The sequence below is a fragment of the Papio anubis genome, chromosome X, assembly GCF_008728515.1.
Source record: "Papio anubis isolate 15944 chromosome X, Panubis1.0, whole genome shotgun sequence".
Classification (NCBI taxonomy): Eukaryota; Metazoa; Chordata; class Mammalia; order Primates; family Cercopithecidae; genus Papio; species Papio anubis.
The window spans coordinates 12,417,204-12,489,292 of NC_044996.1; the positions used below are offsets into that span (position 1 = coordinate 12,417,204).

At 37.6% G+C, this 72,089-nt stretch overlaps 1 non-coding gene and 1 pseudogene across 1 annotated transcript; both read right to left on the reverse strand.

The window, feature by feature from the left end:
* Window positions 1-30,428: 30,428 nt before the first annotated feature.
* On the reverse strand, window positions 30,429-30,535 carry LOC116272323. Its single transcript, XR_004181023.1, has one exon. It is a non-coding gene; the product is annotated as a U6 spliceosomal RNA (small nuclear RNA).
* A 4,848-nt stretch (window positions 30,536-35,383) lies between these two features.
* LOC116272193 lies at window positions 35,384-35,502 on the reverse strand (annotated as a pseudogene).
* Window positions 35,503-72,089: the final 36,587 nt, after the last annotated feature.

The window sequence follows — 72,089 nt, forward strand, 5'->3', positions numbered from 1 at the left end:
CCTTTGAGATTTTGTGGATTTGTAGTATTGCACCTCCAAGGCTCCTTTGAGATGAATAGTCCAAAGCAAGCAAACATTTTCACTGTTTGCTCTGCAAATTATTTCGATAAGTTCTAAATAATATGGTATTCCTGAATTTTCCACTCTGTAGAATTGGTACCTCTGGAATTAACAGACTGTGACTCCCTTCATACGCTCTCTTAGGGTTAGGAACCCTGAATGAACATTTGTTTTACAGATTTACTTTCCTTCTTAGAGACAGCTAGAATTGATTTTTTTTTTTGTTACTTTTCCTTCCAGCAATTATTTACTACCTTTCTTCAAATATAATCAGTCTTCTCTACACGTTAGTGAAAACAAAGTGAGAGTTTGCATTCTATTATTTCCAGTGTTGCAACTCCCTTCCTTAACAGTTTATCTCCTGTCTTAAATCAGCCATTTTAAATGTTAATAAGGTATTACAAGGAAGGGCTGCCCTGGGTGAGAAAAGGTAAGCGTATTTACAGGCGAGAAGAGCCATCGTGTGACAGAATCATGACTAAGTGTATCTGACCAGTGGAAGTGAAGAGAACATTTTTTACATTTTTGTTCATAAGCATATTGGATATTATTAAAACCTAAACTTTAACCTTTCCTGTTATCAGAAAAGATAACTAAAGTAGGAAATACATAATATTTATAACAAATGGCAATAGAAGAAAGATTTTTAATACGTATAGTAGTGTCTCTATCTCCAAGATAAACAAAAGTTCTTACAAGTCTCTTAAGTCTGAGCAGGTCGATTTTTTTAATACTAAAATATCAGGTTCAGGATGAATATATATATATATATATATATATATGAAATAGTTTTGTATAATAAAGGACTGTTTAATTATATTGTATGTCCTTTTATTATTAAAAAGCATTTAACATAGTTAATTAATGTAACTATTGATTACTATGTGTTGAGCGTGATTCCAGATGCCGTAAATACAGCAATAATCATAAAAATCCCACTCTTGATTTTTAGGAAAAAGACATGGTAAACATAAATAAGTTATATGGTATGTTAAAATATGATAACTCTGGTACAATAATGAGTGAAACAGGATAAAGAGTATCAGAAATGTAAGTGTGGAAACAGAGAGGCAGGTTGCAATTTTAACTATGGTGTTCAGGGTAATTCTAACTATGAATGAGAACCAAAACATGAAGAAGATGAGGGAAGAGTCAAGCTACTGTCTGGAGAAGAACAATTCCAGGCAGAGGGTACTGCTACAAAAGGCCCTAAGGCGGGAACATACCTGGCCTATACAGGGAAGCAGAGCAGAATGATGTGGGGAGAATACAAGCATACCATTTTTACTGTCTTTTGCTTTAGTGTGCTTCACAGACACTGCATTTTATACAGTTTATAGGTTTATGAAAACCCTGCAACTGCCAAGTCTATGGGCTCCATATTTTTCAAAAGCATTTGCTCACTTTGTGTCTCTATGTCACATTTTGATAATTCTCACAATATTTCAAAATTTTTTCATTTTTATATCTGTTATGATGATCTGTGATGAGTGATCATTGATGTTACTATGGTAATTGCTTTGGGGTGCCATAAACCACACCCATATGAGACTTACTAATTGTTGTGTGTGTGTTCTGACCACTCCACCAACTGGCCCTTCCCCATCTCTCTCCCTTTCCTTGTACTTCCCTATTCCTCGAGGCACAACAATAGCAAAATTGGGCCAATTAATAACCATACAATAACCTCTAAGTCTTCAGTGAAAGGAAGAGTCTCACAGCCCTCATTTTAAATCAAAAACTAGAAATTGATAAGCTTAGTAAGGAAGGCATTTTGGAAGCCAAGACAGGCCGAAAGCTAGGCCTCTTGTGACAATTACCCCAGTTGTGAATGCAAAATAAAAGTTAACAAAGGAAATTAAAATTGCTACTCCAGTGAACACATAAATGATAAGAAAGCAAAACAGGCTTATTGCTGACATCGAGAAAGTTTTAATGGTCTGAATAAAAGATCAAATCAGCCACAACATACCATTAAGCCGAAGCCTAATATAGATCAAAGCGCTAACACTCTTCGATTCTATAAAGGCTCAGAGAAGTGAGGATGCTGCAGAAGAAGAGTTTGAAGCTAGCAGAAGTTGGTTCATTAGGTTTAAAGCAAGAAACCATCTCTATAGCATAAAAGTGCAAGATGAAACAGCAAGTACTGATGTAAAAGTTGCAGCCAGTTATCCAGAAGATCTAGCTAAGATCATTGATAAAGGTGACTACACAAAACAACAGATTTTAATGTACATGGAACAGCTTTTAATTGGAAGACAATGCCATCTAGGACTTTCACAGCTAGAGAGGAAGTGAATACCTGGCTTCGAAGCTTTAAAGAACAGACTGACTCCCTTGTTAGAGGCTACTGCATCTGTTGGCTTTAAGCTGAAGTCAGTGTTTACTTAGCATTCTGAAAATCCTAGGATCCTTAAAATTTATGCTAAATCTACTGTACTTATGCATTATAAATGGAACAACAAAGCCGGGATGAAAAATTATCTGTTTATAGCATCATTTACTGAATATTTTATGCCCATGGTCGAGATCCCTTACCTAGAAAATATTATTTTTGAAATATTACTGCTCATTGACAATGCCTGGTTACCCAAGAACTCTAAAGAATGTGTACAAGGAAATTAATGTTGTCTTTATGCCATCTAACACAACATCCATTCTGCAGCCCATGGATCAAAGAGTAATTTTTACTTTCAAGTCTTATTATTTAATAAGTACATTTCCTAAGGCTAAAGCTGCCATAAATTTTTATTCCTCTGATGGACCTGGGCAAAGTAAATTGAAAATCTTCTGGAAATGATTCATTATTATAGATCTTATTCAGAACATTTTTAATTGATTGGAAAAAGTCAAAACATCAACATTAACAAGAGTTTGATTGAAGTTTATTTCAACCCTTATGGATGACTTTGAGGGGATCAAGACTTCAGTGGAGAAGCTAACTGCAAATGTGGTGGAAATGAGAATATAACTAGAATTAGAAGTGGAGATTGATGATGTGACTGAATTCCTGCAATCTCTTAATAAAACTTGAAAGGATGAGGAGTTGCTTTTTTTTTTTTTTTTTGAGATGGAGTCTCGCTCTCTTGCCCAGGCTGCAGTGCAGTGGCATGATCTCGGCTCACTGCAAGCTCTGCCTCCCGGGTCACACCATTCTCCTGCCTCAGCCTCCCAAGTAGCTGGTACTACAGGCGCCCACCACCACACCCGGCTAATTTTTTTTTTTTTAATATTTTTAGTAGAGACAGGGTTTCACCATGTTAGCCAGGATGGTCTCGATCTCCTGACCTTGTGATCCGCTCGCCTCAGCCTCCCAAAGTGCTGGGATCACAAGCGTGAGCCACCACACCCAGCCGAGGAGTCGTTTCTTATGAATAATCAAAGAAAGTGGTTCCTTGAGATGGAAACTACTCCTGGTGAAGACGATGTGAACATTGTTGAAATAAAAACAAAGGATTTAGAATAGTCCATAAACTTTGTTGATAAAGTAGTGGCAGGATTTGAGACAATGAACTCCAATTTTGAAAGAAGTTGTACTGTAGGTAGAATGTTATCAAATAGTATCACATGCTACAGAGAAACCTTTTGCAAAAGGAGAGCCAATCAATGCAGCAAGTTTCATTGCTGTCTTGTTTTAAGAAATTAACACAGCCACTCCAACTTTCAGCATCCAAAATCTTGGTCAGTCAATAGCCATCAGCATGGAGGTAAAATCCTCCACTTGACAATAAATTATGACTCACTAAAGGTTCAGATAATTGTTAGTATATTTATCAATATGCTATTTTTAAATCAAAGTGTGTACATTGTGTTTTTAGACACAATGTAGTTGCATACTTAATAGACCCAAGTATAGTGTAACCCTAACTTTTACATGCACTGGGCAACCGAAAATTTGTGTGACTCATTTTATCATGACATTGGCTTTATTATGGTAGTCTGGAACCTAACCTGCAGTATCTCTAAAGTATGCCTGTATTAGAAAATGAGGTCAGAGTGGTAACAGGAAGCTGTGGGAAGGTTGAAGGCAGAACTAGTCATGGCACAGGCTTCTGGAAAACCAGAAAATTCAAATACAGAGAGCTTGTTGGAATGTTTGTCCTTTGCTCGCCCTGGCTTGATCCAGTAAAAAGTCCTTCAGCTGGCCACAAGGTCATAAAATTGCTATGACTTAAACATTTTAATTTTTCAGAATGCGTATACATCAGCATAAAGATTTCCAGTATTGTGTGCTGCACAGAAAGTGGTCAGACCAGATAAAAATATCACAGAACCCTCTACTGTTGGTTAAGTAACATACAATTTCTGCTCCCTATGCTTTTCCTGGGAAAAAGGAAAACAACCAAGCAACAAACAAAATGACAATTACAACAAAAAATTGCTTCCTTCAGGAGGCTCACGTATTAAGCCCTGCCCGTCATTTTATATACATGTAAGTTACTGACTCTGTCAGCACATTTCCTAATAGTCTGTTCTAGGCTGAGTCACTGAGGGCTAGTTTTGATAGACTTGATGTAAGTGCAGGAAGCAAATGGCCTTGTGAGGTATTTCTCAAAGAATATAAAAACAGTCCTGAGAAGTCAAATGCATTAAAGATCAACATTTCAGTTTTGGAATCCTGGCTGCAGTCTGAACATGTGACTCCCAAATGGTCTAAGTTAATAACTTCGTCTTCACAGCATGAACATTTGTTAAGCCTTACTGATCACTTAAACATCTTTCCTCGTGGTTGCTCAAACTTTCCTTAATATTAGGCCTCTGAAATAAAACACATATGAAAGCTACTCATCAATCTTGAGTTGGATTAAAAAACCTCTTCTAACTATTATGGTGGTGGAAAGGTGAGATGGAAGATAAGCAAATATCTTGCTTTTGATAAAACAGGAAATCCCAATTCAGTGACCAACTGGGAAGATGACCTCTAAGTAATTTGATACAAGCGAGAAGTGCAAAGCTGTGCTAGGATCAAATGGTTTGATATAGAAAAGGCATTCACTATGTACAGAAGACATTCAAACTGGCAGATTATCTAACATACCGCCCAATATGTCATCTTTTCATTTACATTTGCCAATGTAGAACTTTTCCTGAGACGTCTGATTTTTAGAAAACAGTGAGATTAAGAACTTCTTCCCCACGTTTTTCTTCCAGAAAATGGCTTCCTGAAAAGAACCACACACCCTTCCCCATATGACTGAGTTGAGACACAGATGACTTAGTTTCACTTCAGACCAGACCAGACACAGAACTGTCAAATTTCCGTTTGTTTTCTCAAAAATGATTAACTGAACTGTTTGTAGCCACTGAACAATTTTATAAAAATATCTAGTAACTTGGCTTGATCAAACTTTAAATTTCTATCCTCCCCCCGCCCCAACCACCACTGAATTTTTATTTTTTATCCTCCCTCAGCCTGAGTCGGCATTGGAAGGCAAAACAAACCCAATGTAATGGTTCCTTCTAAGAATAGGCTGACCTTGACCTCAAAGAAAAACATTTCCTTTCCAGCTCAAGTGTCTGATAGAGCTACCCAATCATCCCCTGTACCATCTTTGGTTCTCTCTAGCCTTGCTTATGTCTCCCTATTAAATACAATTCTTTTCTTCATGAATCTTGAGATACTTGTAGATCTTATGGTTGAAGTGTTCTCCCTGTTGCAATAGTCTCTCTCTCTCCTTTTATTGCGACGCTCTACAACAGCTTGTGGCAATAATCTTTTCAAACAAAGCATCTTCTTATCTATGTACACACATGATGTTTATCTGTCACATGTACATAAAACATAACAGGATTCTGGGAACATAAAGTCAGAGAAGAAAATATTATTTGCTTGATTAATACCTAGTGTCTTTCCAATCCTGTATTAGTAAATTCTCAAATTGCTATAAAGAAATAACCTGAGACTGAGTAATTCATAAAGAAAAGATGTTTAATTGGCTAATGGCTCTGCAGGTTATACAGGAAGCATGGCAGCATCTGCTTCTGGAGAGGCCTCAGAGAGCTTTTATTTATGGTGAAAGGCACAGTGGAGCAGCCATCTTACATGGCAAGAGCAAGAGCAAGAGAGAGTTAGGGGAGATGTGCTACGTATTTTTAAACAAGATCTCACGAGAACTCACTCACTATTGTGAGAACAGTACCAAGGAGATGGTACTAAACCATGCATGAAGGATCCACCCCCATGATCTAATCTCATCCTACCAGGCCCAACCTCCAACACTGGGGATTACAATTAAACATGAAATTTGGGTCGGGACACGAATCAAAACCATATAAAATTATTTGCTAATAAATAAACTGATTTTTGTCAGCTGGGTTTTCTGGGTTTTTGAGGGCAAAAGGAGGGTGTGTGTGTGTGTGTGTGTGTGTGTGTGTGTTTTAGTGCATTCATGCCTGTGTCTTAGGGTAGGACTTTCTAGAAAAAGCTGGGTAAAAACAACGAAAAAAACAGACATACTCTTGGCTACAGGTGTGAATGATCCTTGTCCTATCACCTCAGACCAAGGGAAACACAGGTCCCGAGGGAAAAAAGCTTAGGCTTTTTTCATGTTTATAGTAATTTAATGTGGTTATTTTGGGTTATTTTGGCTAGGTTTTAATATATGTAAATTTCATTTGTATAGCAATTAAGCATTTAAATATTACATAGCAATTTTAGTGATATTTTGAGCCATTTTCTTTTTTTTTTTTTTTTAAAAAGAACAATGTCTCAAATATACCCAATTAAGGATCACATGCAAAATATTTTATGGGGTGGCTCACATAATTTGTTACAAATTACTTTTCACAAGAAAGCATGACAATACTATGATTTCAGAAGGAATTCTAGCATGTGTATTTCATGAAATATATTTTTTTCCATGGGCTTGTCTACCAAGTTCAATTCCTTTCAAGGGTTTAAAAAAATTCCTTTTCAGAGCCCTACAATTCAAGCACCATGTTGCCATTTTTCTCATTTTTTTTTTACAGTACCAAACTCTCTAAACCCTCAAATCCTATTTCATTTCTTGTGACATTTGTTATATTTCTTAGTTAATCTTCTACTTAGCTTTTGTAATATTCTTTTGCAGACTTTTGACATTAATACAGCTGAGTTTAAGGGTCCACTTCAGCTGCTGTCAGATATTTCAAATTTACTTTTACACACGGGAATGAAGGTCCTCCGAATTTGCTTTAATTTGAGGAATTATCATTTAATTTTGTGAAAGTTTTCCCAGAAGTTAAGACAAAAAGGAATTTAAATCAATACTCAGAAATGTCACAACCTAGAATTATATGCCAGTTAGGAAGAAATGTGATTTCAAAAGGCCATTGAAACAAACTAATTATTGGCCACCAAATGGGAATATATTAAAATAAGTGAAAATACATAAAATCTATATTATCCTTACTCTCAAAAGGGTTGACAAGGGCAAAATCAAAGCAAAAAGTAATTAAACACCCAAAACATTATATGAAGACCAAGAAGAAGCAACCAAAATAATCAATTTGCTTTGATGAGACTGGAACCTTTTTTTCTTCTGTGTATCTATAACACAGAAAACAAACAAACTTTCTGGCAAAAGAAAAGGTTTGACATCAAAACTGTCTTTTTCTTTGTTATTATTGTTAGTTGATAACTCTGTCTCTATAGTACTGGCAGTAGGGAAGAGTAGTCTAGAACACAGGCTCTGAAGACAGACTATCTACATATAAATCTTGGTGCCCCACCTTACTTGCAGTGTGACCATGGTTAAGTTATTCAATATCATTGCACTATATTTTTATAAAATGTACATCAGACCAGCCACTTGCTAGCATTGCTGTGTAGATTGATTGAGTGAAGAAATGTAACTCACTCAAAACAATGCCTAATATGTACTGAGCCCTCAGTAAAAGTTGGCTAACCTCACTGGTGTATCCCCATTCCTTTCATCTTAGACTGAATGAGACACATAATAGAAGGAAATTAATAAATATTTGGAATTGTAAACATGTTGAGATTTTAGCAATTTCAACATTTATGTTGTTTTCCAAAGCGTGGAGACAAATACTTAGAAGTAATAGAAGTAATGTCAGCAAAAATAGATAGCAGATGAGGGAACTCTAAAACTCCAACTCTTCACAAGAGCAACAGAGTAGCTTAGAAAAAGTGTCAGAATAAATGCTTTTGGACCTCTGAAATCTAATCTAAACTGACATCAAGATAATGCCTAATGAGTAACAACCGCTTTATTTTGGAAAGAGAGCTCTGCGGCATTTTGTTTTACCCTGTTACCATCCTCTACACTCCAGTGGGACAGTAGCCTTGCATGGCAGGGCACATTCCTAGTGGTTGCTGGTACCACAGAAAGCAATATGGAATTATTCTCAAAGAATTGTTGTTGGTTTTGACCTGTCTCATGGCTCACTGAAGAATTGGCTCAAGAGTTTGCTTTTGTTTTTACCTGTCTCAGAACTTCTCCAGGGCTGAGGCAGCTCTCAGAGCAGTTTGTCAAAAATATTTAAAGGCAAATCTATTAGATGCTGCTGCCTGGGACAGAGAATAATAGGAGTGAGAAATAGATTAAAAATCTTAGAAAAGAAAAGAAGATAATTGGAACAGAAAGAAATGAAGAATATAGGCTTTGAAAGTCTCTCACAAATTCTGGGAACTCTTTAAGGCTATATGCTTGCTCAAAGCTAGAGACATGCTAAGAAATGACCAGAAAAAACCCTATGCTCTCACCTCTGGTTGACCTTCAGGCTCTATGCAACCAAGAAGTGAAGGCTAACGCAGACTATCCTACTGAGCGATGAAAGAGTCCCAACACAGATCTAATTTGCAAAGATGATATAATTTTTATTCTGTTTGATTTGGTTGGATTTCAGGTGTTTAAGAAAATTTCTGTCAAATATTTAGCTAATAATTCAGCTAATGAAAGAGAGACTTCAGTTGTCACACAAAGGAAAAAAATACAGACTTTACAAAATTACCATGGAAAAGTCCATATGCAAACAACAGTAACCACATAAAAGCAACAACCAACCCTAAGGAAGAAGGAAAGTCTGACTTCCAGAATTGCCACAGTGTAATATTTAAAATGTACACTTTTCAACAAAAAAGTATGAAGATGTAAGGAAACAAGAAAATATGTCCCCTTATTTTAAGTATTCTCAAAAACTGAAGAAATCCATGGACAAAAAAACAAGAAAACCAGAAAAGTAACATCTCACCACATGGAGGACATTATTAAAGAAATTATTCAAAGAAACCACATAGAAATTATGGAATCAAAAAATGCAATGATGAATAAAACACTCACTGAAGGAGTTCAACAGCAGATTTGAGCAGGCGAAAAGGGAAGTCAACAAACTTGAAAATAAGTCAACTGAGATGATCAAGTCTTGGGAACAGAAATGCAGAAAGAAGTAAGAAAAAAGAAAAATAAACAGAGACTAAGAGACTGGAAAGGTATTATCAAGCATACCAACATATGCCTAGTTTTTAATAGAATATCAGAAGGAGAAGACAAGGAAAAAGAGACAGAAATAATATTTGAAGAAAAAATGGCCAAAAATGTCTCAACTTTGATAAAAGATATGAATCTATATATCTAAGAAGGTGAATGAGTTCTAGGTAGATAGACTCAAAGATATTCTCATCAAGGTACATTACAGTCAAATCCAAAATCAATAATAAGAAAATCTGGAAAATTTACAAATATGTGGAAATTGCATAGCACACACTTAATCAATGGGGCAAAAAAGAAATAACAAAAGACATAAAAATACCTTGAGAAAAATTAAAACGAATGCACAACATGCCAAAACTTATAGGATTCATCCCTTTCTCTACCTCTGCTTTGAAGCCAGTAACTCTTACATTTGCCTGTTTGAGGCTACTTTCTAGATCTTATAGGTTTGTTTTACTGTTTTTTGTTCGTTTGTTTGTTTTTCCGGACTCTTTTCATAAAACAAAAGCCTTTTATTTCATTGTTAATTGATACTCAATTTGTACAATTAGTTATTATCATCATTTTTTCTTTTTTTTAAGTTCAGGGGTACAAATGCAGATTTTTTACATAAGTAAACTTTTGTCATGGGGGTTTGCTGTAAAGATTATTTCATCACCCACATATTCAGCCTAGTACCCATTACTTGTTTTTCCTAATCCCCTCCCTCCTCCCACCCCTATCCTCTGAAAAGTCCCAGTGTGTGTTGTTCCCTTCTTTGTATCAATGTATTATCATCATTTAGCTCCCACTTATAAATGAGAACATGCAGTATTTGGTTTTCTATTCCTGTGTTAGTTTGCTAAGGATAATGGTCCCCAGATCCATCCATTCTCCTGCAAAGGAAATGATCTCATTCTTTTTTATAGCTGTAGAGAATTCCATTGTGTATATATTCATTTTCCTTATCTAGTCTATCATTGTTGGGCATTTAGGCTGATTCCATGTCAACCTAAATGCTATTCTGAATAGTACTGCAATGAGCATACATGTGCGGGTATATACCCAGTAATGGGATTACTGGGTTGAATAGTACTTGCCTTTAGATCTTTGAGGAATTGTCACACTGTCTTCTACAATGGCAGGACTAATTTACATTCCCATCACGTAGCACTGTTCCTTTTTTCTCCACAACCTCACCAGCATCTGTTCTTTTTTGACTTTTTAATAGTTACTGTTCTGATGAGTGTTAGATGATATCTCATTGTGAGTTTGATTTGCATGTCTCTAATAATCAGTGATGTTGAGCTTTTTTCATATGATTGTTGGCTGCATGTATGTCTTCTTTTGAAAAATGTCTGTTCATGCCCTTTGCTCACTTTTATGGGGTTGTTTGTTTTTTTCTTGTAAATTTGTTTAAGTTCCTTATAGATGCTGGATATTAGGCTTTGTCAGATGCATAGTTTGCAAAAATTTTCTCCCATTCTGTGGATTGTCTGTCTACTCTGTTGATTGTTTCTTTGCTGTGCACAAACTTTTTAGTTTAATTAGATTCCATTTGTCAATTTTTGTTTTTATTGCAATTGCTTTTGGTGTCTCTGTCATGAAATCTTTGCCTATGCCTATGTTCTGAATGCTATTGCCTAGGTTGTCTTCCAGATTTTTTACACTTTGGGGTTTTACATTGAAGTCTTTGATTCATCTTGAGTTGGTTTTTGTATGTGGTATAAGGAAGGAGTCCAGTTTCAATCTTATGCATATGGCTAGCCAGTTTTTTCCAGCACCATTTATTGAATGAGAATTATTTCCCTATTGCTTGTTTTTGTCAGGTTTGTTGAAGATCAGAGAGTTGCAAGTGTGCAGTCCTATTTCTGCATTCTCTATTCTGTTCCATTGGTCTATGTGTCTGCTCTTGTACCAGTACTATGCTGTTTTGGTTACTTTAGCCCTGTAGTATAGTTTGAAGTCTAGCAGATTGATGCCTCCAGCTTCATTTCTTTGTTTAGGATTGTTTTGGCTATCTGGGTTTTTTTTTTTGTCATATAAAAATTTTAAAATAGTTTAGTTTTTTCTTTTGTCTCCTCTCACTGTGTATTTTAAAATAGCTTATCTTCTTGCTCACTAATTCCTTCTTCAGCTTGATCAGTTCTGCCATTGATACTGATGCATTCTTCAATATGTCAATTGCATTTTTCAGTCTCAGAATTTCTGCTTAATTCTTTTTAATTATTTCAATTGTACTGTGAAATTTATCAGATGGGGCTGGCCACAGTGGCTGAAGCCTGTAATTCCACCATTTTGGGAAGCTGTGGCGGGCAGATTGCTTAAGCCTAGAATTTCAAGACTACCCTGAACAACATGGTGAAATCCATCTCTACAACAACAACAAAAATACAAAAATTAGTTGGGCATGGTAGCATGTGCCTGCAGCCCCAACTACTCTGGTGGATAAGGTGGGAGGATCACTTAAGCCCAGGAGATTGAGGTGGCAGTGAGCCGAGATCATGCCACTGCACTCCAGCATGGCTAAAAAAGCAAGATCGTTTTTCAAATATATATATTTGATGGGATTCTGCATTATTTCTTTGAGTTATCTTGAATTTCTTTGAGTTTTCTCAAAACAACTATTTTGAATTACCATCTCTCTGTCTCTCCAGGATTGGTCCCTGGTGCCTTACTTAGTTTGTTTCGTGAGGTCACGTTTTCTTGGATGGTCTTGATACTTATAGATGTTTTCCTATGTCTGAGCATTGAAGAGTTAGGTATATATTGTAGTCTATGTAGTCTGGGCTTGTGCGTACCAGTCCTTGTGGGGAAGGTTTTCCAGGTACATGAAAGTACTTAGGCGTTTTGATCTAAGTCTTTGGCCACTGCAACCATATCTGCGTTAGAAAGTACCCCAAGCCCAGGCCGGGCACGGTGGCTCATGCCTGTAATCCCAGCACTTTGGGAGGCCAAGGCGGGCAGATCACTAGGTCAGGAGATTGAGACCATCCTGGCTAACATGGAGAAACCCTGTCTCTACTAAAAATACCAAAAAATTAGCCAGGCGTGGGGGTGGGCACCTATAGTCCCAGCTACTCAGGAGGCTGAGGCAGGAGAATGGTGTGAACCCGGGAGGCAGAGCTTGCAGTGAGCCGAGATCATGCCACTGCACTCCAGCCTGGGCAACAGAGCGAGACTCCGTCTCAAAAAAAAAAAAAGAAAAAAAAAAAGAAAGTACCCCAAGCCCAATAATGCTGTGGTTCTTGGAGACTCATATAGGTACCACTTAGGTGGTCTGGGATAAGATCCAAGAAAATTTTCTGAATGACCAGGCATAGACTCTTGTTCTCTCACCTTACTTTCTCTTGAACAAATGTAGTCTCTCTCTCTCTGTGCTGCAGTACCTGGAATTGGAGAATGTGTGATTTAAGCACCTCTGTGGCGAACACCACTGGGATTGCACTGGGTCATTCCCTCCTTTACTCTTCCTTCCGCTTTTCTCAAGCAGAAGGCATGTCTCCTGTAGCCACTACAGATATGAATGTGTTGGGCGTCATGTGAAACTAACACATCCCAGAGTCTCACCTAAGGCCCACTACCTGGTTATGACTGCTGTATTTTTAGGGCCCAAGAGGTCTTTAGACAGCAGCTAATGAATCATTCCAGGGCTCTGTCCTCCCCTTCAAGGCAGTGGGTTCCCCTTTGAGCCAGGATGTATCTACAAATGTCATCAGGGAGCTACAGTTTGGAATGGGGCCTCACAACTCAGTCTAGTGCTCTATCCTACCATGGCTGAGCTTTTATCCAAGTTGCAAAACAAAGTCTTCTTTACTCTTGCCTATCTTCTCCTCATGCAAAATGAAGGAGCTGTGAGCTGTGCACAAGCACTTCCTTAGCTACCCCACTGGTGTCTCACTAGGCCACATGCCCCACCAAGCCCACTGGCTGCGAGCCAAGCACATCACTAGAACTTGCCTAGGACTTGCAGTTCTTTTGGCGTAGACTGCCTTTCAAGCTTATTTACAACCCCAGAACTCTTTAGCCCATGGTGGGGAGGCTTGCTGAAACTCACATTCTGACGACTGGGATGGGCAATTTCCCTCTGTCTAGGGCTGGTCTAAATGCTCCCTCCATGGATATTGGCTGAGTTCTGCCCAGTGTTTAGAGCACTGAGTTCCAATGCAAAGTCCAACAATCTGTGCACTCTCTCAAAAACACACAGATTATTTCACCTTGCCATCCAGCTGCTGCCAGGAGAATGGGGAAAGAGTGGTGTTGAACACTGAAAACTGTTTTTCCTACCTTCTTCAGTGCCTCTTTCAGCAATATGAAGTTAATATCAGATATTATGACTACTTCATCTGATATTTTGTTCTTTTGAAGGTGCTTTTTCGGTAGGTAGTTGTTATTTTGGTGATCCTACAGGGAGGACAATTGGTGGAGGCTGCTATTTAACCAGGTTCCTCCAGTTCCTGGTTCCAGATAAAATTTCCTGATCAAAATTCAATAACTACAGATTATAAACCTAACATATCTGAAAAATCTCATGTGTTTGGAAAGTATTAAATAATTTTCAAAGTATTTGCATGAAAAATAAACAATAATAGAACTTCATTGAGTAGAGCTGAATAATAATGAATATTCAATATTTTTAATATATAACTTAATATAGAATATAATACAAAGATATATCAATATCATTATATTATGAAAAGATTCAAGCCATAACTGAATGAGTTACATGTATTTCTGAAGGTATTATAAAAGTGACAAAACAATAAATATAAAAAAGTAAACAATAAAAATCATAGAAATTAATAAAATAGAAAACAAAGTAAAACAGGAAGAATTAATAAAGCCAATAATTTTAATGTATAAAAAAGAATAATAACAAACCTCTGCTAGGATTGAGCAAGAAGAAAAATGAGAGGTACAGTATTAATCTAGAGTTGGACACAAACACAAATACAGAAGAGTAAAAGTTATTAAAAGTGAAAAGTAATACACTTAAAACTTATATGCAATAGACTAACATCTAGAAAAATATAACAAGCTATTAAAGAAATTAAATGAATTTTAAATATTCCTGAATATAAAAGACCAGGACTAGATTGTTTTACAAATCAGTCCCACAAAATTTTCAGGAAACAGGTCATCCCAATATTACACATTTTCTTTTACAAAGAAGAGATAAAGAGTGAATACAGGCAATTATTTTAAAGTTTAGCAATACTTAATAGCAAAATTTTATTAGTAAGAGGAGCTATTATATGCTGTGAATGTTGAGATAACAGCTTTGGAAAGAAAGTTTAATATGCGTGTAACAGAGGCCGGGCGCGGTGGCTCAAGCCTGTAATCCCAGCACTTTGGGAGGCCGAGACGGGCGGATCACGAGGTCAGGAGATCAAGACCATCCTGGCTAACCCAGTGAAACCCCGTCTCTACTAAAAAATACAAAAAACTAGCCGGGCGCAGTGGCGGGCGCCTGTAGTCCCAGCTACTCGGGAGGCTGAGGCAGGAGAATGGCGTGAACCCGGGAGGCAGAGCTTGCAGTGAGCTGAGATCCGGCCACTGCACTCCAGTCTGGGCGGCAGAGCGAGACTCCGTCTCAAAAAAAAAAAAAAAAATATGCGTGTAACAGAAAACCCAGAAATTACACTCATAGATATAGTAAGACCTAGAGTAGAGCTTCTCTATCTGTGCATTACTTACATTGGGGGCACTTAAGTCTTGGTTGTGGAGGCTTTCTTATGTATTGTAGAATGTTTAACAGACTCTTTGATCTCTGCTCCATTGGTGCCAGAAGCATAGTAGCAACCTATCCCCAACCATAATTACCAAAATTGTCTCCAGACATTATGAAATGTCCCTTTTGGGGGCAAAATTGCATTAGTGATACTCTTGCACATGCAGAATAGTGTTCACAGTAGCATCATTTGTAATAGTAATACATATGATTTTAATAAATCGTCAGTCAATTGATAAATATTGATAGACATTAATATATATTATATATTGATAAATACATATATCATAAATGTGAATAGATAAAAGTATGTCACAAAAATGTATGCAATATAATACTATTGATACACAGTTTAAAAGTACATCAGATATGCATATCTGCAGAGTAAAACTATACCAACATACACATTCATAATAAACACAAAATACTAAATAACAGTTGATCTTGACAGAGGGATGAGGAGAGAAGGATGTGTTTGTGGAGAGGTACAAAGTGAGAGTTCAACAATTATAATTGAAAACTAAATAAGAAACACAATTTTTAAATTATCTTAAGGGTACTGGTGCTTATGACAGTATTTGTTTTACAATTTGTTAAACCCTAACTTACATTTTGTATTTTCTTTTCTGCATGAAATATTATATAATTTTAAAAATACCTGAAGTCAAAAATGAAGAGTTGATAGAGCAGAGAATTTAGCTTGTGTCTGATATACATCAGTCTAAGACAACTGTGTGCCAATAACCCCTTAGAATTTTTATTTTGATATACTATAGAATATAATAGTTGTATATAAAACATGAAAATATTTTCAAAATAAAAAGAAAAAATGATGTCCTAAACCTTTTTTTAATTTATAATTTTTATTTTTTTTCCATAGGTTTTGGGGGTACAGGTGATGTTTGGTTACATTAATAAGTTCTTCAGTGGTGATTTCTGAGATTTTGGTGCATTCATCATCTGAGCAGTATACATTGAACCCAGTGTGTAGTCTTTTATCCCTCACCTCTTTTCCATCCTTTCCCCCAAGTCCTCAAAGTCCATTGTATCATTCTTAGGCCTTTGTATCCTCATAGCTTAGTTCCTACTTGTGAGTGAGAACATACAATGTTCGGTTTTCCTTTCCTGAGTTACTTCACTTAGAATAATGGTCTGCAATTCCATCCAGGTTGCTGCAAAGGCCATTATTTTTTTCCTTTTTTTGACTGAGTAGTACTCCATGGCTATATCATGATGTTTAATAAATCATGTAGGTATATAAGAATCTCATCATAAGTTAGTAAATTAAAATATGCTCTGCTTTTATTCATTTATTTGGTAAATATTAATTTTTTGAACACTTACAAAGTGCCAGGCATAATGACTTCCAGTTCATTATGCATAAAGACATCCTTGGACAATCTTAGGCCATTTTGATACACATAATTTATCAAAAGAGGACTTTTTCATTTAAAAGTCACTGAATTTTATATTTTATTTTCTAGGATGTCATCTTTAGAAATCTGGACATAAAAGTCATCAGCAGTTTGAGGGAGAGGGTTTTGCAACAGCAGTTTCCACTGACATATTTTTGGATCAATACAAATTAACTCAAAAAACAGATAACATGTTCTGTCACTGTGTGCTTGTCAATTAATAGTACTCTTGAGAGTTAAATTATTTCAGTATTCATGGGGAGAATCAATGACAGAAAGGCCGTGTTACCCATTTGAAAGTAAAAGTTAGTTTTCCAGTCTCACTCTAATAAATCTGTGTTGGTATTTTCCATGGACATTCTCGTGAGCTCCAAATAGGATATTAAAGTGATGGAAAATGTTTTGAAACCATCAGTAGTAATTACATATATAAAGTTATAATATCATCATTGGTTATTTGAGAGAGAGTACATTTTACATGTGAAAATATAGAGACCCATCACAAAAGGAATAGTACCCTCTGAGATCAATGTTCTCTAGTATCCAAAGCAACTTTTAAAGGTAGCTTTTGTTTGGAAAAGATGATATTTCCTGTGTAATAATAAATAAGCCTCAAAACTCAAGTCTGTCATTTGTTACTTATAAGGGAAGATATTAGATCTAGTTTTCAATCTTTGAACATTCAAAGAGTCATACAACTGACCCTAATTTACATTTCCAATTTCATTTTTAACTGTTCTTCTGTTTGAAAGTTTATCCCCAGCAAACTAATCAAATTACTGTCTTCTGACATGATTTGTACCTTTATACCTCTATGCCTTTTTGTCAGAACACTCCTGTCTGGCATGACCTTATCACTTCCTCCCCAGTTCATGCTCCCACTGTCACTCTGACTCTACCATTTCCACCTGATAAAAGCCTAAAGCTTCTCAAAGCTGCTACTGCCATATCATTCCTGGACACAAGGTGTGGATTTTTCATTTGGCACAAGTACAAACCATCTACTGTTAGTGTCTTTCCAATCTAAACTGGAAGAGAATTCTATGCTCCTCACTAAGCATCATAGGTCTGGGGTCATTTGTTCTTGGATAAGGCAAAACTGTAGGCTTCTAACTTGTACTTCCTTAACCAGTAATATTAAACCATTATCTGATAACTCCCCCTACTTTTGTCTGTAATTCTTTTCACAATTTTTCTAGTTAATATGTAGGCTATCTCTAATTATGTAACCATTCAGTACATGGAGAAGAGATGCAAGTGCCAAGATGTCTAGAACAGCCCAGAAAACTAGAGTGCTGATTACTAGGAGAGATTTAGAGGTGAGGTGCTCATGGGCAGACAGCAAACATTTCTTAACTAAGGGCTTTAAAGTTGTAGTGGTACACAAATTTATCTCATCTTTCCTAATAATGGAAGGGATCATGGTAGTGTGTTACGTGGGAGTCTGAAAGTGAGAAAAGACTGTGAAATGTAGAAAAAAAATAATTTCTTGGAACTTCATAAATCTTGGTCAATAAGCTACATTATTGAATAATCCCAAATTGTTGCCTGCCTTATCTTTCTTGTGGCAGCTTCATGAATGACAACTTTGTTCCATAAACAGCATCATGAGAATAACAAAGTCTCCCAGGTTAAAGCAAACCTCAAGGATATTTGACTGCTTTGAAGTTTTTTAAGGGCTCCAAAACACTGCAGCTGCTCAAAAAGATATCCTGACACTGGCAACCTATTGCTTTGTAGTTACTTGGTTACACATCTTGTTTCTCACCTTACATTGTCAACTTTGGGTGAGCTTTGATGTAGAATGAAATTTCTGATTTCACCAACCTGATTCCTGAGACTTATTTCCATAACCATGGACTTAGTGTGTACAGAGACTAGATAGAAAGCATAAATTATGGGTTTTGTTGATTCAATTTTAGTAATAGACTTCTCTTATAGAAAAGGAATATGTAAAAATCCTCTATCCATTCTAGTGATGGTTTTTTACGCTATCAGCAAGGACTCTTGGAAGCATAGCAGTAGTCTGTACTTGGCTCTGTTCTTCAAGGTAATATCTAGTTTCTGTTACCCTGTTCTTGCCTTAATTAAATACCACTTTATAATTTGAAGACCTATTAATTTGAAGTTTGAACATTTTAAATTAAATAATATTAGTAAAACAACCACACTGAGAAAACTGCCTAATATTTTATACCTAATATTCTATCTTCCAGACATTTTGAATTTAACAAAGAGGGAATCCCTGTTTTCGGTGGGATCTGGATTATGGCACTCCTCTCAAGGCTTCTCCTGACTTCATAGCAGAAGTTCAGCAGATGATTGCTAACCTAGTTACAATTGCCCTGTCTCAGAACTCCACATAGTTAGAAGAACTGAAAGGATGCCCTAGAAGTCTTTGCATATCTCGTGATAGCCCCTCCCTTCATTGTCAACATTCATTTGATCATTTAGCTGAAATTACTTTACGCCCATTTCCTTGGTTTACAATAACTATCACAAGAGGACCAGGACTGCTCAGGATTCTAACTTACCTATGCCTCTGGCGCTGAGAGAAAGCCTCCAACCTGCATTTCTCTTCATTCCTTACTTTACTTTTCCCCACACGTCACCAAGTGATACACTAGTGTTTTGTTGTTTTTTTTTCCCCAGACATTGTCTTGCTGTGTCGCCAGGCTGGAGTGCAGTGGCATGATCTCGGTTCACTGTAACCTCCACCTCCTGGGTTCAAGTGATTCTCCTGCCTTAGTCTCCCAAGTACCTGGGACTACAGGTGCACACCACCAAGCCCAGCTAATTTTTGTATTTTTAGTAGAGACAGGGTTTCACCATGTTAGCCAGGATAGTCTCAATCTCTTGACCTCACGATCCTCCCGCCTCGGCCTCCCAAAGCACTGGGATTACAGACGTGAGCCACCACGCCCAGCCACACACTACATATTTTACCAAGCTATTTGCCTATCTTTTCCCACTAGAAGGAAGGCAAGGTTTTTGTCTACTTTGTTTACTACTGAATTATCAGAGCCTAAAATAATAGGTGTTCAATAAATTATTGTGAAATTAATGAATGACTGTCTCTTCATAATAAGGTAAGCATAAGGGCATGAGTTCTCTGGAGGAAGGGACTCTCAGTCTTCTCACAGCCTCATGTCTATAGCATCTAGCATTGATTGGACTTGTACAAGTGGTAGCTTGGCAATTGGAGTTTAATTACTGTTGTTGACATTTTTGTCCTGTATTTCTCACATTACTTACTAATGCCTTGCTTATTTATAGTATACCTTTAATGCTTTTTTTGTTGAGTAATAGATAAACACTTGTTTCCTAAATTCATTTTACCATGGCCTAGTTGGGGTTTATTCTAGTCCATAGGTAATTCCAAGAGTTTTAGGCACACACCTGATCTATAGTACTTACTCTACATGAAGTTGTTTCAACTGATGTATTTATAGTGCTTATCTCTACTCCTGGCACACAGACTATGAATGACATAAAATAGATGTGTTGTCAATATTTGATACTGAACTGAAGATCAAGATAAATAATGGCTCCTTTGCTCTTCAGACCCTTTCTGTGAAATCCAGATCAAGTCCTCTCTCTTTTCTCCATCCAGTAAACCCACTGTCAGGTTTAGAACATTGTTCGCTATTCTTTGTGAGCATTGTCAGCTTTTATTTAGATGCTGGGTATCATCCCGCACTCGACGTTCTCCATGAAGTACTCCAGTTTAGGAGGTGGTCAATTGCACATTCACAAATAGCACCAACAAAAGAGAGAAGTGTACAATAAGAACTTTAAAATATCACCTTTGAAACTTGTTCATTTGTTTTGGTGTTAGAATGCAGGCGTCACAGAGACAGGAACCTTATCTTTTGGAGACTTACAGCACAATTCACCAGTGGCTCTATTCACCAATATTTGAGAAGAAAAAAAAATGCTGGTTTTCCTTTTTCTTCACAAAGAGTTAGTTTCTTATTTAGAACCCCAATCTTATTATACCAAAGCATTTAAAGGAGTGAATTGGATTTCCCTGTTACATGTATGCGGTATTTAATAGAGAGAACATCATTTTGGAATATCCTGCAATAATTACATCAGAAAAAATTGTGTTGTGTGAAGAAAAATAAGCCTTGAGCTGAGTTCCAGTTGCCAGATGATCATTTCTTGTTACCTCCTTAGTAATATGCAGCAATTATTTTCAATATTTTCCCAAACCATTATTCTTTAAATGTATCTGTTCTTTTTTCTCAACATGAAAAAATGTACAAAAAGAAAAATAGGGCTAATACAGTCTATTTTCTCTGGCTGCCATACTATCTTTTAAATTTTTCTCAAAAGACTATATTTTGCCTTAACACACTGTAATACGACCTTTACCTCTTTTTCATCAGAGTTTTGCTTATGCAGAACAAATTCAAATATTTTTCATTCTTTCTCTGTATGGGCATCACTTTATGCCAAATCATTGGATTCTATCAATATTTGCCCAGGGCATTTATTAATTCATCCAATAAAAACCTACTGAGTACCAACTATGTTGTAGGTACAATGCTAGGAGAATTTTAAAAAAGTACTGGGTAGGGGGACATTCCCATTAAGAAGCTTTTAGTTTAACAGAGAATATCAATGTTTTAGAAATAAATATGTTAAATTAGTGTAGACAGGCCTGGAGCTGTGGCTCACGCCTGTAATCCCAATACTTTGGAAGACCGAGGCAGGCGGATCATGAGGTCAGGAGATCAAGACCATCCTGGCTAACATGGTGAAACCCCATCTCCACTAAAAATACAAAAAAATTAGCCGGGCGTGGTGGAGGGCACCTGAAGTCCCAGCTACTTGGGAGGTTGAGGCAGGAGAATGGCGTGAACCTGGGAGGCGGAGCTTGAAGTGAGCCGAGATCATGCCACTGCACTCCAGCCTGGGTGACAGAACGAGACACCATCTCAAAAAAAAAAAGAAAAAACAACAACAACAACAACAACAACAACAAAAATATTAGTGTAGACAGAGAGTAGAGTTACAAAGGTCAAAAGATTACCTTTATTTGGAGAGAGCATAAATTAATGATAAAGCTAACTGATAAAAGCTAGGTAAGTTGTCCCAGAAATAGAGAGGTAGGTGGGGCCTGTGGTGCAAGAAAAGGAATGGTGAGAGTTATGGCTGGCGACGTTAGCATAAAGGACTTTGTGTACCATAACAAACACTTTGAACTTTATTGCCCAGGAAAATGGACTGATGTGTCTGAAAATTTTACCAATCTGAAAAATACATTTGAAAATAAGAAAGCATAAAATACCTAGGAATACAGCTAACCAGATAGGTGAAAGGTCTCTACAATGAGAACTACAACACACTGTTCAAAGAAATCAGAGATGACACAAACAAATGGAAAAACATCCATGCTCATTGATAGGAAGAATCAATATTATTAAAATGACCATACTGCCCACAGTAATTTATAGATTCAATTCTATTCCTATCAAACCACCAATGACATTCTTCACAGAACTAGAAAAAATATTTTAAAATTCATATGGAACAACAAAAAAAAAGCCTGAATAGCCAAAGCAATCCTAAGCAAAAACAGAAACAAAGCTGGAGGCATCATGCTACCCACCTTCAAACTATACTACAGGGCTACAGTAACCAAAACAAGATGGTACTTGTACAAAGCCAGAAACATATTTGAACTAAGGAAACAAACTAGACAGCTTGAAAATAAGGCCACACATCTACAACCATCTGATCTTTGGAAAAGCTGACAAAAATGAGCAATAGGGAAGGAAATCCCTATTCAATAAATGGTGCTGGGAGAATTGGCTAGCCATGGGAAGAAGATTGAAACTGAACCCCTTCCTTACACCATATACAAAAATCAACTCAAGAAAGATCAAAGACTTCAGTGCTAAACCCCAAACTTTAAAGAATCCTGGAAGACAATCTAGGCAATACCATTCTGGACATATGAGTGGGCAAAGAGTTCATGACAAAGACGCCAAAAGCAATTGCAACAAAGGAAAAAAATTGACAAACGGAATCTAATTAAACTAAAGGGCTTCTGCACGGCTAAATAAACTATCGATAGAAAAAACAGACAACCTACAGAATGGGAGAAAATGTTTGCAAACTACATCTGACAAAGGTCTGCATGTGGTCAATAAGCATATGGAAAAACATCTATATCATTGATCATTAGAGAAATGCAAATAAAAACCATAGTGAGATACCATCTCACACCAATCAAAATGGCTATCATCAAAAAGTAAAATAAATAAATAAATAAACAACAGATGCTGCGAGGTTGTGGAGAAAAGAGAGAGCTTATACGTTGTTGGTGAGAATATAAATTAGTTCAACCAGTACGGAAACCAGTGTGGGAGTTCCTCAAGGAGCTAAACACAGAATCACTGTTCTACCCAGCAATCCCATTACTAGGCACATACCCAGAGGAATACAAATCATTCTATCCTAAAGACACATGCACCCCTATGTTCATTTCAGCACTATTCACAATAGAACAGACTTGGAATCAACCTAAATGCCCATCAATGATAGACTGGATAAAGAAAAAGCTCATATACACTATGGAATTCTATGCAGCCATAAAAAAAGGAATGAGATGATGTCCTTTGCAGAACATGGATGGAACTAGAGGCCGTTATCTACAGCAAAGTAACGCAGGAACAGAAAAATAAATACTGCATATTCTGTCTTATAGGTGGAAGCTAAATGATGAGAACACATGGGCACATAGAAGGGAATAACATACACTGGGGCCTGTCAGATGGTGGAGGGTGGGAGGAGGGAGAAGATCAGGAAAAATAACTATTGGGTACCAGGCTTCATACCTGCCTGAGGAAATAATCTGCCCAACAAACCCCCATGACATGCATTCACCCATATAACAAACCTGCATGTGTACCCTTGAACCTAAAAGAAAAGTTGAAAGAAAGAAAATAAGAAAGCTCATTCCGATTGCAAGGAGATAAAGGTTCCTCTTGTAATAGTTCATACAACAAATGATACCGACATAAATAATTTTTATTTTGTTTTCTCTTTCTAACTCATCATCACAACTATTTCACTGTTTAGAAGCAATAGCTGAGATCTGCAGGAAGGAGCAGAGATGGTCAGTAAGGGTGGGGGAGTCTTGATTTGCATAGAGCATCTCCAAATGGAGCAATTTAGCCCTCAATGCCATTGTTTCTCATGCCTCATATAGCCAATGTTGTGACTGTTTTCTTAAAGGGTTTCTTGAAGAAGTCCTATGCATCTTACAGTTCTAGCTTAAAAGTCTAGGTGTTAGATCACCAGGTCAAGCCCACTTATATGACTGATTTCCGGCTTTACTAACATGGATTTTTTTGCTTTTAACTTTCTAACTCCAAGAGAGAAATGCTTCGGTGATTTAAATATTGAAGGGAACATGTTGGACTACATGACTGTGATACTGTGGTATCTCCATTGGCAGCTTTGGATTATGAAGAGGAGAACCTGGCACAGATTTAAGTAATAATGCAAGGATATGGTGTTGAAATACAGCAGGCAATAATAGTACATGTTTTGCCTGATTGTAGTTTTTGCAGCAAACAGAGAAGTGGCTTGTTGAAATTTGCCAGTTTTACATAAAATATGACCACTCTTGGTAGAGAGTTGGACCCAAGTATATTATATTAAGCCAACAAAATGAAAGGAGAGTGAGTCCAGTAAATAGTAACTGCTTTCAGAAATATCTTCAAGAGGACAGTTTTCTCACTTCAGAAAATTATGCTTGGCATAGGTGAAAGAAATGTTTTTCAGCTCTTCTCCCATCAAGTCAATTAGTACAAGCTCCATGACCTTTTGCAAAACCTGTTTTTTTGTTAATCATTTTGTGATTACCCTACTAGACGGTGAGCACTTGGGATAAAAAACGATGTTTACTTGTTGTTGTGTTCTCCGGTATCTAGGATACTTTTTGGCACGCAATGACCATATCAGAATAGAAAAATGAATGTCATTCATTTGATCTCTATTCAATTTTCTATAATATATATTTTACTAAGTGGTAGGTTTGCCTTTTTATCACCAGACGGTGTGCCTGATAGGGGCAGATCATGTCTCTGTTCCTCTGTATCTGTCACAGAGCAGATGCTACATAAACAGGAATTGACAAATGTATGAATTAAATGTTACAGTGATCTCTTTGGCAACTAAATTATCGAAAGAGAGACAGTGATTTCACTATTATCATGATTATGAAATTATTGTATTCAGATTCTGGTAAACATTGGACAAATTGGAAACAGAGTCCAGTGTTGACTATGTAAAATCATACTCCAATGAACTATATTCACTTCTGGCACATCTTTTACAAGTCATAGAGTAGAACTGTTCTGTTCAATTTTAATTATTGAAATAATCTTACTGGAAATTATTAGCTACTGAATAGAAAAGTAAGCTTATGGCTGGGCACGGTGACTCACGCCTGTAATCCCAGCACTTTTGGAGGCCAAAGTGGGTGGATCACGTGGTCAGGAGATGGAGACCATCCTGGCTAACACGGTGAAATCCAGTTTCTACTAAAAATACAAAAAATTAGTCGGGCATGGTGGCACGCGGTAGTTCCAGCTACTCTTGGAGGCTGAGGCAGGAGAACCACTTGAACTGGGGAGGCGGAGGTTGCAGTGAGCCGAGATTGCACCACTGCACTCCAGCCTGGGTGGTAGAGTGAGACTCCATCTCAAAAAAAAAAGGAAGCTTACTAGTTTCCATTATAATACTTGCAGTTTGCACACACGTGCATGCACATGTACACACACTTCTTTCTAGCCCTAGAACATTCTTTGATTTTTATTGAGTTCCTAAATAGGATTTTAAGGACATAGTAATTAAGTTTAGCAAGTAAATTTATTTCAAATATAACTTTAAAAATTATATGAGCAAACATATTTTTGAATAAAATATATGTGCAAAAGTATGATGTTAAAATTCCTTATAACCCCACTACCCAATTATTTATATCGATAACTACAATAAAATTAATATCATAACTATGTACTATTTGGCAACCTGCTCTTTCACTTTTTTCTAAGCTACCATATATCTGTAATACAGTATAATGTTAAGAGCCTGGGTTCTTAACTAGACCTAGTTTTGAATTTGGGGGCAAGTCAGCATTCTTTTTTTTTTTTTATTTGTTATTTTTATTTATTTTATTTTTAAATTTATTTATTATTATACTTTAAGTTGTAGGGTACATTATTAATATAACGTGTGCAGGTTTGTTACATATATATGCTTGTGCCATGTTGGTGTGCTGCCCATCAGCTCGTCATTTTACATCAGGTATAACTCCCCAATGCAATCCCTCCCCCTCCCCTCCCATGAAGTAAGGCCCGATTGTGTGTGATATTCCCTTCCTGAGTCCAAGTGATCTCATTGTTCAGTTCCCACCTATGATTGAAATTTATGCGGTGTTTGGTTTTCTGTTCTTGTGATAGTTTGCTAAGAATGATGGTTTCCAGCTGCATCCATGTCCCTACAAAGGACACAAACTCATCCTTTTTTATGGCTGCATAGTATTCCATGGTGTATATGTGCCACATTTTCTTAATCCAATCTGTCACTGATGGACATCTGGGTTGATTCCAAGTCCCTGCTATTGTGAATAGTGCTGCAATAAACATACATGTGCATGTGTCTTTATAGCAGCATAATTTATAATCCTTTGGGTATATCCCCAGTAATGGGATGGCTGGGTCATATGGTACATCTAGTTCTAGATCCTTGAGGAATCGCCATACTGTCTTCCATAATGGTTGAACTAGTTTACAATCCCACCAACAGTGTAAAAGTGTTCCTATTTCTCCACATCCTCTCCAGCACCTGTTGTTTCCTGACTTTTTAATGATCGCCATTCTAACTGGTGTGAGATGGTATCTCATTGTGGTTTTGATTTGCATTTCTCTGATGGCCAGTGATGATGAGCATTTTTTCATGTGTCTGTTGGCTGTATGAATGTCTTCTTTTGAGAAATGTCTGTTCATATCCTTTGCCCACTTTTTGATGGGGTTGTTTGTTTTTTTCTTGTAAATTTGTTTGAGTTCTTTGTAGGTTCTGGATATTAGCCCTTTGTCAGATGAGTAGATTGCAAAAATTTTCTCCCATTCTGTAGGTTGCCTGTTCACTCTGATGGTAGTTTCTTTTGCTGTGCAGAAGCTCTTTAGTTTAATGAGATCCCATTTGTCAATTTTGGCTTTTGCTGCCGTTGCTTTTGGTGTTTTAGACATGAAGTCTTTGCCCATGCCTATGTCCTGAATGGTACTACCTAGGTTTTCCTCTAGGATTTTTATGGTATTAGGTCTAACATTTAAGTCTCTAATCCATCTTGAATTAATTTTCGTATAAGGAGTAAGGAAAGGATCCAGTTTCAGCTTTCTACTTATGGCTAGCCAATTTTCCCAGCACCATTTATTAAATAGGGAATCCTTTCCCCATTTCTTGTTTCTCTCAGGTTTGTCAAAGATTGGATGGCTGTAGATGTGTGGTATTATTTCTGAGGACTCTGTTCTGTTCCATTGGTCTATATCTCTGTTTTGGTACCAGTACCATGCTGTTTTGGTTACTGTAGCCTTGTAGTATAGTTTGAAGTCAGGTAGCGTGATGCCTCCAGCTTTGTTCTTTTGACTTAGGATTGTCTTGGAGATGCGGGCTCTTTTTTGGTTCCATATGAACTTTAAAGCAGTTTTTTCCAATTCTGTGAAGAAACTCATTGGTAGCTTGATGGGGATGGCATTGAATCTATAAATTACCTTGGGCAGTATGGCCATTTTCACGATATTGATTCTTCCTATCCATGAGCATGGTATGTTCTTCCATTTGTTTGTGTCCTCTTTTATTTCACTGAGCAGTGGTTTGTAGTTCTCCTTGAAGAGGTCCTTTACATCCCTTGTAAGTTGGATTCCTAGGTATTTTATTCTCTTTGAAGCAATTGTGAATGGAAGTTCATTCATGATTTGGCTCTGTGTTTGTCTGTTATTGGTGTATAAGAATGCTTGTGATTTTTGCACATTAATTTTGTATCCTGAGACTTTGCTGAAGTTGCTTATCAGCTTAAGGAGATTTTGGGCTGAGACAATGGGGTTTTCTAAATATACAATCATGTCATCTGCAAACAGGGACAATTTGACTTCTTATTTTCCTAACTGAATACCCATGATTTCTTTCTCTTGCCTAATTGCCCTAGCCAGAACTTCCAACACTATGTTGAATAGGAGTGGTGAGAGAGGGCATCCCTGTCTTGTGCCAGTTTTCAAAGGGAATTTTTCCAGTTTTTGCCCATTCAGTATGATATTGGCTGTGGGTTTGTCATAAATAGCTCTTATTATTTTGAGGTACGTTCCATCAATACCGAATTTATTGAGCGTTTTTAGCATGAAGGGCTGTTGAATTTTGTCAAAAGCCTTTTCTGCATCTATTGAGATAATCATGTGGTTCTTGTCTTTGGTTCTGTTTATATGCTGGATTATGTTTATTGATTTGCAAATGTTGAACCAGCCTTGCATCCCAGGGATGAAGCCCACTTGATGATGGTGGATAAGCTTTTTGATGTGTTGTTGAATCCGGTTTGCCAGTATTTTATTGAGGATTTTTGCATCGATGTTCATCAGGGATATTGGTCTAAAATTCTCTTTTTTTGTTGTGTCTCTGCCAGGCTTTGGTATCAGGATGATGTTGGCCTCATAAAATGAGTTAGGGAGGATTCCCTCTTTTTCTATTGATTGGAATAGTTTCAGAAGGAATGGTACCAACTCCTCCTTATACCTCTGGTAGAATTCAGCTGTGAATCCATCTGGTCCTGGACTTTTTTTGGTTGGTAGGCTATTAATTAGTGCCTCAATTTCAGAGCCTACTATTGGTCTATTCAGGGATTCAACTTCTTCCTGGTTTAGTCTTGGAAGAGTGTAAGTGTCCAGGAAATTATCCATTTCTTCTAGGTTTTCCAGTTTATTTGCGTAGAGGTGTTTATAGTATTCTCTGATGGTAGTTTGTATTTCTGTGGGGTCGGTGGTGATATCCCCTTTATCATTTTTAATTGCGTCGATTTGATTCTTCTCTCTTTTCTTCTTTATTAGTCTTGCTAGTGGTCTGTCAATTTTGTTGATCTTTTCAAAAAACCAACTCCTGGATTCATTGATTTTTTGGAGGGTTTTTTGTGTCTCTATCTCCTTCAGTTCTGCTCTGATCTTAGTTATTTCTTGCCTTCTGCTAGCTTTGGAATGTGTTTGCTCTTGCTTCTCTAGTTCTTTTAATTGCGATGTTAGAGTGTCAATTTTTGATCTTTCCTGCTTTCTCTTGTGGGCATTTAGTGCTATAAATTTCCCTCTACACACTGCTTTAAATGTGTCCCAGAGATTCTGGTATGTTGTATCTTTGTTCTCATTGGTTTCAAAGAACATCTTTATTTCTGCCTTCATTTCGTTATGTACCCAGTAGTCATTCAGGAGCAGGTTGTTCAGTTTCCATGTAGTTGAGCGGTTTTGATTGAGTTTCTTAGTCCTGAGTTCTAGTTTGATTGCACTGTGGTCTGAGAGACAGTTTGTTATAATTTCTGTTCTTGTACATTTGCTGAGGAGTGCTTTACTTCCAATTATATGGTCAATTTTGGAGTAAGTACGATGTGGTGCTGAGAAGAATGTATATTCTGTTGATTTGGGGTGGAGAGTTCTATAGATGTCTATTAGGTCTGCTTGCTGCAGAGAGGAGTTCAATTCCTGGATATCCTTGTTAACTTTCTGTCTCGTTGATCTGTCTAATGTTGACAGTGGAGTGTTGAAGTCTCCCATTATTATTGTATGGGAGTCTAAGTCTCTTTGTAAGTCTCTAAGGACTTGCTTTATGAATCTGGGTGCTCCTGTATTGGGTGCATATATATTTAGGATAGTTAGCTCTTCCTGTTGAATTGATCCCTTGACCATTATGTAATGGCCTTCTTTGTCTCTTTTGATCTTTGATGGTTTAAAGTCTGTTTTATCAGAGACTAGGATTGCAACCCCTGCTTTTTTTTGTTCTCCATTTGCTTGGTAAATCTTCCTCCATCCCTTTATTTTGAGCCTATGTATGTCTCTGCGTGTGAGATGGGTCTCCTGAATACAGCAGACTGATGGGTCTTGACTCTTTATCCAGTTTGCCAGTCTGTGTCTCTTAATTGGAGCATTTAGTCCATTTACATTTAAGGTTAAGATTGTTATGTGTGAACTTGATCCTGCCATTATGATATTAACTGGTTATTTTGCTCGTTAGTTGATGCAGTTTCTTCCTAGCCTCGATGGTCTTTACATTTTGGCATGTTTTTGCAATGGCTGGTACCGGTTGTTCCTTTCCATGTTGAGTGCTTCCTTCAGGGTCTCTTGTAAGGCAGGCCTAGTGGTGACAAAATCTCTAAGCATTTGCTTATCTGTAAAGGATTTTATTTCTCCTTCACTTATGAAACTTAGTTTGGCTGGATATGAAATTCTGGGTTTAAAATTCTTTTCTTTAAGAATATTGAATATTGGCCCCCACTCTCTTCTGGCTTGTAGAGTTTCTGCCGAGAGATCTGCTGTTAGTCTGATGGGCTTCCCTTTGTGGGTAACCCGACCTTTCTCTCTGGCTGCCCTTAAGATTTTTTCCTTCATTTCAACTTTGGTGAATCTGGCAATTATGTGTCTTGGAGTTGCTCTTCTCGAGGTGTATCTTTGTGGCGTTCTCTGTATTTCCTGGATTTGAATGTTGGCCTGCCCTACTAGGTTGGGGAAGTTCTCCTGGATGATATCCTGAAGAGTGTTTAAAAATATGGAACGCTTCACGAATTTGCGTGTCATCCTTGCGCAGGGGCCATGCTAATCTTCTCTGTATCGTTCCAATTTTAGTATATGTGCTGCCGAAGCGAGCACGGGTAAACAGATCTTATGGTGGTCATTTACCCAGTCCACTAGGCTGGTCATCCTCTTCGGAATAACTACCTGTACATTTGGATCACATATATACATTAGTGATTGCTTAATAGTGATCTGTGGGCCTTGCGTCAACCCAAACATGCTCTTTCATTCTGTAGCATTTAAAATTAAGCACAATGCCCCTAAAATAATTATTTTTACATTCCATTATAGCAAAGGTTTTTTAGGAAGCTTATGACACCAATCTACAAAATAGAACAATTCCTTTATATCATATCCTCTAGTTTTAATAGTTACTGGCGTTTGCCCTTTCCCCACATTGACTATCTTTTTGGCAACCACAGGTCTCAGAGGTAATTTTTCGTTGTCCTGGTTTAATTCCTTTTTTTGTGGATAGCATTGAGGCTAGTGGCCGGAGGTGAGACAAAACCACATCTGAGCATAGTCCAGGCTTAAGGCCCAACCCAGCACACTTTCGCTTTCTTTTTTTTATTTTTAATTTTTGTGGGTACATAGTAGGTGTATATAATTATGGGGTACATGAGATGTTTTGAAACAGGCATGCAGTGTAAAATAAGCGCATCATGGAAAATGCACTATCCATCCCCTCAGTCATTTAACCACTGAGTTGCAAACAATCCAATCATACCCTACAAGTTATTTAAAAATGTACAGTTATGTTATTATTGACAATAGTTACCTGTTGGGCTATCAAACAGTATGTCTTATTCATTCTAGTTATTTTTTGTACCCATTAACCATTCCTGCCTTCCCCCCAGTACCCCACTACTTTTCTAAGCCTCTGGTAACCATCCTTCTACTCTCTATGTCCATAAGTTCAATTGTTTTGATTTTTAGATCCCATAAATAAATGAGAACATTCGATGTTTGTCTTTCTGTGCCTGGATTATTTCACTTAACATAATGATCTCCAGTTACATCCATGTTGTTGCAAAAGACTGGAGCTCATACCTTTTTCACGACTGAATAGTACTCCATTGTGTATATATACCACATTATCTCCATCCATTCATTTGTTGATAAACACCTAGGGTGCTTCTAAATCTTAGATATTGTAAACAGTGCTGCCACAACCATAGGAGTACAGATATCTCTTCAATACACTGATTTCATTCCTTTTGAGTATATACCCAGCAGTGGGATTGCTGGATCACATGGGGGCTCTATTTTTTTAGTTTTTGAGGAACCTCCAAACTGTTCTCCATAATGGTTGTACTAATTTACATTCCCACCAACAGTGTGCGAGGCCTCTTTTTTTGTCCACATCCTCGCCAGCATTTGTTATTGACTGTGTTTTGGATATTAGCCATTTTAACTGGAGTGAGATGATATATCTGTAGTTTTGATTTGCATTTTTCTGATGATCAGTGATGTTGAGCCCCTTTTCACATGCTTGTTTGCAATTTGTATTTCTTCTGTTGAGAAATGTCTATTCGAATTTTTTGGGCTGGGTGCAGTGGCTCATGCCTGTAATCCCAGCACTTTGGGAAGCCAAGGTGGGTGGATCACCTGAGGTCAGGAGTTTGAGACCAGCCTGGCCAACATGGTGCAACCTCGTCTCTACTAAAAATACAAAAAATTAGCTGGGCATTGTGGTGGGCGCCTGTAATCCCAGCTGCCCAGGAGGCTGAGGAAGGAGAATCGCTTGAACCCAGGTGGTGGAGGTTGCAGTGAGCCAAGACTGTGCCATTGCACTCCAGCCTGGGTGACAACATCAAAACTCTGTCTCGAAAAAATAAAAAAATAAACAAATAAGAAAATTTTTTGCCTATTTTTTGATCAGATTATTAGATTTTTTCCTAGAGTTGTTTGCTAAGCCCCTTATATATTCTGGTTTTTAATCCCTTGTCAGGTAAATAAATTGCAAATATTTTCTCCCATTCTGTGGGTTGTCTCTTCACTTTGTTGATTGTATTCTTTGCTGTGCAGAAGCCTTTTAACTTGATGTGATCCCATTTGTCCATTTTTGCTTTGGTTGCCTGTGCTTGTGGGGTACTACTCAAGAAAGTTTTGCACTAACCAATGTCTTAGAGATTTTCTCTGAAGTTTTCTTATAGTAGTTTCAAGATTTGAAGTTGTACATTTAAGTATTTAATCCTTTTTCATTTGATTTTTGTCTATGGCCAGAGATAGGGATCTAGTTTTAATCTTCTGCATATGGATATCCAGTTTTCACAACAACATTTATTGAAGAGACTGTCTTTTCACCAGTGTATGTTCTTGGAACCTGTGTTAAAAATGAGTTCACTGTAGGTGTGTGGATTTGTTTCTGGGTTCTCCATTGTGCTTCATTGGTGTGTGTGTCTGTTTTTATGCCAGTACTATGCTGTTTTAATTCCTCTAGCTCTGTAGTACTATTTGAAGTCAAGTAATGTGACTACTCTAGCTTTGTTCTTTTTGCTTAGGATGGGTTTGGCTATTCTGGATCTTTTGTAGTTCCATATAAATGTTGGGATTTTTTTTTCTATTTCTGTGAAGAATGTCATTGGCATGTTGATATGGATCGAATTGAATCTGTAGATTGCTTTGTGTAACATGGACATTTTAACAATATTGATTCTTACAATTCATGAACATTGGATTTTTTTTCATCTTTTGGTGTTCTCTTCCAGTTTGTTCATCAGTGTTTTATAGTTTTCATTATAGAAATCTTTTACTTCTTTACTTAATTCCTAGGTATTTAACTTTAAGTATGATTGTTGTCAATGACATTACTTTTTAAACTTATTTTTCACATTGTTCATGACATATAGAAATGCTACTGACATTTTATGTTGGTTTTGCATAATACAACTTTACTGAATTTATCAGCTATAATAGTTTTCTTGTGAAGTCTTTAGGTTTTTCGAAATATAAGATCTTATCATCTGCAAACAAGGATAATTTGACATTCCTTTCCAATTTGGATACCCTTTATATCTTTCTCTTGTATGATTCCTCTACCTGGGACTTACAATACTGTGTTGAATAACAGTGGTGAGACTGGGCATCCTTGTCATGTTCTGGATCTTAGAGAAAGACTTTTCAGTTTTTTACATTTAGTATGATACTGACTATGGGTCTGTCATATATGGCTTCTAGTATGTTGAGCTATAGTTTTTCTAATCCCAGCTTTTTTTAGGGCTTTTATCATGAAGGGATGTTGAATTTTATCAAATGTTTTTTCAGCATCAACTGAAAAGAACATATGGTTTTTATCCTTTATTCTGTTAATATGATGTATCACATTGATTGATTTTTGTATGTTGAAGCATCTTTGCATCCCAGTGATAAATCCCACTTGGTCATGATGAATAAACTTTTTAATGTACTGTTGAATTCAGTTTGCTAGTCTTTTGTTGAGGATTATTGCATCAATATTCACCAGAGATACTGGCCAATAGTTTCCTTTTATTGATGTCTCTTGATCTGGTTTTGGTTTCAGGGTATTACTGGATTCACAAGAATGAGTTTGAAAGTATTTCCTCCTCCTGATTTTTTGGAATAGTTTGAGTAGGGTCGGTATGAGCTCTTTAATGTTTGATGGAATTCAGCACTGAAGCCATCAGGTCCCAGGCTTTTTCTTACTGGGAGACCTCTTATTACAGCTTTGATCTCATTACTTGTTATTGGTGTGTTCAGGTATTGAATTTCTTCCTGGTTCAATCTTGGTAGGTTTTATCTATCTAGAAATTTGTCTATTTCTTTTATATTTTCTGATTCATTGGCATATAGTTGCTCATAGTAGTCACTAATGTTCTTTTGAATTTCTGCAGCATCAGTTGTAATGATTCCATTTCATTTCTGATTGTATTTATTTTGATTTTCTCTCTTTTTTTCTTAGCCTGGCTAAAGGTTTGTCGACTTTTTGTAACTTCAAAAATAATCTTTTTGTTTCATTTATCTTTTGTATATTTTCACTTCAATTTCATTTATTTCTGCTCTGAAGTTTATTATTTCTTTTCTTCTCCTTATTTGGGGTTTGTTTTTCTCTTGCTTTTCTAGTTATTTAAGATACATTGTTAGATTTAAAAAAAAAATTTTTTTATATATAGGTACTTATAATTATAAACTTTCCTCTTAGTACTGCTTTTACTGTATCCCATAGGTTTCGGTATGTTGTGTTTCCATTAACGTTGATTGCAAGACATTGTTAAAATTTCTTCTTAATTTCTTCATTGACCCACTGATCATTAAGGAGCATATTGCTTATTTCCATGTCGTTTTATAATTTCCAAAATTCCTGTAGTTATTAATTTCTAATTGTATTCTATTGTGGTCAAAGAAATTGCTTGATATCATTTGAACTTTTTGAATATTTTAAGACTTGTTTTGTGATCTATTATATGGTCTATTCTTGAGAATGATTTATGTGCTTAGGAAAATGATATGTATTCTGCAGCTCTTGGATAACATGTTCGGTAAATATCTATTAGATCCATTTGGTCTATAGTGCAGATTATGTCTGAAGTTTCTTTGTTGATTTTCTGGCTAGAAGATCTGCCCAATGCTGAAAGTGGGGTGTTGAAGTCTCCAGCTATTATTGTATTGGGGCCTCTCTCTCTCTCTCTCTAGCTGTAATAATGTCTCCTTTATATATCTGGGTGCTCCAGTGTTGGGTGCATACATATTTAAAATTGCTTTGTCCTCTTGCGGAATTGACCCCATTAACATTATATAGTGATCTTACTTGTCTCTTCTCATAGTTTTGGCCTTAAAATCTATTTTTTGTGTTATAAGTATAGTGATTCCTGCTCTTTTTTGGCTCCCACTGGCATGGAATATCTTTTCTCATCTCTTTATTTTCAGTCTATGTGTGTCTTTTTATTATTTAAATAAGAACAAAGTCTACAGTACCCAGTATTACCAGACAGTCTCCAATCCAAGTATTAACCAGGCCCAATCCTGCTTAGTTTCTGAGATCACACAAAATCAGGCATATTCAGGGTGGTATGGCCACAGACTCTATGTGTGCCTTTATAGGTGTTTCTTGTAGGTGACAGATCAATGGGCCTTGTTTTTTGATTAATTTAGCCAGTCTATGGCTTTTATTGTAGACTGTATTTCATTTATATTCAGGGTTATTATTGATAAGCAAGAACTTACTCCTGCCATTTTGTTATTTGTTTTCTGGTTGTTTTGTTGTCTTCTCTTTGTTTTTTCTTTCACTCTTGTCTTCTTCTAGTGAAGATGATTTTCTCTGGTGATATGGTTCAGTTTCTTACTTTACATTTTGTGTATATCTATTGTATGCTTTTTGGCTTGAGGTTACCATGAGGTTTGCAAATTCTATCTTATGACTCATTATTTTAACCTGACGACAACACTATTTGCATTAACAAATAAGCAAGAATAAAACTAATAAAAACTCAGTTTAACTTGGTTCTCCTCATTTCTTAACTTTTTATTGTTTCTATTTATATCTTATTGTACTGACTACATCTTGAAAAACTGTTTTAGTTATTGACTGCTTTATCATTTAGTCTTTCTACTTAGAATAAGAGTAATTTATATGCCACAGTTACAGTGTTATAATATTCTGTGTTTTTCTATGTATGTAATATTGCCAGTAAGTTTTGTATCTTCAGGTGATTATTTATTGCTCATTAAGGTCCTTTTATCTCATTGAAGTATTCCCTTCAGTATTTCTTGCAGTCAGAGTCTGGTATAGATGAAATCTCTCAGCTTCGGTTTGTCTAGAAAAGTGTTTATTTCTCCTTCGTATTTGAAGGAAATTTTTGCAAGATCTAGTATTCTAGGATAAATGTTGTTTTCTTTTTTTTCCTTCAGCACTTTAAATATGTCATGCCATTCTCTACTGGCCTGTAAGGTTTCCACTGAAAAGTCTGCTGCCAGATCTATAGGAGCTCTAAAGTGTGGTATTTGTTTCTTTTCTCTGGCTACTTTTAGGATCTTTTATTTATAATTGACCTTTGGGAGTTGATTATGAAACTCCTTAAGGTAGTCTTCTTTGGGTTAAATCTGCTTGGTGATGTATATCTTTTTTGAACGTGGATATTGATATCTTTCTCTAGGTTTGGGAAATTCTCTGTTATTATTCATTTGAATACATTTTCTACACCTAGCTCTTTCTCTCCCTCTTCTTTAAGGCCAATAACTCTTAAATTTGCCCTTTTGAGACTATTTTAGATCCTGTATGCATGCTTCATTGTTTTTTATTCCTTTTTATTTTGTCTCCTCTGACTGTGTATTTTCAAATAGCCTGTCTTCAAGCTCAAAAATTCTTTCTTCTGCTTGTTTCAGTCTGCTATTAAAGAACTCTGATGTATTCTTACATGCACCAATTGCATTTTTCAACTACAGAATTTCTACTTTATTTTTAAAATTATTTCAATCTATTTCTTAATTTTACCCAATAGAATTCTGAATTCCACCTCTATGCTATCTCAAATTTCCTTGGGTTTCCTCAAAACAGCCATTGTGTATTATCTTTTTGAAAGCTGACATATCTCTGTTACTCCAGGATTGATCCATGGTGCCTTATTTAGCTCATTTGGTGAGGTCATATTTTTCTGGATAGTGCTCATGCTAATAGATGTTCCTCTGCATTTGGGCATTGGAGAGTTAGGTATTTATTGTAGTCTTCACTGTCTTGGCTTATTTGTAGCCATCCTTCTTGGGGAACCTTTGCATATATTGGAAAGGACTTAAGTGATGTTATATAAGCTGTATCTGCTTTAAGGGGTGCCCCAAGCCCAGGTCTTGCAGACTCGTAGAGGTACCACATTGATGGTCTAGGACAAGATCCAAGAGAATTCTCTAGATTACCGGGCAGAGAGTCTTGTCCTCTTCCCTTACTTTTCCCCAAACATATCGAGTCTCTCCTCTCTCTCTCTCTCTCTCTCTCTTTCTCTCTCTCTCTCTCTCTCTCTCTATTCTAAGCCACATACAGCTGGGGATGGAGTGACACAAGCAGCCCCTGTGGCCTCCACCACCGTGACTGTGCTGGATCAGACCTGAAGCCAGCACAGTGCTGGGCCTTGCCCAAGGTCTGTTGTCACCACTCCCTGACTTCTGACTATGTTCACCCAAGGCCATTGGGCTCTACAATCAGCTGGTGGCAAAGCCAGCCAGGCGTGTATTCTTCCCTTTAGGAGAGTGAGGTCCTCTAGGCACACAGTGGGTCCAGCAGTGCCATCTGTGAGTCCAAGACTATTGTCAAAATCTTTAGCAGTCTATCTGGTATTCTATCATATTGCAGCTTAGTTGGCACTCAAGAAGGCAAGAAGGCAGGAGAGCTGGGCCTTGCTGAGTGTGATTTGACCAAACAAGAGGCAGCAGGAGGATATTCTCTGGATAGGGAACTCCCTCATCCAAAATGTAGAGGCAGGTAACACAGGTATAATAAATTAGAATTCACTAACATAGAATCAGCATTTTTCCTGTTTTTCTGATTTTGAAGTAACATTTATTTTACTTGTTTTATTTTGTATAATCAAAATAATAAAGAGTTTTATTATAATAAAGAGTTTTATTATAATATAAAACTCTTTATGAAATGCCTAGGCCTCATTTTCCAAACGACAACCAACATTACAACATTGGAAAGCAACTCTAAATAGACATTCAGCACTATTGCTTTAAATGAACTGTGGATTGCTTAAAGTAAGACATAAAAAATCCAAAACTTTTCTCTTCACAATGGATCTCAGGTCAGATCTATTAATTTCCAGTTTTTCTATTTGAAAGTTAAAATGAGAAAAAGAAAAATGTAAAACCTAGACTGATCAGAATCTTTCTCTTTTCAGGGGATGTGCCAAGCCCTAGTCTTTATTAAATTTCTTGTCATTTGATGAATTAAATATAATTACAATAAACTCACTTGGGATTTGATTATAATCTGTGTGGTTTTTCCTACCAATTATATAGCTTCATATTAACTCTTAAATGTAAATGTGTAACCTTTCTCTAAAAACTAGTGTCACATAACTCTGAGTACTTTACAGAATTGTTATTTGAAAGAATCTTAAAGACCTTCATTATGTCTTTCAATAGCACTGTGAGGCAGGTAAGTAGCACATATTATACTTTTTTTTTTTTTTTCATAAGTTGACAGCTCCAGACCCTAACTCATTCTAAGGACTCAAGGGACTGATAAAAGGTCTCTGAGCTTTTGCCTTATCCTCATGCTCCTATTGGTCAAATGAAAGCCCATATTCACTTCTCATTCACTAGATACTTAATTTTGGCCATTAAGTGAGAGAAGTGGCAAATGAAGACTATGGGAAAAGCCTGGCTCTGTCATCTTAACAAATGAATTGTTAACCTCAGGCCTCAGGTAATATGAGAAAAGAAAACTTGAATGTTTTTGTATGACTGAGTTGATACTTGAACAAAGAGTTGATATCGAGCCTTCAATGTTACAGAATACATAGGGAAGACTTCTTTTATTTGTTCATTTATTCATTCATTCATTTTGCTTTTGGAATATCAGTTTGAATGTTGATATGGCTTATCTGTCAACCTGTGAAAACATTTATAAATTTTATCTTCAGAAATTTTATAAAATTTATTTAATTCTTTTTTACTATTATTATTATAATTAAAGTTATGGGATACATGTGCACAATGTGCAGGTTTGTTACATAGGCATACATGTGCAACAGTGCTTTGCTGAACCCATCAACCTATCATCTAGGTTTCAAGCCTCGCATGCATTAGGTTTTTCTCTTAATGCTCTCCCTCCGCTTGCCCCACACCCCTTGACAGGCCCCGGTGTGTGATGTCCCCCTCCCTGTGTCCATGTGTTCTCATTGTTCAGCTCCCACTTATGAGCGAGAACATGCAGCGTTTGGTTTTTTGTTCCTGTGTTGGTTTGCTGAGAATGATGGTTTCCAGCTTCATCCATGTCCCTGCAAAGGACAGGAACTCAGTCCTTTTTATGGCTGCGTAGTATTTTATGGTGTATATGTGCCACATTTTTTTTATCTAGTCTATCATTGATGGGCATTTGGGTTGGTTCCAAGTCTTTGCTATTGTCAATAGTGTTGCAATAAACATATGTGTGCATGTGTCTTTATAGTAGAATGATTTATAATCCTTTGGGTATATACTCAGTAATGGGATTGCTGGGTCAAATGCTATTTCTGGCTCTAGATCCTTGAGGAATTGCCACACTGCCTTCCACAATGATTGAACTAATTTACACTCCCACCAACAGTGTAAAAGTGTTCTTATTTCTTCACATCCTCTCCAGCATCTGTTGTTTCCTGACTTTTTAATGATCACCATTCTAACTGGCATGAGATGGTATCTCATTGTGGTTTTGATTTGCATTTCTCTAATGACCAGTGATGATGAGCTTTTTTTCACTTGATTGTTGGGCACATAAATGTCTTCTTTTGAGAAGTGTCTGTTCAAATCCTTCACCCACTTTTTGATGGGGTTGCTTGGTTTTCTCTTGTAAATTTGTCTAAGTTCCTTGTAGATTCTTGATATTAGACCTTTGTCAGATGGATAGATTACAAAAATTTTCTCTCATTCTGTAGGTTGCCTGTTCACTCTGAGGAGAGTTTCTTTTGCTGTGCAGAAGCTCTTTAGTTTAATTAGATCCCTTTTGTCAATTTTGGCTTTTGTTGCCATTGCTTTTGGTGTTTTAGTCATGAAGGTTTTGCCCATGCCTATGTCCAGAATGTATTGCCTAGGTTTTCTTCTAGGGTTTTTATGGCTTTAGGTTTTATGTTTAAGTCTTTAATCCATCTTGAGTTAATTTTTGTATAAGGTGCAAGGAAAGGGTCCAGTTTCAGTTTTCTGCATATGGATAGCCAGTTTTCCTAGCACCGTTTATTAAATAGGGAATCTTTTCCCCATTGCTTGTTTTTGTCTGGTTTATCGAAGATCAGATGGTGGTAGATGTGTGGTGCTATTTCTCAGGCGTTTGTTCTGTTCCATTGGTCTATATATCTGTTTTGGTACCATTACCATGCTGTTTTGGTTACTGTAGCCTTGTAGCATTGTTTGAAGTCAGGTAGTGTGATGCCTCCAGCTTCGTTGCTTTTGCTTAGGATTATCTTGGCTATATAGGCTCTTTTTTGGTTCCATATGAAATTTAAAGTAGTTTTTTCTAATTCTGTGAAGAAAATCAATGGCAGCTTGATGGGAATATCATTGAATCTATAAGTTACTTGGACAGTGTGACCATCTTCACAATGTTGATTCTTCCTATCCATGAGCATGGAATTTTTTTCCATTTGTTTGTGTCCTCTCTTATTTCTTTGAACAGTGGTTTATAGTTGTCCTTGAAAAGGTCCTTCATGTCCCTTGTAAGTTGTATTCCTAGGTATTTTATTCTCTTTGTAGCAATTGTGAATGGGAGTTCACTCATGATTTGGCTCTCTGTTTGTCTGTTATTGATGTATAGGAATACTTGTGATTTTTGCACATTGATTTTGCATCCTGAGACTTTGATGAAGTTGCTTATAAGCTTAAGGAGTTTTGGGGTTGAGACAATGGAGTTTTCCAAATATATAATCATGTCATCTGCACACAGAGATGATTTGACTTCCTCTCTTCCTATTTGAATATGTTTTATTTCTTTCTGTTGCCTGATTGCCCTGGCCAGAACTTCCAATACCATGTTGAATAGGAGTGGTGAGAGAGGGTATCCTTGTCTTGTGCTGATTTTTAAAAGAAATGCTTCCAGCTTTTGCCCATTCAGTATGATATTGGCTGGGGGTTTGTCATAAATAGCTCTTATTATTTTGAGATACGTTCCATCAATACCTAGTTTATTGAGTGTTTTCAGCATGAAGGGTGTTGAATTTTATCAAAGGACTTTTATGTATCTATTGAGATAATTATACAGTTTTTGTCATTAGTTCTGCTTAAGTGATGGATTACATTTATTGATGTGCATATGTTGAACCAGCCTTGCATCCCAGGGATGAAGCTGACTTGATCGTGCTGTATAAGCTTTTTCATGTGGTGCTGGATTCGGTTTGCCAGCATTTTATTGTGGATTTTCACGTCTATGTTCATCAAGGATATTGGCCTGAAATTTTCTTTTTTTGTGTGTCTCTGCCAGGTTTTGGTAACAGGATGATGCTGGCATCATAAAATGAGTTAGGGATGAGTCCCTCTTTTACTATTGTTTGGAATAGTTTCAGAAGGAATGGTACCAGCTCCTCTTTGTACTTCTGATACAATTCAGCTGTGTCTCCTTCTGGTCCTGGGCTTTTTTTTTGGTTGGTAGACTATTAATTACTGCCCCAATTTCAGAACTTGTTATTGGTCTATTCAGGGATTTGACTTTTTCCTGGTTTATTCTTGGGAGGGTGTATGTGTCCAGAAATTTATCCACTTCTTCTAGATTTTCTAGTTTTTTTGGGGGTAGAGATGTTTATAGTCTCTGATGGTAGTTTGTATTTCTGTGGGATCAGTGGTGATATCCCCTTTATCGTGTTTTATTGTGTCTATTTGATTCTTCTCTCTTTTCTTATTAGTCTGGCTAGCAGTCTGTCTATTTTATTAATCTTTACAAAAGACCAGCTGCTGGATTCATTGATTTTTTGAAGGTTTTTTTGTGTGTCTCTATCTCCTTCAGTTCTGCTCCGATCTTAGTTATTTTTTGTCTTCTGCTAGCTTTTGGATTTGTTTGCTCTTGCTTCTCTAGCACTTTTAATTGTTATTTTCGTGTGTCAATTTGAGATCTTTCTAGCTGTGTCATGTAGGCATTTAGTGCTATGAATTTCCCTCTTAATTTCTTTTATTTGTTCATTTATTCATTAATTCATTTTGCTTTTGGAATATCAGTTTGAATGTTGATATGGTATATCTGTCAACCTGTGAAAACAATTTTAAATTTTGTCTTCAGAAGTTCTATAAAATTTATTTAATTCTTTTTTTAAAAAAGTCTTTTTATGTATCTAGACTGATCAAAGTTCAAACTTTCTTTGCTGCTTTAATTTGAAGTTAAGGATTTATTTATTTCACAACTATTTTCCATGCCTCATGCTATGCAGTGTGAAGAATAAAACAATGTAATGTCTCAATGCCTGCTCCAAAAATCTTAATATACAGTGAAAATCAGGCAATTTTTTTTTTTTTTTTGAGACAGAGTCTCACACTGTCACCCAGGCTGGAGTGCAGTGGCGAGATCTCAGCTCACTGCAAGCTCTGCCTCCTGGGTTCACGCCATTCTCCTGCCTCAGCCTCCCAAGTAGCTGGGACTACAGGTGCCCGCCACCATTCCTGGCTAATTTTTTTTTTTTTTGTATTTGTAGAAGAGACGGGAGTTTCACCGTGTTAGCCAGGATGGTCTCGATCTCCTGACCTCGTGATCCACCCACCTCGGCCTTGCAAACTGCTGGGATTACAGGTGTGAGCCATCGCGCCCGGCCGCAAATTTTTAAACAAGTAGTAATACAGCAGAATTTTAAAATAACCAAGCTGAACTATATACAAATTGCTATGGGAACCCAAATGATGGAGTATTCCTGCATCAGTTGAGAAGGTAAGCAAGGCCACTGCCCTTTATCAGTCCTGAAGGCAGCATTCATGGTATAGTGTATGTGTTGTGGAGTTTTTATAAAGTGTCAATATATAAGGGAAATGCCTAGAAAGGCTTTCTTGAGGAAGTAGTGTGTAAGTTGATCTTTGAACAAACAGTAGAAATTTGTCATCCAGAGAATAAGAAGAAGAATATTTCAGGTGTGAATACAGCATATTCAAAGACTTGGATGTGTGAAAGTGCATGCCATATCTAATGAATGACAACTCAGGTGTTTGGGGACTCTGGAATTAAGTTCCAAGAAACGTCAACTGTCTCCAGAAATGGGAATGATGTTCACAATTTTTTTAAAGGCCCAGACTTAAACTTTGATATGACAGGATATGATGCTAGTGTTTGCTTAACTCATTGAAGATATAGCTTCTCTTCAACTTTGTGTGAATTATCAATGAGCAGTGCAGATAAGAAAGGAAATTTATATTTATGAATGGTTCTCTCAGTGAAGAAACTTTTATGTGTATATATATAGAGAGAGAGTAAAGTTTTATCATAAACCACTTTATAAAATATGTTAAAGATAACCCTATGGAAATGAATCAAATATATGTTTAGCTTTATTCTGTTGTCCATTTTTCTGTTTCCATTCCCTTGGCATGTTCTCCTTCTCTCTCAGTTAATAGGTTATGTTTTGTAAAGCTAAATTATTCACAGTGTCTTTCAAAGGGAGTGTCAAATGTCTACACCACTCTAGCCCAAAGGATCTTCTGCCTACTTCATTAAAAAATCACAACACGCATGTCTGTAAAATATAATAGCTGACCTTGACGCTCCGTCTGTTCTTCAGAGCAGGGCCTGTATTCCTTTGCTCCTATATTCTTTCTGAGCAATGGATTAAAATCTGTGGTAATATCAATGTTTTTATACTTACATAAGTGGCTGCTGTACATCATAACTCCTGTCAAGAAAAATTTGCTTGGTCACCCAAGATGATACTGCCATGATGATTGTGTCTTGATTAAACCATGGCCCCACAGATTATCAAAGTGACTCTCAGGCCAAATAAGAAACAGAAAACAAATTTTCAAAGAGGAGAATGTGCTATACTTAGAAAAGACTGATGAAAAATCTAATTATGCAGTGTTCAACACAGGTGCATCTTTGTGCTTTATCGGCAGACATTTTATTCTTTTGAGTCTAATCTAACTCCATGCCTTTTCATCCCTTCTATGTCCTCATCCATTTTACATTTCTCTGTGATTTACTACTCACGATGCTTAGCACAGTTTATATTAGGTACAAAGTAAATGTCTGTTGAATAGAAGAAAGTCTATGCCTCTTTATGTGAATCCTTTATATATATTCTAAAATTGTATACCTAATATTACAAACACTACTCCCTGGGTCAGTCACATGGACCAAGTAATTCTTGACTTCTCCTCTAATGAAGACAACAAGAGACATACCATAGGAAGGCCCATGACTTCCATCATTTGCTTAAATATATGGAAACTTTTCATATTTTTATATTCTGTCCCCTCCCGGGTCAAATTTCTCAAAGCTGTGCTTCATGCTGTGTAAAAGTGAACTTCAATAGGGTTTTACTTTATTGATGTGAACACGACTACCTTTAATGTTTTGACTACGGTCAGTTCTAAAGCTTAGTCAACACACATCATTTCTTGTGTCTATTAAACAACTAAGTCATTAATGTGGCTATGGAAAATATCTATTTAAATATGCAAAATATGACACGTGTGAGTAACCACCATGCTCCCTGTACAAAGGGTCTCTTGGATTTCACAAGTTCTGAATAACAGTTTGAATTGTATCAGAACAGAGGCCATAAAGAAATAACTTTCAATTCTCATTGCTCTACTATGGACTAATAAAAATAGCTGCTGTTAATATTTTCTCTAATTTCAAAGAGAAACACAGGGAAACAAAGATAGGAGACCTGTGTCTATAAGATGGAGAACTCTTGCTAATTGGCAATAGGCATCTGTTTGGTATTATTAAATACAACTTCTGTATACTGGATATCCATAATTTCTAGGTGTAGAAGCTTGGCATAAGGATGACACAAACAAAATAGATGTTTTTCATGGAAAAGCAAAACTGTAAAAGATTAGAATAGTAAAGAATATTATTCCAGTTGACCCAAACATATTTGAACATCATTGTCACTTGCAAAGACAGTTGACTGACTCTAAAGGCTAGAAGACCATCAGCCCTAGCAGCCAGGCTGATTAGCATTCTGTAGCTTTGATGTTTAAAAGTTAGCCTCAATGTGAGAAAATGAAATACGATCAAGCTTTGAACAATTTGCCCATAGTTTATAAAGAGTTATTATATCATAAGTATAAAATGACTTTTTATATATAAAAGTGACAAAGGTAATGCTTAGCAGTGGAAAATCTGTGTTAAAACTGATTATCATTTCAGCTTTCAAAACATCTTGAAAATTGGCCGGGCGCGGTGGCTGAAGCCTGTAATCCCAGCACTTTGGGAGGCCGAGACGGGTGGATCACGAGGTCAGGAGATCGAGACCATCCTGGCTAATACGGTGAAACCCCGTCTCTACTAAAAATACAAAAAACTAGCCGGGCGAGGTGGCGGGCGCCTGTACTCCCAGCTACTAGGGAGGCTGAGGCAGGAGAATGGCGTAAACCCGGGAGGCGGAGCTTGCAGTGAGCTGAGATCCGGCCACTGCACTCCAGCCTAAGAAAAAGAAAAACAAAAAAAAAAAAAGAAAATTATCTGAAGAGATGTCAATATTGGCAGAACCTAATGTATATCTCTGTTATGACTGTTCATAAAAGCCTTCTAAAGTGGTTTTAAACGAATGTTATTTGAACTTTTTGTTTTATTTGATAAAGGACCATTCACAGTTAAGGATAAAGACTTGAAAATGGGTATAAATTAACATATTTGTTTGAATTTCAGTTTCTGTAGGATTTTATGGTAAATTCCAATTTTTACCTTCAGGAATACTTTAAATTCACAACTCAACAATCAAAATTTTATCTGTTAAATAATATATATATATATATGTATGGGTATATTAAGATATGTTTAATGATGTCTACATACTGATCTTAAAGGTTGGTTCAAAAGAAAGTAACTTTTATGAAAACCTTCTCTACTTTTACTGCCTTGTCTTTCTAGATCCTGACTTATAGATGAATTATTCTATAACTAGAAAATTATTACTATCTGTTATAAAACAGATAAGCTATACTTTAATGTTGAGTGTGTGAAAAAACTAAATTCTGTTCCACAGGTTGAGACCTCATGCTATTAGGAATTTGTGAGAGTCATTTGTCTAAGCCCCCAAATCCTGACTAATGTCAACAACAAAGCTTGTATCTATTGGAAATGCTCTTACACTAAGCATTCTTAGTACAGGAAGCAAAAATCTCTTTCTTACCTTATGAATCAAATCAAAGAGAATTACACAATGGAAACCAAACAAAATTATTCAGTTTCAGATAATTTTTTATTTTTATTTTTTGAGACGGAGTCTTGCTGTGTCTCCCAGGCTGGAGTGCAGTGGCGCCTTCTTGGCTCACTGCAAGCTCCGCCTCCCGGGTTCACGCCATTCTCCTGCCTCAGCCTCCTGAATAGCTGGGACTACAGGTGCCCGCCACCACGCCTGGCTAATTTTTTGTATGTTTAGTAGAGACAGGGTTTCACGGTGTTAGCCAGAATGGTCTGGATCTCCTGACCTCGTGATCCACCCGCCTCGGCTTCCCAAAGTGCTGGGATTACAGGCATGAGCCACTGTGCCCAGCCAGTTTCAAGATAATTTTAAAAATATTTTTATAAGAGTTATGACTCAGCTTGAAGAGTTTCTAAGGAAGAGAAGCCAATTCCCACAAACCCTGACACATTTTTCTATCTAACTCTTTGTTTTCGGTGTTTCTCTTTGATATTCCAGTGACTAAATATCTGCTGTGGGTGGATATGGAGGTGTTATTTTTAACTGGCAGAAATACGTAATATTATACATGGAAATTATAATAATGATGGTGTATGTTTAGGTTTGCTTGGACGGGGTGGGGAAGCTGGAGCAGGGAAGCTTCCTGTATCAGAAAGTAGCCTACTTCGGTGATGTTACCAAGATTGCCAGAACTGGAGATCATTATATTAAGTGAAATAAGCCAGGCACAGAAAGACAACTATTGCATGTTCACACTAATTTGTAGGATCTACAGATCAAAACAATTGAACTCCTTAAGATAGAGAGTATAAAAATGGTTACCAGAGGCTGGGAAGGGTAGTAGGGGATTGGAGGGAAAGTGGGGATGGTTAATGGGTACAAAAAAAAAATTGAAGGGATGTATAAGATCTACATTTTTTGTTTTGTTTTGTTTTGTTTTTTTGAGACAGGATCCCACTTGGGTTGCCCAGGCTGGAGTGCAGTGGTGCAATCTCGGCTCATTGCAGCTTCTACTTCCTGGGTTCTACTGATTATCCCACCTCAGTTTCCCAAGTAGCTGGGACTACAGACACATAGCACCACTCCTGGATAATTTTTTTGCAGGGCAGGATCTTAGTACAGATGGTGTTTTGTCATGTTGCCCAGGCTGGTCTCAAACTCCTGAGCTCAAGCAATCTGCCTGTCCCAGCCTCCCAAAGTGCTGGGATTACAGGCATGACCCACTGTGCCTGGCCAAGACCTACTATTTAATAGCATATCAGGGTGACTACAGTCAATAACAACTTCGTTGTATATTTTAAAATTACTTAAACAATATAATTGAATTGTTTGTAAGTCAAAGGATAAATGCTTGAGGGGGTGAATAACCCGTTCTCCATCATGCCTATTTCACATTGCATGCCTGTATCAAAACATATCATGTGCTCCATAAAAATATATACCTACTATGTACCCACAAAAAATTTTAAAATTGAAAAAATATATATATAGACAGCTATGCACAAGCTAAAATAGTCCAGGAGACCATTAAAGAATCTGCAGCGACACTGGAAAGAAAAATGGAAAATATCCACAGAGAAAGAATTGCTGGTTAGAATGGCAGAATTAAGACACCAGGAGACAGGAGCCAAAAAAAAAAAAAAAAAGGTAAGAAATATTATCCATAAGGCAGGAACTATCATGGGCCCCAGTGATCTGCTCCTCAGAGGACACTGGCATCTCTTGCCACTGATCATTCCTGACAAAGAACCATGGAGAGGGACACATGGCTACACATCCCTCTCCAGCCCAAGCATGGTTGAACTACATTGGAAAATGAGCCTCTCCACACTATTGCCCTGATCCTGGAGCTATGGTCACCCCGCAAGTGCCCACACTCTAGATACAGGCTCTCTGGCTGTGATGTATCCACCCATGTCTCAGACACCAAAGTAATTACTGTAGTAAGCTAATTCACTCACTGAGTCCCAGAGTCAAGCTTTCATTGTGTTTGCCTATATTCCAGGCACCTGCTCAGCCATTGTTGAGAGACAGAACCTGTCCAAACCCCAGAGCTGCTGAAGCTAACACATGCCTATGTTTTGAATCCAGGCACCAAGATTGCACCACATGTGCCATACTTCAAACATCAGAGTCACTACCAGAGCAAGCTAGTTGGCACTCTGGGTCCCAGAGCTAAGTTCTCAATGCCTGTACTCCAAGCACTGGCTCAGCTGTCACAAAGAGCTGGGCACCGCCCAGACTCTAGAGTCATTCTAATGCTGCCCCAACCAGAGTTCCCATTCTCATCTCCCAGAGGTGCTTTAAAAGCATCCATGCTTCATATTCTATTACAAACTAAGCAGCCAGGGAATCAGTACCTTGAGTACAATTGCATTATCACCCTAGACCCCAGAGCCATAGTCACTCATGCATGCCTGTCCTTCAGGCTTCAGTTAAATGAATGCTCCATGGGTTACACTAATCGGATACTGGTGTTACCACCAGTGCAAGTGAGCTCACAAACCAGACCCAAATCTAAGAGAGATCCCTTCAGCCACAAATTCCCTTGTGGAAGCAAAAAAGATTGCAAGGACATTAGCAACCATTGCTACCAAAGATGCCAAAACCCAAGCTGCCATTATATAAATCCAAAGAACTGGCCACTATACATCCCTGAAATATTTGTCAACACTGACCTCAGCTGCCAGAGCTTCACAGGGACTACACAGGCAGCACACTGTGGTGCCAGAACTACCACACTTCATCAAGCAAGGACTCTCACACCTCCCCATAGGCAACGAAACTAATCCCTAAAGTCTGCAAGATGTGACTACTCCAAAGAATGTGCAGACATCAACACAAAGAAACATGAAAAGTCAAGAAGACATAGCACTACTGAAAGAATATAATAATCTCCTAGTAGCTGACCCCAGTGAAATTGTTCAATGAACTACACCAATTCAAAATAACTGTTTTAAGGAAACTCAGCAAACTTTTAATATATAGAGATATAATTTAATGGAATAAGGAAATTAATAAATAATCAACAATAGATATTTAACAGGTAAATTGAAATTATTAAAAGATGTAAACAGAAATGCCAGAGCTATAAAATACAATAAAGAAAATAAAAATGCAATAGAGAGCATTAATGACTGAATTGATCAAGCAGAAGAAAGAATCCACAGACCTGAAGACTGGTTATTTGAAATCTCCCAGTCACAGAAAAAAAAAGAAAAGAAAAAGAAGAAGAATGATAAGGAATGAAGAAAGTTTACAGGAATTATGGGACAGTATCAAAAGAGCAAATATTTGAGTTAAAGTATTTCAAGAAGAAAAACAGAGACAAAGGGTTAGAAGATTGTTTAAAGAAATAATAACATAAAGCTTTCCAAATACGGAGAAAGATATAAATATTCAGTTACAGGATGATCAAAATTCTGCAATCACATTCAATTTTATTTTATTTTATTTTATTTATTTTTCTTTATTTTGAGATGGAGTGTCACTCTTGTTGCCCAGGCTGGAGTGCAATGGTGCGATCTCGGCTCACCACAACCTCCACCTCCCATGTTCAAGCAATTCTCCTGCCTCAGACTCCCGAGTAGCTGGGATTACAGGCATGCACCACCATGCCTGGCTAATTTTGTATTTTTTTTTAGTCGAGACAGGGTTTCTCCATGTTGATCAGGCTGGTCTCAAACTCCTGACCTCAAGTGATCTGTTTGCCTTGGCCTCCCAAAGTGCTGGGATCACAGGTGTGAGCCACCATGCCCAGCCCACATTCAATTTTAATAGGACTACACCAAGATATCTTATAATCAAATCATCAAAAATAATAAAGAGGATCCTGAAAGCAGCAAGAGAAAAGAAGCAAATCAAATATAAGGGAGTTTCAATAAAGCTAGCAACGGATTTCTGAACAGAAATCTTACAGGCCAGGAAGAGAGTGGAATGATATATTCAAAGTGCTGAAGGACAAAATAACAGTCAACAAAGAATACTGTATGCAGTAAAGTTGTACTTTATAAATGAGAGAGAAATAAAGACTTTTCCAGAAGAATAAAATCTAAAGAGAGCTTATCATTACCAGACATGTCTTATGGAAATTCTAAAGGGAGTTCTTCAAGCTAAGAGAAGATAATTCTAATTAGTAATACACAAATATTTGAAACTATAAAACACTGGTAAAAGCAAGTACATAATCAAATTCAGAATACACTAATACTATTTTGGTGGTGTGTAAGCCTCTTTTATTTTCCATATGAAGGTTAAAGGGAAAAACAAAGTACTATTAGCTTGAATAATTTCTTAAGGGATATAAAATATAAAAATATGTAAACTGTGACATCAAAACATTAAATGTAACAAGGTTGAGTAAAAATCTAGAGTTATTTTATGTGATCAATGTTATGTTGTTATCAGGTTAAAATAGTCTTTTATAACTATAAGGAGTTTTAAATAAGACTTACAGTAACCAGAAAGCAAAAATCTAAAGTAGATACACAAAAGAGAAAAAGTAAGAAATCAAATCCACTAGAGAAAAATCATGTAATCTCAAAAGAAAAAAGCGAAAGGAGCAGAGGATCTACCAAACAATAAGAAAACAATGAACAAAATGGCAGTATTAGGTCATTACCTGACAATACTTATTTTGTACATTAATCAATTATTTAATCAAAAGACACAAAGTATCTGAATAAATTAAAAAGAAAGCCCCGGCCCGGGGCAGTGGCTCATGCCTCTAATCCCAGAACTTTGGGAGGCCAAGGAGGGCAGATCATTTGAGGTCAGGAGTTTGAGACCTGCCTGGACAAATGGCGAAACCCCATCTCGACTAAAATTACAAAACTTAGCCAGGCATAATGCCTCACATCTGTAATCTCAGCAACTCGGGAGGCTGAGGCAGGAGATTTACTTGAGCCTGGGAGGTGGAGGTTAAAGTGAGCCAAGATTGCGCCACTGCACTCTAGCCTGAGTGACAGAGCGAGACTCTGTCTCAAAAAATAAATAAATAAATAAATAAATAAATAAATAAATAAATAAATAAATGAAAAAGAAAAACCCAACTATAAGCTCCCCACAAGAAACTCACCTCATACTTAAGGCCATGAGTAGATTACAAGTAAAAGTACAGAAAATATATCCATGCAAATGAAAACCAAAGAGAGGAAATGAAGCTATACTCATATTAAATAAAATAGACTTTAAAAACTTTGAAAGCTCATTTTATATTAGAAAGATTTCAATTCATAAAGATGATATCTATAACAGTTGTAAATACATACACATCCAAGATCAGAGCACTTACATATATAAAGCAAATATTAACAGATGTCAAGGAAGAGGTAGATTATAATGCAATAAAGTAGGGTATTTTGACACCCCACTTAAAGCAATGGACAAATCATCCAGACAGAAAATAAATACGAAAACATTGAACTACACTTTAGACCAGATGGACTTAACACACCATTCATTCTGGCAACAGAATTCACGTTCTTCTCAATGGCACACATAACATTCCCCAGGATAGATCATTTATTGGGCCACAAAATAAGTCTGAACAAATTTAGAAACATTGAAATCATTTCAAGTACCTTTCCTAACCACAACGTTATGAAACTAAAAATCAATAACAGAGAAATTTTGGAAAATATGAAAATATATAAAACTTACACAGCATGCTCCTGAACAACCAAAGGGTCAAAGAAGAAAATAAAAGGGAAATGTAAAAATAGCTTGAGACAAATGAAAATAGACACACAACATACCAAAATGTATTCAATGGAGAAAAATCAATTCTAAGAGACATGTTTGTAGCAATAAACACCTACATCAAGACAGAGGAAAGATTCCAAATAACCTAATGTTAAAACCCAAGGAACTAAAAAAAGCACAAACTAAGCACAGCATCCATAGAAAAGAAAGAGAAAAGATCACAGCAAAAATCAGTCAAAGAGAATAGAAAAAAATAGGAAACATCAATGAATCTGAAGGATTTTTTTAAAATACACAAAATCAACAAACCTGTGGCTAGACTAAGATAAAGAGTGAAATGACTCAAATAAAATTAAAAATGCAAGAGGAGACAGTGCAACTATTACCACATCAATACAAAATTTCATAATTGACTATTATGAACAATTATATGACAACAAATTGTATAATTTAGAAGAAATGGGCAAATTCCTAGACACGTAAAACCTACCAAGACTAAATCAAGAGGAAGTAGAAACTCCTGTACAGGCTAATAACAAGTAAAAAGATTGAATTAGTAATAGTTTCCCATCACATAAAACCCCAGGACCTACCTGATGGCTCCTCTGCTAATTTCTACCAAATATTTAAAAAACAGATATCAATCTTTCTTAAGTTGGGGAATGGGGGAGGGATAGCATTAGGAGAAATACATAATGTAAATGACGAATTAATGGGTGCAGCAAACCAACATGGCAAATGTATACATATGTAACAAACCTGCACATTGTGCACATACACTCTAGAACTTAAAGTATCATTTTTAAAAATTAAAGAATAGGGACAATTTCAAAACTCACTTTATAAGGCCAATGTTTCCCTGATGTCAAAGTCAGACAAGATACTATAAGAAAATAATATTACAAGACAATATCCCTGATGAACACAGATGCAAAAATTCTCAACAAAATGCTATAAAACCAAATTCAAAAACACATCAAAAGGATCATTCACCATGATGAAGTGGGATTTATCACCAGAATACCACGATAGTCCAACACACATAAATCTATAAATGCGGTACACCACATTAACAGAATGAAGAGTAAAATAACTGAAGGACAAAACCATGTGATCATTGGAATACATGCAGAAATGCTATTTGACAAAATTCAATATCCTTTTGTAATTAAATCTGTCAACGATTAGATATAGAACAAATTTATCTCAACAGGAAAAAGGCCATATATGACAAGTTAACTGCTAAAATCATGTTCAACAGTGAGAAGTTGAAGCTTTTCCTCTAAGATCAAGACCAAAACAAGGATGCTGACTCTCACATCTATTTAACATAGTACTAGAAGTACCAGCAGGACAAAAAATTAACGTACAAAAATTAGTAGCCTATCTATCATTAATAGCAAACTATATAAAAAGAAATCAAGAAAGGAATATCATTTACAACTGCTACAAAAAATAAAATACTTAGGAATACATATATTATATATATTATATATTATATATTCCAAGAAGGTGAAAGATCTCTACACAAAAAACTATAAAACACTAATGAAAGTAATTGAAGAAGACACAAATGAATGGAAAGATATCCTGTGTGTATGAACTGGAAGAATTAATACTGTTAAAATATCCACACTATCCATTGTCATCTATAGATTTAATGTAATCCTTATCAAAAATCCAGTGGCATTTTTCATGAAAAAAAAAACAAACAATATTAAAATTATTTTATCACAAGAGATCCTCAAAAGCCAAATCAATCTTAAGAAAGAAAAGAGCAGGAGATTTCATTCTTCCTGATTGCAAAGTATATTACAAAGCTATAGCAATCACAGTAGTGTGTTACTAGCATGAAAACAAACACGTAGACCAATGGAACAAAATAGCCATGACATTATCTCATTTGCATTTGAATAACTAATATTTGACAGTGGTACCAAGAATAAACAATGGAAAAAGAATATTCTTTTAAATAAATGGTGTTGGAAAAACTAAATCTCCACTTTCCAAAAGAATGAAATTTGACCCCTATCTTATACCATTCATAAAAATTAACTCAAAATAGTTTAAAGTCTTAAATATGAGATTTGAACCCACAAAACTCCTGGAAGAAAACAGAAAAATAACTCTTTGATATTTGTCTGGAAATTTTTTTGTATATGACCTCAGAAGCACAAGCAACAAAGGCAGAAATAGATAAATAAGATTACATCAAACTGAAAACCAATCTCAGCCTGGAAACAAGGTTATAAATTCCAATGGGCTCCTGGGAAGTCCATGCAAAACCCAAGAGCAGGATGCTATAACCCTACATTATATGGCAAAAAGATTGCATGTTCATTGGGTTACAATGCTTAATATAATATCTGGAAAGTGTAGGAACTCAGCAAGTGTTAGCTATGGTGAAACCAAAGAGATTTATACAGTCCATTATTCCAAAAATCCCACAAAATGGAATGAAAGCACATTCCTAAGAAATATGAAATAGCATCTCTTGTCACAAAGCTGGAAGTCAATTTTCATGTGTAATTAAATGTAACTCAACTCATAAAGAAATACATATAGATATATGCATGTATATATTTATAGAATATGTGTATTTATGTGTATATATGTGTGTATCTTGAAGGAAAAATCTAATAAGTGACCACCATTAATTAAATTATAAATTTAGCAGAGGGAGCCACTTGACGAAGTCAATTAGTTGCTATACTATTGTCATTAAAATTAATTGACAAGATTTTTAAATGAATATTCTCAAAATCCTGTTTTGGCAGTTATAAGCACTGATTATGCCTCCTGGACATAATTGTTGCCACATTTATTCTTAGACAGCCAGAAGGCTCTCACGGTATCAGATGCATGCTGCCTAGACTCATTCTATCATGGCAGGACGGTTAATGTTTCACACTACAGTGCTAACTGCACTTCAAGGACAACTTATCTGAGCAAAGGGCAGTGCAAATCTGCATAAAATACGACAGATGGGAAGTGGTCCAGTATTATTTATGTGAATGACCACTGAAGATTTAAGATGCTCTTTTTAGCCATTTCCTCGTGATTAATGCACGTTTTCATACCCTCCTAATTCCTGGCCTTTTAGATGTTATTTAATTATGTAACTTGATAGCCAAATCTGGTAATTACGTGAAAAGAACTTACATGCATACATTTTTCAGGATTATTTTAGATGAATGGTTTGCTTTTCTTCTACTATTAGTGCTTCATATGATAAGGGAAACGAACCACAACAGACATATTTTGCAGAAAAAGCAATTTTCGAGAGGTACCAGTCACTTGATATAGCCACATCTTTTTCAATACTTTTCACTGAAAATCCAATTCAAGAAAAAATTTTCTTCAAGAAAAAATATATAGATTATGAATCACACTAAGAGTTGAAGGCATGAATTCTGCTCCCAGTTCTGCAACCAACCCACTCTGTAACTCCTGTCCTCCATTTTCCTTTTCACTCTCTCCCCTTTGTTTCTTCTCTAGAGTTAATGCAGTAGCTCCCTTTTCACATTTTCCAAACTGCAGTCTTGACACCCCAAATGATAATACACGCTACCACCAAGTTTACCTTTGTAAGATATAATTATTATTATATCTGTTCTCAAAAGTCAATGGTTCCCAACTGTCTGAAGAATGTTGTCAAAACATCTCAACTTGTCAGTCAAGGCCACGTCGGCATAGCGTCAACCTATGCTTTCTGTCTTACGTTCTACATCTGCCAATCATCCAACGTATATGCAAAGTCAAAATCCCAGTGGATGTGTTGAATGTGCTGTGGTCTTTACCTGAGTTACTCTGTTTTTTGCTTTTTTTTCTGCTTACCTGGATGAAAGTATAGTAAAAAAGCAATTTAATTAAAACAACTAAGTCTCAAATTCCTCAGTTCTAAAATGGAGATATCAGTACAATACTTCTTGTAGAGTTGTTGTCAAACCAGTCATAATTCATACAAATTATTGCACATAAGTCTTCAATAAGTTACTAATTATATTTTTCCTTTCAGAGTATAGGTACTGGAGGTGGATGCACCTGGATTAAGATGCTGGGTCTGTCATTCCTCAGCTGTGTGCCTTTGGGAAAGTCACTTAACTTGTTTGAGTCTGTTTTTTTTTTTTTTTTTCATCTCTTAAATGGGAACATAGTAGTACTGCTCATATGGGTGCTGCAGTGAATAATTCATTTGAAGCATTCCATAGTACGGAAAAAAGTACAATTTGATGAATACTCTTGATTATCAATACTTCCTTCTTCCAAATTCCTGTTCAAATATCCTTCTTCCAAGATACTATTCTTTATATACTCATCCAAAATTTACTTTTTTTCTGCTTTGCAATCTTGTAAAACATTTTAATTCATTTTTATAAATGATATATTATTTCTTATAACTCCTTTTATGTATGTCTGAACTAATCTTTCCTACTATACATTCTAAGCTCTTTGAGGGCAAAGAGTGTTAGCTTGACCAGGTTATTTAGGTGTGACAGTGGTACTGTTCTTCACAAGTAAGTGTTAACTAAAAGAAAAAAAGAAAGGATTTGTGAAAAAGTACTCTTTACTTTAACTAAAATCTGAGACCTCTTCTGTGGAGACTATATATATATATTTTTTCTTTCTTCATCTTAGTAAGTGGAGCCTTTTACTCACTCTCCTATAGGATACTATCTGTAGACTAGTGTTACCAAGTCCAGTATAGCTGTTTCTCTCACAGTATGCCATATATCCACCAGAATGTCTAAAATTTATATATAAAAAAAGACAATGCAAACTGCTGGTTAAGATGTAGAACAACAGAAACCCTCATATATTTCTCATGTCAGTGCAAACTCTGAAAAACATTTTGGCCTTGCCTAGTGAAGTTTAATGTATGTGCTTTATGATCTACTTAAACTCAACAAACATGTGAACAGATGTTTATCAAAAGACATAAAAATATTTATAACATTTTTATAATAGTCCGAAACTAGAAATACCTCAATCCCCATCAACAATATTATCAGTTAGTAAACTGATATTTAATAGAAGACTATACAGGAATAAAAGGGATGAATTTTACAAATACAAGCAACAGAATTCAGACACTAAATACATACTGTAAAACTCAACCTATTTAAAGCTCAAAAATAGGAAAAATGAATCTACGGTTTTTACACATACTTCGGTGGGGAAAATTTTTTTAAAGGAAACAAGAAACTATGATAGAAAACAGGACACTTATTATCTTTAGTGGCATGGGGGAGGAGTTGTGATTGGGAAAGAAGATGTTAAGTGCTTCTGGCGGGCAGCGAAATTGTATTTCTTAAACTGAGTAGTGGTTAAATGAGTGTTTGCTTTTATAGCAATTAATTAAACGATGTATTTATCTTTTATGGATGTTTCTGTGTATTTCAAAATAATTTTGAAATAGAGACACACAGAATAAAGATACAAGTCTTCAGAAGAAACCCTACCACGTACTTATCTGGATACAAATGAATAATAATAATTTAAACAATAAGAACAACATGTAAAAAACATTTTGAAAACTTTCACATTTTAAGGGTAAAAAAGAACCCAGAGTTATAGAAAAAAACGTACTTGTTGGCTACTTACAAAATAACGAAGATTAGAAAGGCCTCAGACTTCTCAGCTATAGCACTGAATACTTGATAATGATGGAATAATGTCTGAAATTCAGAAGCAAATGAGTTTCAACTTTGAATTCAAAATTTAGGGCAAAAAAATTTAATTAAGGCTTTGAGCAAAAATAAAAGCACTTTAAACATGCGCTGACTCAAAATGTTTTATTTATATACTACATGTTTGTATCAGCACGTGTATTACTTGAGGAGTTAATTCAAACTAATTTAAAAGACATAAAGGAAAACTGATTCAAGATATAAGCAACTGAATTTGACCTGGAAAAGGCAAATGTAATTAAAGAGAAATTAAAAGAGAATGCCTTGAATTTGGATTCTTGAGATAGTCTCCTAGAATCTGGGGCTCAGTAACAAAAGAATCTCTTTCCATGGGTTCTGTCAGTACTTGGTTTTGAGGTAAATATATTTACATAATAACAATAATGTTAATAGTTGTCAATCTGTTTTGTGTGGCTATAGCAGGATACCACAGACTGGGTAATTCGTAAAGAGAATAAAAGCATTTCTGACAGTTCTAGGGGCTGGGAGGTCTAATATCAAAGTGCCAGCATCTGAAAAGGGCCTTCTTGTTGTGTTATTCCATGGTGGAAGGACAGAAAGACAAAAGATCATGCCGCAGAGACAGAACTAAAAAGGGCTGTACTTGCTTTTATAACAAGCTCACACTACTGATAATGAATCCACTCCCACAATAACCACAAAGCCCTCATGATCTAACTACCTCCCAAAAGTCTGACATCTCAACACTGTTGCAATGAAGATGAACTTTCCCGTACATGAATTTTGTGGGACATATTAAGACCATAGCATTCCACCCCTAGTTCTCAAAGTGTGTGGTCTTCTCACATGCAAAACACATTAATTCCCTCCCAACACCCCAAAGTATAAATTCCTTTCAGTACCAGTTTGAAAGTTCAAAGTCCAGGATCTTATCTGAATCAGATGAATGAGACTCAAAATACCGTTCATCCTAAGGCAAATTCGTCTCCAGTTGTATGAATCAGTGAAATTAAGTTATGTTTTTCCAAAATACAATAGGGGGACAGGCATAGGATAGACATTTCCATTTCAAAAGGAAAATAATACGAAGGAGCAACTTGTCCCAAATAAGTCCAAAGCCAAATAGTGAAATCAATAGTAAGTGTTAAACTGAAGAATAATCTCCTTTCACTTCATGTTCTGTATCTATACTAAGGTCGTGGTTGGGCCCCCAAGACCTCAGGCAGCCCCACCCCTGTGGCTTTGCTGGGCTCGGTCCACCTAGCAGCTTTCACAGTTTGGTGTCTTGTACCCGCAGCTTCCCCAGGCTGGAGTTACATATTGGTGGCATTACACTTCTGGGATCATGATTGCTGCCCAACTCACATGGCTCCACTATGCATTATTCTGTTGGGGACTCTCTGTGGTGGCCTCACTTCTCTGGCACTACTGGGCATTGCTCTAGTCATGGCTCTCTGCAGTGACTCCAACCCGTGACATGTCTCAGCCTTGACTCCAAGGCTGCACACAATATTCTTTGAAATCTAGGAGAAAGCCATGCCCTCACAGCTCTTACATTCTGCGTGCCTGCAGAATTCGTACCATGTGGATGCCGTGAAGGTTCACAGCTTGTAGTTTCTGGAGAAGCTGGTTGAGCTACAACTGGGCCTGCTTGAGCCATGGCTAAGGCAGAATTCTGGAAGCAGAGACCCAAGGTAGCACAGAAGAGTGAATTCTCAGGTCTCCCAGGAACCTCTCTGGAAACTTTGCCCTCAAAGTCCTAGATTGCCTTGAAGATCTCTGAAATGATTTTCAGATCACTCTCCCACTGTCCTGATGGCTGGATCCTGGCTTCCCTCACCCATATTAATCTCTTTAGAAAATGGTTGCATGTCGTATTCTCTCCTGAATATTCTTTTTTCTTCTTTATATATCCAGGCTGAGAGTTTTCCAAATCTTTCCATTCTACTTCCCTTTTAATTATAAATTCTGTCTCAAAGTCAAATTTCTTTGTTCTCTCTTTTTTACTGTAATCAGCCAAAATAAGCTGTGAAGCACCTTGAACATTTTGCTGCATAGATACTTTATCTTCCAGATATACTAGTTCATTGCTCTTAAGTTCTGCCTTCCACAAAATCCTAAAAAATCAGACAAAATTCTGCCAAGTTCTTTGTGGCTATATAACATGGATTGCCTTTACTCTGGCCCTGCCTGCCTGCCTGCCTGCCTTCCTTCCTTCCTTCCTTCCTTCGTGCCTTCCTGCCTTCCTTCCTGCCTTCCTGCCTTCCTGCCTTCCTGCCTTCCTTCCTGCCTGCCTGCCTTCCTGCCTGCCTGCCTTCCTGCCTGCCTGCCTGCCTTCCTTCCTGCCTGCCTTCCTGCCTGCCTTCCTGCCTTCCTTCCTGCCTTCCTTCCTTCCTGCCTTCCTTCCTTCCTGCCTTCTTTCCTTCCTTCCTGCCTTCTTTCCTTCCTGCCTGCCTTCTTTCCTTCCTTCCTGCCTGCCTGCCTTCCTGCCTTCCTTCCTGCCTTCCTGCCTGCCTTCCTTCCTGCCTTCCTTCCTGCCTTCCTGCCTGCCTGCCTTCCTTCCTGCCTGCCTTCCTTCCTGCCTTCCTTCCTTCTCTTCCTTCCTACTCCTCTTTCCTTCCCTCCCTTCCCTCCCTTCCTCCCTCCCTTCCTCCCTCCCTTCCTTCCTTAACAGCCTCCCTCTGCTGCCCATGCTGGAGAGCAGGGTTGCGATCTCGGTTCACTGCAATCTCCGTCTCCCGGATTCAAGCAATTCTCCTGCCTCAGCCTCCAGAATAGCTGGGGTTACAGATGCACACCACGACACCCAGTTAATTTTGTATTTTTAGTAGAGACACAGTTTCACCATGTTGGCCAGGCTGGTCTCAAACTCCTGACCTTAGGTGATCTCCCTACCTTGGCCTCCCAAAATGCTGGGATTACAAGCGTGAGCCACTGCGCCCAGCCTAGAATGGCCTTTACTGTTCATATTTCTACCAACATTATTATCACAGCAAGGTAAGCAGCTTATCTTCTTCTGAGCCCTCACCAGCATTGCCTTTAATGTTTCATTCACAGCAATCCAGGCTTTTTCTAGCCTTTTCCTTCAAATTCTTCCAGTTTATACCCCTTACCAAGTTCTAAAGCCACTTCAACATTCTCGGATATTTGTTATAGAAACCCCACACTCCTCGGTATCAATTTTCTGTCCTAGTCCATTTTCTGTTGGCATACAGAATGTCTGAGATTGTGTAATTTATAAACAACAAATTTTTTTTGGTTACATTTCTAGAGGCTGGAAAGTTCAAGATCATGGGACTACATGTGGCTAGGGCCTTCTTACTACATCATTCCATGGCAGAAGGGCAAAAGAGCACACATATGGGAGAGAAAGCAAGAGGGGGCTGAAATAACTTTTTGTTTGTTTTTGTTTTTGAGATGAAGTCTCACTCTGTCACCCCGGCTGGAGTGCAATGTTGCTATCTTGGCTTACTGCAACCTCCGCCTCCTGGGTTCAAGCGATTTTCCTGTCTCAGCCTCTCAAACAGCTGGGATTACAGGCAACGCCCCGCCACCACATGAAGCTAATTTTTGTATTTTTAGTACAGATGGGGTTTCACCATGTTGGGCAGGCTGGTCTCGAACTCCTGACCTCAGGTGGTCCGGTTGCCTCAGCCTCCCAAAGTGCTGGGATTACAGGTGTGAGCCACCGTGCCCGGCCTTGAAATAACTTTTATAGCAAACCTACTCCTGCAGTTACCACATTCAACAACTTAGGAGCACAAAGCCCTCATGACCTAATCACCTCTGAAAGGTACCACCTCTCAACACTGTTGCATTGGGGATTAAGTTTCCAACACATAAATTTTGGGGGACACATTCAAACCCTAGCAATACTGTTTTGTTATTTCAGTTTTAAAAGAATTAACCTAGAAAGGAAGCACAGAAGACTTCGTCATCATTACTGAATCAATTGTACATGATACAAAATTAGAAATAATATAACAAAATCAAGAGGAGGAGAGCAGGTAGGAAATAACAATGTAGTAAAAAGTTTCATCATTAGGTAGTCAACATGTTTTTTTACCTCTTGTTCATTATGCAGTCAACATGTCTTTAAATCAAGAAATAGCAATATAAGAATATTATTCAAAGTGTTAATAACAGCAAGAAAAAAAACCAATGTGGCAAAAATGCTTACATTATATAAGTGGGACTAGTGAATAAAGTGGGAGAAAAAAAAAGTCCTTAATTTTAGACCCTTCAGGGTAGTTTAAATTTTTTAAATATGTGTGGGTATTTTATTTTGAGAAGATTGGGTTTAAAAAAATGAATGGGCCAGGCGCAGTGGCTCACGCCTGTAATCCCAGCACTTTTGGAGGCCGAGGCAGGTGGATCACGAGGTCAGGAGATTGAGACCATCCTGGTTAACACAGTGAAACCTCGTCTCTACTAAAAACACAAAAAATTAGCCAGGCGTGGTGTCAGGCGCCTGTAGTCCCAGCTACTCGGGAGGCTGAGGCAGGAGAATGGCGTGAACCCAGGAGGTGGAGCTTGCAGTGAGCCGAGATGGCGCCGCTGCACTGCAGCCTGGGTGACAGAGGGAGACTCCGTCTCAATAAATAAATAAATAAAATAAAATAAAATAAATAAATAAATGATACTTTCATAATTATTTTAAAAATTGTAGTATATTCCACGAGTCAGCAAGCTGCAAACCATGGGCCAAATCCTACACTCCCTGCGTTATATATGGCCTGTGAACAAAGCCACATTCACTCATTTATCCATTGTATATAGCTGCTTTCACACTACAATAGCAGAATATGTGATCGTTTGGACTGCAAAACCTAAAATATTAACTTTCTGGCTCTTTTTAGAAAGTGGTTAGCAATCCTTGGTCTATTCTTAACAATAAAATGGTAGGCAACCATTGGCAGAGTAAGACAGGTCAATATAGACAGTAGTATGAAAACATGTCCAAGATGTAATCTTGAATGAAAATTTCAGAAGATCATGACTAACATATTCATGACTAGTATAAGAACTATGTTCATCTGTAAGTGTATTTGCATATCAATAAAAGAACCTGGAAAAATGCAAACCAGAAATTTTGGTATTGGAGCATGGGTTCAAGAGAACTCTTACAGTTTTTTTCCATATTTCTGCACTATTTTTTAAAAATGAACATATACTATTTTAGTAAATTTTAAAAATAAGTACGATTATATCAATTCCACGCTTAGTACCTGTCAGTGGCATCTTGCAGCACTCAGGGTAAAATTCAATACTTTCCATGCGTCCTATAAGGCCTTTTTTGAGATGACTGAGGTTTGCTTCTCCGGCTTCATCTCACGCCACTGGCAACACTTTTTCTCTGTGCACAGTCACAGTCTTTATTTCATTTTCTAAGTGTGTCAAGTTCTGTCTTGCCACAGAGCCTCTGCACATACTGCTATTCTCCCACCTCTATGTTTATCTTGGTTAATTCCTACTCATTCTTCAGATCACAACTTCAGTCTCACTTCTTCAGGGAAATTTTTCTGATCCATCAATTTAAATTAAGAAACCCATTTTACTTTATTAGTGTAATTGCAAATTTCCTTTGGTGCATTTATCACTGTTTTTATTATCTAATTTACATAATTATTTAACATCTGTCTCCTCTGGATCTTACCTTTTTGTATACCATTATGATCCATTGGACCTGATTTTAACTATTGAATTTCTTTTTTTGAGTAATTCTAGATATTTGTAAAGACTGATATTTTATGACTTTTATTAGTTCTTAGAGGTCTTCCAAGGAATAAAAAGAAACTTAAAAAAAGTAAAACACATTGTATCTTGCAATTATTTGTGCATTCCCTGTATCCTTTAATACATCTACCACAGCTGGGTATGGTGGCTCACACCTGTAATCCCAGAACTTTGGGAGGCCAAGGTAGGAGGATCGGTTTATTCCAAAAGTTGAGACCAGCCTGGGCAAAAAAGTGAAACCCTATCTCTACAAACAAACAAACAACAACAACAAAAATTAATCAGGTGTGGTGGCATGCACCTGTGGTCTCGGCTACATGGGAGGCTGAGCCAGGAGTACCACCTGAATTCAGAAGGTCAAGGCTGCAGTCAGCCGTGTTTGCACCACTGGAAAATAAGTAAATAAATAAAGAAATCTAAGACAACATTGTAGAGTCTTAGGTAAAGTTATTTTCTCAATAACTTGAAAGCTTTTTCTATTTTATAATCCCAGAAATTACTTCAGCATAACTCATGATAATAACTTATCAAAAATTCCAAACTATGTTTAAAAACACTAAAATAAAATGCAAATAGAATAACAGATTATAAAAATGATGCAATAGAGAAATAGACAAAAATAGACAACTTTCAGTTTTATTAATGCACTGTCCAACATATTGAATCATCTTTTATTAAGGTATAAAAGACGACCAGATACAATATATTCGTAGTCTGTTTTTAGCATTTGAAACCAGCTCAATTTTCACACAGAACTAATATTTACAGTTTTTAAATAAACATAGAAATTGGCCCCCCGTGGTCTTAAAACTTGAAATTGGCCGGGCGCGGTGGCTCACACCTGTAATCCGAGCACTTTGGGAGGCCCAGGTGGGTGGATCACGAGGTCAAGAGATCGAGACCATCTTGGCCAACATGGTGAAACCTCATCTCTACTAAAAATGCAAAAATTAGCTAGGCATGTTGTCATGCGCCTGTAGTCCCAGCTGCTTGGGAGGCTGAGGCAGGAGAATTGCCTGAACCCAGGAGGTGGAGGTTGCAGTGAGCCGAGATTGTGCCACTGCACTCCAGCCTGATGACAGAGTGAGACTCTGTCTCAAATAAATAAATAAATAAATAACCCTGAAACTTATATTCATCTTATCTGAGTTTCTTCCTCAAGAAACTGGTCCTCAGGCAAGGAACTGAAACTCATCAGATCACTGCACCCAGACAATGTGATGCCAGACCCCACATCCATCATGATTACTTCATTACCCCTCCCTGATTCCTGTTTTCCTTCCTTCCTCACTATATAAACCCCTCAATTTTAGTCAGTCAAGGAAATGGATTTGAGACTTTATCTCTTGGTTTCCTCAGCTGCAGGACTCAGTTAAAGCCTTCTTCCTGGCAGTGCTCATTGTCCCCATTACTGGCCTTCTGTGCAGTGAGCAGCAAGACCTAGATGGAACTCCTAGAATTTTGATAATAGTAACACATTCATTGATCACAACCGGTAATTCAATTTTTTTCACATATAGTGACAAAGAGAAGGAAATTGAAAGGGGATAATGTTTCACAAATATTAGCCACATAAGATAAATGCAAAAAAGATATCAGTACTCTAGGCTCTAAAGATGATGATAAAATTGATCCTGTAAGAAGTGAAATCTCAGATTATATGAATTTTCATATGATATTAACCAAGGTGAATTTTCTCAAAATCAAGAATTCATGAATAAAGAATATATTTCTGAGGACATAAAGGAAATGTTATATTTTCTTACAGTATTTTCTTACAGTTAGTTCTTCAACAGAAAAAACTTCATTACACAATATTTTTATGTAAGAACCTGGCCCATCAATTTTGCCACGATCATGGTATAAGACAGTATTCTTTTACATTTCCTAATATTTGTGTGTCAAAATTCACGTGGTAAAATAGGTTTACTGTGTTTACATTCTTATTAAATTTTGTAATCAAGTCATTTTTCTCAATCCTTTGTTTATTTCTCTAAATTATTTGTAAAATGCTTTCAAAATGCGAAAAATTTTAAAAAGACCAATTGGACACAAATATAAATGTTGAGACCAGTTTCCCTCGGTATTAGGTCACTTTTGTATTGCTATACAAGAATACCTGAGACTGGGTAATGTATAAGGAAGAAAGGTTTTATTTTGGCTCACAGTTCTGCAGGCTGTACAGGAAGCGTGATGCCAACATCTGCTTCTGGTAAGGGCCTCAGGAACCTGGCAACCATGGCAGAAGGTGAAGGGGGAGCAGGAGCACCACATGGGGAGAGCAGGAACAAGAGAGGTAGGGGGGAGGTACAATATATTTTTTTGAAAAACAGATTTCATGTGAATTCACTCATCACCAAGGAGACAGTGTTAATCCATTCATGAACCATCTGCCTCCATGAGGCAAATGCCTCCCACCAGGTCCTACCTCCAACACTGGGGATTATATTTCAACATGAGATATGGAGGGGACAAATATCCAAACCATATCACCTCATATACTGAGGGTACAATTAAGCCATATAAGGTCATAGACTTTGTTTGTTTTGTTAATTTCTGAATCCTCAATACGTAATACCTATTATCTACTAATTGCCTAATATATAATGGATAGTTTTCTAAATTCGTTACATATATTAAGTCACTTTAAGGGAGGAGACCACCCCTCATATTGTCTTATGCCCAATTTCTGCCTCCAAAGAAAGAAAAAGTAAAAACTAAAAGGCAGAAATGAAATCCACAAGCAGACAGCCTGGCGCTGCACCCTGGGCCTGGTAGTTAAAGATCGACCCCTGACCTAATCGGTTATGTCATCTATAGATTACAGACATTGTATAGAAAAGCACTGTGAAAATCCCTGTCCTGTTGTGTTCCGATCTAATTACTGGGGCATGCAGCCCCCAGTCACGTATCACCTGCTTGCTCAATTGATCATGACCCTCTCACACACACCCCCTTAGAGTTGTGAGCCCTTAAAAGGGACAGGAATTGCTCACTCAGGGAGCTCGGCTCTTGAGACAGGAGTCTTGCCGATGCTCCTGGCAGAATAAACCCCTTCCTTCTTTAACTCTGTGTCTGAGGAGTTTTGTCTGTGGCTCGTCCTGCTACAACTTAACCTTTAAAATAACCCAATTATACATGCTATAATTACCCCCATATTACAGATACAGAAACTGAGGCATGGTGAGAATAAGTAATTTGCCCAAGATTGCATAATATGTGGAGAGCCAGGATTCCAATCCAGGTGATCAGGCTCCAGAGCTCACAGCCTTACTCAATGCACCGCCTCTCCAACAGAGTGTCTGAAAGATAGTACATGTCCAACACATATTTATTGAATAAAAATCGGCATTGTGCACTTGGCAAAGCAATATGCAATAGCTCTGAGATGGTCAGAGCATTAATGAAAAATCTACAATGAGCCAAAATTGATTTAGTTGAAACATTCATGGACAGGGTTGAACTTTGGATAGTTTCAGTGAAATCAAAGTTCTGAAATAACATTTGCATCTAAGTCTGTACTATCATTGTCAGGCCTCCGAGCCCAAGCTAAGCCATCATATCCCCTGTGACCCGCATGTATACATCCAGATGGCCTGAAGTAACTGAAGAATGACAAAAGAAGTGAAAATGGCCTGTTCCTGCCTTAACTGATGACATTACCTTGTGAAATTCCTTCTCCTGGCTCAAAAGCTCCCCCACTGAGCACCTTGTGACCCCCGCCCCTGCCTGCCAGAGAACAACCCCCTTTGACTGTAATTTTCCTTTACCTACCCAAATCCTGTAAAAGGGCCCCACCCCTATCTCCCTTGGTTGACTCTGTTTTCAGACTCAGCCCTCCTGAACTCAGGTGAAACAAACAGCCTTGTTGCTCACACAAAGCCTGTTTGGTGGTCTCTTCACACAGACGTGAGTGAAATTTGGTGCTGTGACTCAGATCAGGGGACCTCCCTTGGGAGATCAATCCCCTGCCCTCCTGCTCTTTGCTCCGTGAGAGAGACAAACCCCAGCCGCATTGCCAGCACACAAGAACTCCAAATACCTGTACCGCAGCTGCCAGAACCTCCTCCCCCAGGAGCTTGCTTCAAGTGCCAGAAATCTGGCCACTGAGCCAAGGAATGCCCACAGCCCCAGATTCCTCCTAAGCCGTGTCCCATCTGTGCAGGACCCCACTGGAAATCGGACTGTCCAACTCGCCTTGCAGTCACTCCCAGAGCCCCTGGAACTCTGGCCAAGGGCTCTCTGACTGACTCCTTCCCAGATCTTCTCGACTTAGCGGCTGAAGACTGATGCTGCTCCATCACCTTGGAAGCTTCCTGGACCATCACAGACGCTTTGGGTAACTCTTACAGTGGAGGGTAAGTCCGTCCCCTTCTTAATCAATACGGAGGCTACCCACTCCACATTACCTTATTTTCAAGGACCCGTTTCCCTTGCCTACACAATTGTTGTGGGTGATGACGGCCAGGCTTCTAAACCTCTTAAAACTCCCCAACTCTGGTGCCAACTTGGACAATATTCTTTTATGCACTCCTTTTTGGTTATCCCCACCGGCCCGGTTCCCTTATTTGACTGAGACATTTTAACTAAATTATCTGCTTCCCTGACTATTCCTGGGCTACAGCCACACCTCATTGCTACCTTTTCCCTAGTTCAAAGCCTCCTTCACATCCTCTTCTTGTATCTCCCCACCTTAATCCACAAGTATAGGACATCTCTACTCCCTCCTTAGCGACGGATGTTGCACCCCTTACCATCCCATTAAAACCTAATCAACCTTACCCCGCTCAATGCCAATATCCCATCCCACAGCACGCTTTAAAAGGATTAAAGCCTGTTATCACTTGCCTGTTACAGCATAGTCTTTTAAAGCCTATAAACTCTCCTTACAAATTTTCCATTTTACCTGTCCTAAAACCGGACAAGTCTTACAAGTTAGTTCAGGATCTGCGCCTTATCAACCAAATTGTCTTGCCTATCCACCCCGGGGTGCCAAACCCATATATTCTCCTATCCTCAATACCTCCCTCCACAACCCATTATTCTGTTCTGGATCTCAAGCACGCTTTCTTTACCATTCCTTTGCACCCTTCATCCCAGCCTCTCTTCACTTTCACGTGGACTGACCCTGACACCCATCAGGCTCAGCAAATTACCTGGGCTGTACTGCCACAAGGCTTCACAGACAGCCCCCATTACTTCAGTCAAGCCCAAATTTCTTCCTCATCTGTTACCTATCTTGGCATAATTCTCATGAAAACATACGTGCTCTCCCTGCTGATCGTGTCTGGCTAATCTCCCAAACCCCAATCCCTTCTACAAAACAACAACTCCTTTCCTTTCTATGCATGGTTAACTACTTCCGCCTTTGAATACTAGTTTTACCATCCTGAATAAACCATTATATAAACTCACAAAAGCAAATCTAGCTGACCCCACAGATCCTAAATCCTTTCCCCACTCCTCTTTCCATTCCTTGAAGACAGCTTTAGAGACTGCCCCAACACTAGCACTCCCTGACTCATCCCAACGCTTTTCATTATACACAGCCGAAGTGCAGGGCTGTGCAGTCAGAATTCTTATACAAGGACTGGTACCGCGCCCTGTAACCTTTTTATCCAAACAATCTTGACCTTACTGTTTTAGCCTAGCCCTCATGTCTGTGTGTGGTGGCTGCCACTGCTTTAATACTTTTAGAGGCCCTCAAAATCACAAACTATGCTCAACTCACTCTCTACACTTCTCATAACTTCCAAAATTGATTTTCTTCCTCCCACCTGATGCATATACTTTCTGCTCCCCAGCTCCTTTAGCTATACTCACTGTTTGTTGAGTCTCCCACAATTACCATTGTCCTTGGCCTGGACTTCAGTCTGGCCTCCCACATTATTCCTGATACGACTCCTGACACCCATGACTGTATCTCTCTGATACACCTGACATTCACTTCATTTCTCCATATTCTTTCCTCTTCCTCACCTGAAGACACTTGGTTTATTGATGGCAGTTCCACCAGGCCTAATCACCACTCACCAGCAAAGGCAGGCTATGCTATAGTATCTTCCACACCTATCATTGAGGCTACCGCTCTGCCCCCCTCCACTACCTCTCAGCAAGCTGAACTCATTGCCTTAACTTGAGCCCTCACTCTTGCAAAGGGACTACACGTCAATATTTATACTGACTCTAAATATGCCTTCCATATCCTGCACCACCATGCTGTTATATGGGCTGAAAGAGGTTTCCTTACTACACAAGGGTCCTCCATCATTAATGCCTCTTTAATAAAAACTCTTCTCAAAGCCACTTTACTTCCAAAGGAAGCTGGAGTCATTCACTGCAAGGGCCATCAAAAGGCATCAGATCCCATTGTTCAGGACAACACTTATGCTGATAAGGTAGCTAAAAAAGCAACCATCAAAAGGCATCAGATCCCATTGCTCAGGACAATGCTTATGCTGATAAGGTAACTAAAAAAGCAGTTAGCGTTCCAACTTCTATCCCTCATGGCAGTTTTTCTCCTTCTCATCTGGCCACTCCCACCTACTCTCCCACTGAAACTTCCACATATCAGTCTCTTCCCACACAAGGCAAATGGTTCTTGGACCAAGGAAAATATCTCCTTCCAGCCTCACAGACCCATTCTATTCTGTCGTCATTTCATAACCTCTTCCATGTAGGTTACAAGCCACTAGCCCACCTCTTAGAACCTCTCATTTCCTTTCCATCGTGGAAATCTATCCTCAAGGAAATCACTTCTCAGTGTTCCATCTGCTATTCTACTACTCCTCAGGAATTTCTCAGGCCCCCTCACTTCCCTACACATCAAACTTGGGGATTTGCCCCTGCCCAGGACTGGCAAATTGACTTTACTCACATGCCCTAAGTCAGGAAACTAAAATACCTCTTGGTCTGGGTAGACACTTTCACTGGATGGGTAGAGGCCTTTCCCACAGGGTCTGAGAAGGCCACCACAGCCATTTCTTCCCTTCTGTAAGACATAATTCCTCGGTTTGGCCTTCCCACCTCTATACAGTCTGATAACGGACCAGCCTTTATTAATCAAATCATCCAAGCAGTTTCTTAGGCTCTTGGTATTCAGTGAACTAATGGTCTTTTAAAAACACACCTCACCAAGCTCAGCCACCAACTTAAAAAGGACTGGACAATACTTTTACCACTTGCCCTTCTCAGAATTTGGGTCTGTCCTCGGAATGCTACAGGGTACAGCCCATTTGAGCTCCGGTATGGATGCTTTTTTTATTAGGCCCCAGTCTCATTCCAGATACCAGCCCAACTTGGACTGCACCCCAAAAAACTTATCATCCCTACTATCTTCTCTCTAGTCATATGCCTATTCACCATTTTCAACTACTCATAAATGCCTTGCTCTTGTTTACACTGCTGGTTTACACTGTTTCTCCAAGCCATCACAGCTTATATATCTTGGTGCTATCCCCAAACCGCCACTCTTAACTCTTAAAGTAAATAAATAATCTTTGCTGGCAGGGCTATGCTGAACCTCCTTGGGCACTCTCTAATTAGATGGCCTGGGTCCTCCCAATTCTTAGTCCTTTAATACCTGTTTTACTCCTTCTCTTATTCCGTTTAGTTTTTCAATTCATACAAAACCGTATCCAGGCCATCATCAATAATTCTATATGACAAATGTTTCTTCTAACAACCCACAATATCACCCCTTACCACAAAATCTTCTTTCAGCTTAATCTCTCCCACTCTAGGTTCCCACGCCACCCCTAATTCCACTTGAAGCAGCCCTGAGAAACATCGCCCATTATCTCTCCATACCACCCCCCAAAATTTTTGCTGCCCCAACACTTTACCATTATTTCATTTTATTTTTCTTATTAATATAAGAAGACAGGAATGTCAGGCCTCTTAGCCCAAGCTAAGCCATCATATCCCCAGTGACCTGCAGGTAAACATCCAGATGGCCTGAAGTAACTGAAGATCCACAAAAGAAGTGAAAATGGCCTGTTTCTGCCTTAACTGATGATATTACCTTGTGAAATTCCTTCTCCTGTATCATCCTGGCTCAAAAGCTCCCCCACTGAGCACCTTGTGACCCCCACCCCTGCCCACCAGAGAACAACCCCCCTTTGACTGTAATTTTCCTTTACCTACCCAAATCCTGTAAAAGGGCTCCACCCCTATCTCCCTTCACTGACTCTCTTTTCAGACTCAGCCCGCCTGCACCCAGGTGAAATAAACAGCTTTGTTGCTCACACAAAGCCTGTCTGGTGGTCTCTTCATATGGATGTGAATGAAAATCATAGTACATTTTTAACCACTGATTCAATGGTTCTTTCCATTGAAGTAGTATTTCTGATATTCATTTTATTTTTATAATTCATCCTTTGAATAAATATTTATAGTACCTACTCTATGCCAAGCCTTGTAAGGACTAGTGGAGAGAGAGGTGGGGATATTTAGAAGCTCTACCTGTCTAAAAGATTTTCTATTAAAAGTGCACGTTTAAATTTAGTAATGTTGTATCGAGTCTCCCATATTAATTGAAAATTATTCTTTGTC